The sequence below is a fragment of the Neomonachus schauinslandi genome, chromosome 5 (assembly GCF_002201575.2).
Source record: "Neomonachus schauinslandi chromosome 5, ASM220157v2, whole genome shotgun sequence".
Classification (NCBI taxonomy): domain Eukaryota; kingdom Metazoa; phylum Chordata; class Mammalia; order Carnivora; family Phocidae; genus Neomonachus; species Neomonachus schauinslandi.
Genome location: NC_058407.1, coordinates 170,602,645 through 170,673,648, shown reverse-complemented (window position 1 = coordinate 170,673,648; position 71,004 = coordinate 170,602,645). Strand labels below are relative to the sequence as shown.

The window sequence follows — 71,004 nt, the reverse complement described above, 5'->3', positions numbered from 1 at the left end:
CACAGATCCCGGCCCTTGTCAGCGAGGGGACCGCGGCTTCCACGGGCTCCATTTGCAACAGAGAAGGTTCGGCTTATCCTGACCTTCGGGCTCCGGCAAGTTGGAGTAACTCAGAGCCCCTTTGGCCCCTGGTGCTCGTCTGTGTGGAACGGGCGCTTTTTTTAAAGAAGAGCTTTTCAGTTTAATTGACCTTTTAATACCGAGTCTCAGTAAAATCTGACATATACAGCAATAAGGAGTATTTTAATTGCTTAAATGAAAAGGGCATGGTTTCCATTTTTGTCACTTCAGTGCCTTGCCTTAATTTCCTCTGATGAACTGATTTATAATTTAGTATTCGCCGGGGTTGGTTTCTTTCTCCTTTAGCCTCAAGTTAATTACTGTGTTGGCTTTTGGCACAGGGCCATGGTTCCCAGGTGTGAGGCTTGCTCTCAGGCGGGGCTGCCGGTGGGCAGAGGGCAGTGACCTTCAGGGCTGGCCCAGTGGGCTCCGGGGCCCCTCGGAGGGCTCTGCGGGACCTGTGGTGACTGGGGGTGAGGCTTCTTGCTGGCGGTTCACCCCTTCCCTCCTCCAGTCTCGGGGTTGGTAGACCAGTCACTCAGGTTTTAACTTACACTTTAAAGAGTGACAGGGACTGAGATGTTCTCTGCTCCAGGTTAGAAGATGTAAAATAAAACATGCCTGTTTCCTACCTGGGAGGCTTTTGAGCATGATCTTGTAGTGAATTCCAGATAGCCCAGATGATAAAACTGTTTTTAATTATATTTTATTTTTTATTTTGAAGATTTTGACTTCAGTGTTCCAGGATCCATGAAGCTTCACAATCTTATTTCTAAGTTGAAAAAGTGGATCAAAATCCTGGAGGCTAAAACCAAGCAGCTTCCAAAGTTCTTCCTCATAGAAGAGAAGTGCCGGTTTTTGAGCAATTTCTCAGCACAGACAGCGGAAGTAGAAATTCCAGGGGAGTTTCTGATGCCCAAGCCGACCCATTATTACATCAAGATTGCTCGGTGAGTGAGCCCAGTGTGGCAGTTAGTCGCCAACACACACCGCCCCGGGCGAGCCCGCCGCGGGACAGACCTCAGGGCAGACCTCGTGCAGCCGTCCAGGCTCATTCCCTCCCCCCCCCACCGCCATGCTCTCCTTGCCCCTGAAATGGGAGAATGGGAGATTGTGCTCGGATTTCAGGAATCAGGCACTTGAAGGGTCTGTCCTAACTGATGGGTGAAATGTCTTGTTTGAGTCAAGTTTGTGTTTCTTTTGCTTCTAAAAGATCCTTTTCTGAATCCCCACGGAACTGGACAAAGTCACCCAGTCCATAAAACTTCTAAAGCTCAGTATTCAAAACAGAATTGGACAGTTGTAAGATTTATTAGAGTAGATGTTATATCTTACTGTAAATGTCAGAAGTGCTATAACAAATGGTCATAATCAGACCCAGAAGTCTGCTTCCTCGTGCATCCAGAATCGGGTTTCCTGGTCCTCCAGATGTGACTCCCCTCTGGCCAACCGTCCCTGCTCCCTGGCCCACGGGAGGGAGGTGAGGGCGAGGGTGTGTAGTCCTCACGCTCACTCCCAGGGCACCTGTCCGCCCCCCTCCCCCGCCCCAGTTCTGCAGCTGGGGTGCTCAGAGCCAATCGGCAGCGCTCCTTGAGCTCCTGAAGAGGGACCCCATGGCTGATCGTTTTAAAACTGCAGCGTCCTCTTCTCTTCTGCATTTCTCCTCTGCCAAGGGGTCTTCCCCACATCATAGAAGAGTGTCGCGCCATTCATACCTTGTCAGAGTGGGGGCTGTACCTGCGGGAGTCTGGCCGTGACAACTCCGGATGCCCTTCTTGTAAAGTTCCCTTTTCTTCTCAAAGAAAAGGACTGGAAATTGAGGGCTCGGGGAGCTGGTGTTTCATTGTGTGCCTGCTTGGGTAGGTTTATGCCCAGGGTGGAGATCGTGCAGAAGCACAACACTGCAGCCCGGAGACTCTACATCCGCGGCCACAACGGCAAGATCTACCCATACCTCGTCATGAACGACGCCTGCCTGACCGAGTCCCGGCGAGAGGAGCGCGTACTGCAGCTGCTCCGTCTGCTGAACCCCTGTCTGGAGAAGAGGAAGGAAACCACAAAGAGGCACTTATTTTTCACAGGTAGGAGAGGTGCCCTTTGGGGTACACGGCCACTCCCATCAGCCTTTGCGGGTTTTCACGTGTGCCATCTCCTGGGAGCTGAGAGTGCCCCAACGCACACCAAGCAGGAAAGGCTCTGGAATGAGGGCCCTGCTCCCAGAAGAAGCCACTCCCCAGCCGTTAGGCTCCTTGCTGGTAAACAAGTGTCTCATGAGTATTGGTTTGGCAAAGGGGCTGCCGTGTCTGTGCCCATGGCTGTTTGTCCCTGCCCGGGAGTCCGTCTGTGCTCTGGTGAAACGTGGGCTCAGCACAGGCCATGGTGTGAGCGTGGTGTGAGCATGTTGACAGACTCCTGGAGCTTACACAGCACCGAGTGGCCATGGCCGGAACGTGCCTTCCCGGCGGGAAATGCAGCGCAAGGGAGAGTCGAGAAGCCCCGTGAAGGCCCTAGAAATCTTGGTCACGCAGCGACCAGCAGCCTCTGAGTAAGGGGTTTCCATACCAACTTGTGGGTGATTCTTGAGTGACCCATTTCTGTCTGTAATGTGGGCAGGGGTGAGCTGTCATCCCATTCAGAGAAGAGAACCACTTAAAACAGTTTAGCATCTAATCTCTGAGGTTAGGAGCCCATTGCAATGCACGTTACCTAGTCCCGTATGGAGCTTTCTTCTGACCACTAAGAATCCAACCCATTTTGACCTAAAATCTTACCCTTAAGTTCAACATCCCCAAAGTAAGAAGTAGATCTCAAAAACGAGTCCATAGAAAACCGTATGCGTGTTAACATGTATGTTAATGGGATTTATAGTGTGGATCACATCTGGGGGTAATAGGTGGTTCTTTGCTTTTTCCAAAGAAACAAACTCTTGGTCAGCATCAAATGACAGTTCAGATAAGTGCCCTCGAGTCACTGGAATTTCTTGGTGGGGTGACGCCTTGCCAGCAAGCTAGTAGTCGTGCTTTAACGGACATTAGGCCGAATCCACTCTAGGCTCATTAGAAGCCAGAATCACACGTGAACGCCCAGTGTGGGTGCAGGCAGTCAGAGCGGCCTAGGGACAGGCTGGTGCTGGCACAGGGACTCCACAGCTTCCGCTGGACCACTCAGCAGCACCCGGGCAGCTTGCTGCTGTGACCCCATGCTGGACAAGCTTGATTTCGCTACCTTCTTTGCTATCTTCAGGAAATTTCTCAGCTCTCTACAAAATATCTTCAACAAAATGTCTTCAGGGGCACCTGGCTGGCTCAGTCGGTAGAGCATATGACTCTTGATCTTGGAGTCATGAGTTCAAGCCCCACACTGGGCATAGAGCTTACTTAGAAAAAAAGTCTTAGTAATATTATCTTGATCTGATATCTTTAAAGTATTATTTAGTCTGCCAGCAAGCCTGTGGGGTACGTGTTATACTTTTATTTATAGATGAAGAAACTGAAGTTCATAGACGTCCAGTGACTGTTCCCGAGGTCACATCACTGGGAAAACAAACTTGGGATGTGAGTGCGGGCTGTCTGGCTCCAGGGGGGGCACGCCCGGCACTTTCTAGTTAAGTGCGGTCCCAATGGAGGTTATCAGCATGTGAGGTGAACCGCTTCATAAAAGGCATGTCCAGTGCGAGAGTGGTCATCGGGGTCCCAAATGTGCCTCACTCTCAGTACAGCTCCACGACGTAACTGGGTGGAACGATCAGATTCACTCTGGGAGCTTCCCGTCACTGAACCACAGAACACAGAAAAGTACTGGAGCATTTTCCTAATTTCCCCAAGATGGGGGCCAGCCATGCCGACACTGGAAGGCAGGTTAACGTAACCACACTCGACGGGCACCGTGGAGTGAGGGGGACGATTGAACTCTGCTGATAGAACCCCGGTGAAGGAGGGCCTCTAAAGAGTGAACCGTTGGCAGAGTCTCTAGGTTTTTTGAAGATTGCTTTCTAAAGAATTTCTGTTCCCCTGTGTCTTAATCACAAGGTGATGGCAGCTCAGGCTCCATCACCCAGGAGGTCGGGCTTCCTGCCATGTGCCGAGTTAGGACTCAGTGTGTGACTTCCGACTTGCCCCCCGTCCTCTGCTCACCAAGGGCTGAGTGAGCTGCTCCGGGGACAGCCCTGGAAGTGGGGTCGAGCGCTGCCCAGGCGTGTTCTCTCGGTCTGCTCCCATTGCCTTCTCCTTTCTCCCCAGTTCCGCGCGTGGTGGCGGTGTCCCCACAGATGCGCCTCGTGGAGGACAACCCCTCTTCTCTTTCCCTCGTGGAGATCTACAAGCAGCGCTGTGCCAAGAAGGGCATTGAGCACGACAACCCCATCTCCCGGTACTATGACAGGCTGGCCACGGTGCAGGCGCGCGGGACCCAGGCCAGCCACCAGGTACCGAATCGGGGCGGTTGGGAGCACTAGCTGCCACCTGCAGCCTCGTGGGCAGCCGAGAGGTACCTTTTTCCCTCCTTGGCCTCGTGAGGTGGTAGAAATTAGGTGGCCGCGGACCCTAATGAAGTGACATTTGCTGCAGAGCAACTTCAGGGGAAGCTCATTTGGCAGCCAAACTTGGTCGAAGGGACATGAGGCTATTTACCCACTGCGTAGTCCGTTCATCGGGTTTGCTGCTGGGGCGTTAGGTAACATGCGGTGTCTGTACCGTAAACACTTCCTAAAATACAGAAAGCGGTGAGCGCTGAGACATGTCGGCCCAGCTGTGTCGGGAGGTGAAACTCGCTTGGCAGGGAGCACAGTGCCTGCCACAGGAGGCCTGGATGGAGGGCCCTCCCCGCCTGCAGATTCCTGCCCTTGGCAGGAAGTAGGGGAGGTGTGGGGTCTGGATGAGGAGGTTTTGTACAGGATCGTGTGCATCACCAAGAGGCAGCTCTCCTGGACTGCTCCCCAGACGCCACTGTGGTCATTCCTGTGCCTTCCGAGAGGGCCTCGCGGTTTCTGGGCGAGATGCCATGGAGTTGGAAGCTGTGTCCTTGTCTCCATCCGTCCAGGTCTAGCTGGCCCAGCAGGACCCCACGCACATGGTCTCTAAGCTGAACCATCCATCACCTTTATCAGTCACACTGCTGTTTATAAAACACTAGGGGATCCTCATGTCAGCATTTCAGTTAGTCCGAGACCTGGGAGACTTCGTTTTTAGCAAGATGGAGCCCTCAAGGTGCTCGTCTTGCCCGCCTAGGCAGTGTTCAGGGCACAGGCAGGGCCTGAGGCAGTCCAGGCCTTGGGGTCTGGTGCAGCCTCCTGCCTGCATGCAGTCCCTCTGTGGACAGAGCTTGTGGCCTCCCTTGGGAACTGGCGTCACAGCTTCATCAGGTCCCAGGCCACTGCCTGGTCACTCTGTGGACCAAGGACAGTTCTGACGTGTTTGTGGGAGATGAATGGATCGTATTCTTCAGGCTGCATTTGCCTTTGACTGTGGAAACTGATGACCTCCATTTGCGAATATTTGCTGACATGAGGGTCTCCTAGTGTTTCACAGTCGGCCGTGTGACTGATGAAGGTGATGGTTGGTGCAGCTTAGAGACCATGTGGGGTCCTGTTGGGCCAGCCTGAGATGCTGGCAACAGTACAGAACAGGCCAGTGTCATGGCCCCTTACTCTTTGTACCCCAGCTTGTTTCCTTACTAACGCTGCGTCTTCATCCTTTGCTTTTTTTTTAATACCTTTATTGAGACATCATTTACTTGACAGAAAATTCACCCTTTAAAATGTACAGTTCAGGAGTCCCTGAGTGGCTCAGTTGGTTAAGCATCCAGCTCTTGATTTCTGCTCAGATCATGATCTCAGGGTTGAGAGATTGAGCCCCACATCAGGCTCTGTGCTGGGCGTGGAGCCTGCTTAAGATTCTGTCTCTCCTTCTCCACCCCCCCCAAATACAATAAAATAAAATGTGCAATTCAGCGTTTTCAGCATATTCACAGAGTTGTGCAGTTGACACCACCCCAGGGGCGCCTGGCTGTCTCAGTCAGTAGAGCATGTGACTCTTGAGCTCAGGGTCAGGAGTTCAAGCCCCACATTGGACGTGGAGCTTATTTAAGAAAATTAAAACATTTCATCACCCCAAAAAGAAGCCTCATACCCATTACCTGTACTCCCTATTCTTCTCTGCCCCCTGACATTGGAAACCACAAATCTTTCGGTCTCGTGAATGTGCTTATTCTTCATTATCATATGAAAGGAATTCTACAGTAGGTGCTCTTTTGTGGCTCGCTTTCACTTAGCATAACGTTTTCCTGGTTTACCCATTTTATAGCATGTATCGGTAGTCCGTTCCTTTTTATTGCTTAATAATATCCCCTTGTGTGACTATACCATGTTTAATTTATCTGTTTGTTGATGGGCTTTGGGATTATTTATACTTTTTGACTTATGACCAGTGCTAATGACTGTGAACATTCGTGTATATGTTTTTGTGTAGACATATGTTTTCGTTTCTCTTGGACATATACCTAGGAGTAGAATTGATGGGTCACATGGTAAGTTTTATGTTTAACATTCTATCAACTGCCAAACTGTTTTCCCAGGTGATTGCAGTGTATGAGGGTTCTCTTTTCTCTGCGTTCTTGCCGGCAGTTATTATTCTTTTCGGTTATAGTCATTCTCATTCATTTTGGTTGATAACAAGTGATACTGAGCAGCTTCTCATGTGCTAATTGGCTATTTGCATATTTTCTTTGGAGAATATCTATTCAAGTCCTTTGCTCATTTTTAAATTACATGATTTGTCTATTATTGATTCTGAGAATTCGTTGTATGTTTTGGGTGTAAGTGATTTCACTTTATTTACTGTGTATTGGCTATGTTTTTCTGTTACTTCGCTTTTCTCATGATTTTTTGTTGAGAAATTGATATTTTTAATAATAGGTGACAACTCTAGAAATCAGATAATTTTCCCCAAGGCTTGTTATTGTTGCTGTTTGTTTAGTGACTTTCCTGGACTAATTTGTAAAGTCTGTTTTTGTCATGTGCAGCCATTGAAATCTCTGCTCAGCTAGCTAATGATTTGACAGAGATTTTCTTAAATTCCTTGAAGCAGTACGTCTTCCCCCTTTTTGAGGGCCTCTGTTTGTGTGGTGGGGGTGTGCCTTCAACATGTCCAAGTAATTTACATCTCTGCCTTAGCTTTCACTTCCTGTTTATGTAGTCTCACGGTCAACCACATGTGAGAGCATAGGGCTTTCTGAGGTTTCTCATGAGCATACAAGTGATCTTCTAGATTCTTAGGAATATGTTGAAGCTCTTCAAAGCCTCTTGTGGTCGTCTCATTCCCTAGCTCTTCCTCTTGTTTGCCCTCATCTTTTGTGCTCCAGCTGGTATCACTGCCTTGGGCATCTGCAGCATCAGATGGTTGTCACTGATTGTTTTCAGCAAATGCTCTTCAGTTGAAATAGGATGCTCCTCACTGACTGAACTCTTGAGTTCAGTCCAACAGACAAGCCCAATGAATGGGGCTTTTTTTAGGAAGCGACCAGTTAAATAGTGATAATTCTCTGGAGATGAGGTTTTGGGGGGCTCACTAAACACATTTGCCCATGCCAGTGGCTGTTAGGCTGCTGGTTTCTACAGCTGCCATGGTTGCAAAGTTGTTGGTTTTCAAGGCCAATGTGAAGGTGCGTAAAAGGGGAGGGGAATAGTGTAATTAAACTGCTGCAAAGCTCACTGTCACTAAGATTCAGCCTTTCTTTCTTGACTAAAAGCTACTCAGATTGTTGTAAGCCTTTAATTTCCAGAATTTAAAAAATTTTCCAAAGTTAATATGAAAATGTTTTGTTTGTTTTTTTTTTGTTTATTTTTATGATTTGTGCTAGTGTTCTTGATGATCTGCGTGGTTCTTGGTTGCTTAGGGCCTGCATTCTAGTGGCTTCTCTGTGGGTAGAACTTAGCGCAGAATAGACCTTGTGCCTTTACCATTTGGTCTAACAAGAACGAAATTAACTCTAGTTAAAGTTTTTACTGAGACTGTTTCTGAATTTGTGGTGTTTGAAACACTGAAATTCAGTGTGAAGTGTTGTGTAACATCTGCTCTGCTTTAAGAAACTAGCTCCTTCAGTTTGTAAGACTTTTGTTTTTAGTAGTCTTAGGTGTGAAGTGTTGGTGTCCAACTATTTGTTCTTTTTGTAAAGTGATCTAGTATATTCTGTAGTTAACAAGTTACAGTATTCAGATTTTATCTAAATTCTTGGTAAAACAAATACCACACATCGTGCAGCTAAGGCTTTTATTCGATGGCTCTCTTGTTGCTTTAAGCATACGACCTGAGCCCTAGAGGAAAATTGACATCCCTTTGTTTAGTCAAACGACATCACATATGTATTTGTCAACAGAATTCACTCTTTTGGTGCCAAGTAAGTACAAAATTACAATTTGAGAGTTTTCCTTTTGAAAAAAAACAAGTTTGAGGGAAGCTATGGTGGAGTGATGTATCATTTCAGGTCCTTCGAGACATCCTCAAAGAAGTTCAGAGTAACATGGTGCCACGCAGCATGCTGAAAGAGTGGGCTCTGCACACGTTCCCCAATGCCACGGACTACTGGACGTTCCGGAAGATGTTCACCATCCAGCTTGCACTCATTGGCTTTGCAGAATTCGTCTTGCATTTGAATAGACTCAACCCCGAGATGTTACAGATCGCTCAGGTAATTGGGTGTCACCAGGCAGAGCCTCTCCTTCAGCGTCTGCATCGTGCTGTGTGAGTTCTGAGACTGTCTCCTTCTGGTGTTCAGGACACTGGCAAACTGAATGTGGCCTACTTTCGGTTTGATATAAACGACGCAACCGGAGACTTGGATGCCAACCGCCCCGTCCCTTTCCGCCTCACCCCCAACATTTCCGAATTCCTGACCACCATCGGTGTCTCCGGCCCGTTGACGGCCTCCATGATCGCCGTGGCCCGGTGCTTCGCCCAGCCCAACTTCAAGGTAGGCCACGATGGCTGGTGCACCGCACACAGGGTCGCTCAAGCACCGCGCGGCCTGCAGGCTGCTGGTCGGCTAGTAAGCGGGGAGAAAGCCCGTTGTTGCTGCGCAATTCAAGCTGCTGCTTTCTGGAAAAAGTGTTTCAAAATGTTTGTTGTCTGAAAGCATTTAGGATGTTGAGGAACCAGTTTTACACAAAGGACTTGGAGGCCTCTCTTGGATGATTTTCCCAGCGATGACTGTTGCTCGTCGGTTTTGTTTACTTGGTTTCATAGCTGCCTTCCGTTTTGCGTGTATATAAATCTTTCTGCTATAAAAGGGCGGAAGACGGGTGCCTGGCTGGCTCCGTGAGTAGAGCTCGCGACCCCTGATCTCCGGGTGGCGAGTTCGAGCCCCGCGCTGGGCGTGGAGATTACTTAAAAATAAAAGGGCAGAGGTGTTGTCCGCAGGATGGCGCCCATCTTACTCGCACTGTGGTTACGGGGCCTAAAGGGCTGTGACGTGCAAGGCACACCCTGGAGTCCCAGGACGCCTTCGGCCACGGGAAGCCATGGGGCGGCTTTGTCGCGGTGACAGGCCAGGGGCCCCGGTGCCTTCCCCCGGCCGCCCGTCCCTGGCTGCTGGGCGGCTTCCCGTCAGATGCTCCAGGAGGCCGTACAGATGGGGAGCGAGGGCAGGGAAGGCGCTCAGGCCACTGGGGAGGACAGGCCGGGATTCAAATCCAGTTCACGCTGACTCCCAGCCTGTCTTCACCACCGGAGTAATTCTCTCCTCACAACTGGGGACTGAACGCAGGTTACTTTTCTTTTAACTGGAGAGATCACTTGTGCCTCTTTTCTTTTTTCTTTTTTTCCACTGATGAGCAGTTTGTGTCTCAAGAGGACTTCAGATACCTGTCGCTTTCCAAAAGCGTGTACTCAGAGAAATTTTAAAATTATTAGCTAACTGCTTAACTGGGAACGCAGACTTTACATTATACACATCTTGTGCTTTTCAGTGCTCGGTTGCACGTGTCCATCAGTGGGGAGTGCTTTTTGGGGAAAGCATGAGTATGAACATGAGTAAAAATAGCCCTGGGATTTCTCCGTGAGGAGCAGTCTGTGCTCTGATGCAGCGAGTTCACGGTCACCTACCTGCGGCATAAGGCTTGAAATAGGAAGTCCTCACGTAGATTGAAATGTTACACTCCTGGAAGCAATCATAGGGCAGTCCTTAGAATGGCATCTATTTGGAAACTAAAAAGAATGAAGGCGGCTCCCCATATTTCAAAGGCCTGTTACAACTTGGATAATGCCATGCATTCCTCTTTGTGTAGACAGTGCGGCGTAGATGGGAAGGAATCAGACTGTCTCCAAACTCTGGACCCAAATTTCCTAACAGCCTAAATGTAGAGAATGCCTGTAGGTTGGCTAAAACGTAGACCATTTTGTATGGGAATCTCTTCTAAAAATACGTTTGGGAGGCTCTATTACTATGCCCTGTGTATAAATGGGGAAACTGAGGCACAGAGGGCGAAGTAACTCTCCCAAGGCCACCCAGGCCAGAAGTGGTGGAGCTGGGGCTAGAACCCAGAGTCTGCTGTGGCCACGCGGAGGCCCAGGGTGGCTCTCCTTGGCCCGAGAAACAGGTCGTGTGACAGCCACATGCCTTGCGTCCTTGACTCCTTCCTGTCTCACCCCAATGTGACCTCGTCACCAGCAACCCCGCCCTCCCCCAGAACCGCTCCGAGCCCGGCTCAGCTGTTTCTTCTCAGTGCCCATCACCACAGGGAATGTCGGGCATGTCTTTGTCAGGAGCAAAGCCCCCTAAGGGCAAGGGGCTGTTGGGGTTTCTGTTTTGTTCACTCTTGGCTGCAGTGCCGGAAACAGGCCCTCGACAGGTGCTCAGATGTGTGGAGTGAAGCAGACATTTGGCACCAGGAAGCAGTGTGTCAGCAGCAGGTGCCATGGGACACAGGTGCCCTGCTCAGACCAAAAGGCTGTGCCTTGTGGCCGGCCACTGCTGGAACCCAGGCGGCTTCCCTGGTGCATCGACGAGGCCCTGGGCACCGTGGCCCGCCGTGGCCCACCGTGGCCCGCCGTGGCCCACCGTGGCCAGGCCCAGCCTCGTCAGGAAGCCGCCCCTCCGGGTTGTGCTTGGATCAGCCAGCACCATTTTCTTCTCTCCTCTTGCAGGTGGACGGCATTCTGAAAACGGTGCTTCGGGACGAGATCATCGCTTGGCACAAAAAAACGCAGGAGGACACCTCCTCTCCACTCTCGGCCGCTGGGCAGCCTGAGAACATGGACAGCCAGCAGCTGGTGTCCCTGGTGCAGAAAGCAGTCACGGCCATCATGACCCGCCTGCACAACCTGGCCCAGTTCGAAGGCGGGGAGAGCAAAGTGAACACGCTGGTGGCCGCCGCCAACAGCCTGGACAACCTGTGCCGCATGGACCCCGCCTGGCACCCCTGGCTGTGAGGCCCGTCGGCCTGGGCTCCGCGCAGCAGCGGGAGACATGGCCCGAGGGGCGCGACCCGCCCGGGACGGGGGCCGGGCCGTCAGCAAGGGCAGAGCGCAGACGTCTGAGCTTCTGCGGTCCCCTTCCAGAAACCAGGATTCCCTGGCCTGGAATTGCTTCGTGGATTTTTTACCGTGTTTCTCCCTCTGTGTGAATGTACAGCTTCAACTGTAGAAGACGGTTCTCTGTCGTCCATTTTTAACTCAGAAGTAACACCTCACAGGAGCTTTGTGCTTTTGTACAGACTTTATAACAGGTGTATGGAAAACCCACTTTGTTAGAGAAACAGGAAATTATGAGCAAATCGTGCTGGCTTTTCTCTCAGCACAAACTTCTGTGTTGTATGGAACCGGCTCTGGGGGCTCAGCGAGCGGCTGACGCAGGTCAGCAAGGCCTCCTTCGCCCCTCCTTCACCTCCTTCGCCTGTCCTGTGTGTGTGGGGTCAGACTCCACTGGGAGAGCGTGAGCTCTGGGAGCGGCAGGGGAACGGTACGCTTTTCATCGGCTGGTTCTTGGGCGCCTTCGACACGTTTACTGTCACCGTACTTGGAAAAACACTTTTTTCCGGCCTAATTTAAAAAGAAAACAGCCACAAAAGTTTGTCGGTTCACTCCAGTCTGTTATGTTCACATTTTTATAAATAGGAGCATTGAGAATGTTCTATCTAAATTTGTACAGTGTGATTTTTTTAGAATAAATATTTTATAAAAGGACGTGTCATCCCTTAATGTGTGTGGAAATGCTTGTTTCTGTGAGGTGTTCCCTCAGCCCCTCGGGGACCGAGGCCCGGGGCCGGCAGGAGCCACACTCGGTGGTTCTCTGGTGACGAGCAGATGACACCTGGGAGGGGTCTTGGCTTGCAACTTCTGCGATGGTGACGAGGAAGGCTGGTCCCGACTCTGACGGTAGGAAACATGCCCTCGAATCTGGTCCCTTGGGCTTGGTTTCCCCACCTCGGGGCTGCTGCCAGGTCACCGGTCCTGGGAGGTAGGTGGTCCCTGAGCCCTGAAGGGGGGCTCTCCACAGAGAAGGGGTTCCCAGCTCAGAGCGGGGGAGTCAGCTGCGGAACCCGGGGGTGGCAGACTCGTGTGGTCAGTGTTTGGAGGGAGGCTGGCGTACTGAGGGCTCCGGGCTCTGGGCCAGGCTCGCTCACACCATGCCCTCGGCACCGCCCCGCTTTCTAGGAAAACCAGCCTCGGAACAGCGAGGGCAGAAGAGTGTTCCTCAGTGGAGCTCCTGCCCCTTCTGCGCTCCATCCGTAAGTGGGAAGGTCGGGCACCTGGAGTGGGGAGGCCAGAGACCGGGTCTGTTTATGGGGGCCCCCCATGGCGTGTGCCCCAGGTTCCCCAAGCATGTTGCAAGGTAAGTACTGTTATTAGACACTTAACTTTTATTATGGGAAAACATACATAAAATTCACCATTTTAACCATTTCTGAGCGTCCAGCATTCACATGCTCGTGTAACCCCCACCACCCTCCGTTCTCCAGAACTTTTTTTCATCTTCCCAAAAGGACACTCTGCCTCCATTAAACACAAGCCCCCCCCCTCCCCACCCCCCGCCGCCGGCGGTTTCTGCTTCTACTTTGTGTCCCGTGGATGTGTCTACTCTGGGAGCTTCCTGTAAGTAGTGCTGTATGATACTTGTCCGGTGGTGCTCGGCGTGCTTCCCCCAGCATCCGTCCTCAGGGTGCGTCTGTGTTACAGCACGTGAGAGCGTTTCCTTCCTTTCTGTGTTGCATCTATATGCGGCGTCTTGTTCATCTTCTCACCCATCGACGGAGCGCTTTTGGTTACTGTGGATGACGCTGCGTGAGCACAGGCCTGCCAGCATCTGTTGGACTCGAGCGCTCGGTTCTTTGGGAACAGGCACAGAAGTGGAGTTGCTGCATCATGTGGTCATTCTGTGTTGAATTTTTTGAAGGACTGCCATGCAGTTTCCCCCAGCAACTGCATGATTTTACACCCCGGCCAGTGGCATAAACGGGTTCCAATTTCTCCACATCCTCGTCAACGCTTGTTTCCTTTCTTTGTTGTAACAACCATCCGAATGGGGGCAGGGTGGCGTCTGTCTCATTGAGGTTTGGGTTTGCATTTTCCTTGTGATTAGTGATTTTGAGGATCTTTCCATGAGCTTACTGACCATTTGGAGAAACATCTATTCGGATCTTCTGTCCATTTCTTAACTGGGTTGTTGGATTTTTTTAAGTTACAAACTGGATTATGAACCCACCGTGAGCTGGTGCAGAAATTCTTGCCCATCAGTAGAAAGATGTTATATATTCTGGATACTAGCCTCTTACAGGATTTACACCTACTTCTGGGATTTACACACACTTTCTCCCATTTTGTGGGCAGCCCTTTCATACTCTTGATAGTGCCCCTTTCACGCATCATAAGTTTTACACTTTGATGTAGCCCAGTTTATCTAGTTTTCTTTCGTTGCCATATCCAAGGAATCATTGGGAAACCCAGTGTCACGAAGCTTTTCCCCTAGGTTTTCTCTAAGACTTTTATAGTTTTGTTCTGTTTAAATCTTTGGTCCATAAGGTAGGGAGGTTCAAACTCATTCTTTGGCATGTGGATACCAGTTTTTCAGGTGCCATTTGTTCCCAAGTGCCATCCTCCGCGGAATGGTCGATTTGACCATACATGAGGGGTTTATGGGTTCTCCATTCTTTTCCATTGGTCTACACGTCCATCTTACTTATTTTTTAAGCATTCATTCATTCATTCATTCTAGTAATCTCCACACCCAATGTGGGGCTCAAACTTAAGACCCTGAGATCAAGAGTCGTATGCTCTTCCAACTGAGCCGGCCAGGTGCCCCCTTACATATGTCTGTCTGTATGTCAGTACCAAGCTACGTTTATGACTATAGCTTTGGTGTGTGTTCTGAAATCAGGAAGTGTGAGGCCTCCAACATTGTTCTTTTTCAAGATTGTTCTGGCTGGTTGGGGGCCTGGTCCCTGAGATTCCCTATGAATTTTCAGGGGGATTTTTCTGGTTTTGCCAAAGTGTTGTTAGATTTTTGCAGGGGTTGCATTGAATCTGTAGATCCTTTTGGACAGTAAAGACATCTTAGCAATATTGTGTCCCAATCCGTGAACCCAGAATGTCTTTCCATTTCTTTTGTGTCTTCTTCAATTTTTTGTTTTGTAATTTTATAGTTTTGAGTGTACAAGTGTTTCATTTGGCTGGTGAAGTTTATTCCTGTTCTTCTTGATGCTGCTACAAATGGAACCATTTCTTAACTTCATCTTTGGGTTGCTCATTGTTCACCTACAGAAACACAACTGATTTCTGCGTGTTTGTATCGTATCCCGCAGCTTCACTGAATTCGTTTTTTAGTTCAGACGGTCTTTTTGTTTGTTTTTATCAGGAAGAAAAGACATTTAAGGTAGTGTTGGCATAAATTTTCTTAGGGGGAAAACCATTTTAGTTGTTGGACAAACATGGTAAAAAGCCTGACAAGCTAGGAGGCTTTAGTTTAGTTTCTTGAAAATAAGAACTGACTAAAGGTTCTCTGAAAGGCTTCACTTTAAAAAAGATCGTGGGAGGTAAAAGATGTGAGTTGGGTCTCAAGGAAATGGTGGAGCTCAAGAAGCCTGGAGGAAGATGGGGGAGGAAGTGTGGAGGAAGACAGCTTGCAAAGGTGGTGGGGTCCTTTGGGAGGGGAAACGAGTATTTTGATGGACACATGGGCCACCCCTGGTTAATGAACCAGCTAATGAGGGATGGGGAGAGTAGGGGGAAAACCAGGGATAACAAACACTGGATTATGAACCCACCGTGAGCTGGTGCAGAAATTCTTGCCCATCAGTAGAAAGATGAGAAAAATCGATGCACCAAAGTGAGGTTCATAAAAGACAATGAGTTTTTTATCATGAAAAGTTTTGCTATTAAAATGTCCTTGAAATCCTAGTGATTATTAATTTTTTTAATGTTATCTTTGACAAACTAAAAAATTAATTACTATATATCAGTCTCAGTTCTGGTCAGTATGTTTTCCTGGTCTGTAAGACAGAAGGGTTTGGGAAATACTAAACAAGCCATAATTATATGGGATTCTGTATAATCGTGTAAGATAGTTCTTACCTTTAGCTTATTTTTAATTCCAAAAGTTAATGATGAGTCCAAAAAAAAAAAAAAAAATGGACCTACATCGTGCATAGATAATAGATGAAAAATCTTAAAACTACCAAATATAATTCAGGACTATTTTGACTGCTACAACCTCATGAATGTAGTGATAAAATTTTGTGTGTGTTTCTGGATAACATGCATTGTTTTTAGTGAATTATCAAGAGTTACCATATTCCTCTCGGACGTATCAGAGTCTGTGTTCAAACACACATCACCTATGTCAGAGGCCTACAGCGGTAACTTCCATTTCTCCCCTCCCTTCCTCTGTGCTGTAGACATCATACTTTTTACTTCTGTATATGCTAACTTCACAGCACAGTATTACTTTTACACTAGACCATATTTTCTTTCTTATGTATGTATGAAAGCAAGTAACCTCCACACCCAACGTGGGGCTCGAACTCATGAGCCCGAGATCAAGAGTTGCACACTCCATCGACTGAGCCAGCCAGGCGCCCCTGGACCACACTCTCTTAACTGAAGTAGTATTGTTCCCTTGTTTGGGGGACTGATTTGATAAAAATGCCTAAAAGGCTCCTTAGGAAGGTGGCATGTATTTGTTTTTTAGTCCTAACAGTTTTTTGGTATGTATTTTCTTAGGTTTTTCTATATATGAGATTATGTCGGACGGTGTTCTGTATGTGTCCGTTAGGTGCGATTGGTTTACAGTGTCGTTCAAGTACCCTTTTCATTCCTGATCTTCAGGCTGCTGCTTCTGTGTATTACTGAGAGTGGAGTATTAGACTCTCCCATGATTACTGTCAGTGTTTGCTTAAGATGTTTCGGAGCTCTGTGGGCACCTGGGTGGCTCAGTTGGTTAAGTGACTGCCTTCGGCTCAGGTCATGATCCTGGAGTCCCAGGATCGAGTCCCGCATCGGGCTCCCTGCTCAGCAGGGGGTCTGCTTCTCCCTCTGCCTTCTTCCCTCTCGTGCTCTCTGTCTCATTCTCTCTCTCTCAAATAAATTAAAAAAAAAAATGTGTTAGGATGTTTCGGAGCTCTGATGTCTGATGCATATATGTTTGTAACTCTCCGATCTTCTTGGTGAACTGACCTTTTGGTTATATGATGCCGTTCTCTGTCTCTTGAGTAGTTTCTGTCCTGAAGTTTATTTTGTCTTACATCAGTCTAGCTACCCCTGCTCTCCTGTCATTACCTCTTGCACAGAATACCTTCCTCCATCCTTTTACCTTGAAGCCACATGCGTCCTTATATCTAAAGTGAGTCTCGTGTGGACGGCATCCGGATGGACCCTGCTTTTCTATCCATTCTGCCAATCTGTGTCTTTTGATTATGGAGTTTAAATTCATTTACATTTTCTTTTTAAGTTTATTAAGTAATCTCTACGCCCAACGTGGGGCTCAAACTCATGACCCCAAGGTGAAGAGTTGCATGCTCTTCCAACTGAGCCAGTCAGGCGCCCCTAATTCGTTTACATTTAAACTAAGTACTGATTGGAGAAGACTTACTTTTGCCATTTTATTTGTTTTCTGTGTCTTACAGCCTTCTCCCTTCTCCTTTCCTCCATTACTGCCTTCCTTTGTGTTCAGGTGATTTTTTTTTTCTGCAGGGACATTTTGGTTCCTTTCTCATTTGCTTTTGTGTATATCCTACAGGTATTTTATTTGTGGTTACCATGTTTTCTTGTTTCTGCTTGTGATCTTTTGTTGAATATTGGGCATTTGAAAAATGTCCCAGGTCTTGTAGACCATTTCTGTGCAGAGGAAGACTTTCGCTGGGTGGCCCCGTTTGGAGGCTTAAGGGGACCTGGCTGCCCTTCCCCCAAACCATGCCATGCCACACCAGGGAGGGAGTGGGGCGGGGGCAAGGGTGAGTGAAAACACTTTGAAATTTCCTATCATTGCGAATGTGGCTTTTTCTTGACTGGACATTTGCTTGCTTGCTGTAGATGTTTGTAGATGGTATTTCAGCCAGTCTGGAGTTGTCTACTGCGTCTGTGGGGGGTGGGGGCCCGGAGCTTCCTAGTCCTCCATCTTGGCTGATGTCACTGTCTAGGCCTTTCATTTAAATGTTATATTTTATTGAGTTATAGTTGACAAAAGTGTAAATTAAAAATTTTTTAAATGAGGGGTGCCTGGGTGGCTCGTCGTTGAGCGACTGCCTTCGGCTCAGGTCATGATCCAGGGGTCCTGGGATCGAGCCCCGCATTGGGCTCCCTGCTCCGCGGGAAGCCTACTTCTCCCTCGCCCACTCCCCCTGCTTGTGTTCCCTCTCTCGCTATCTCTCTCTGTCAAATAAATAAAATCTTAAAATTTTTTTAAATGAAAACTCATTTATACAAATACATCAGTCTTAAAAACTAGACGAAATCCAGCCCTCGATTCACAGAAATGAACTCTGAAATCCTCAAGTACTCTCAGCACAGGTCCCCTAGTGAGTGACCTGGCACCAGCCAAAATCTGTCCTCCACCCTCACATTCTCTAGACCCAGAAAAAAGGAAACAGATTCACTCTTTTTTTTTTTTTTTAAAAGATTTTATTTCTTTGACATAGAGAGCAGGAACACAAGCAGGGGGAGTGGGAGAGGGAGAAGCAGACTCCCTGCCGAGCGGGGAGCCCGATGCGGGGCTCGATCCCAGGACCCTGGGACCATGACCTGAACCGAAGGCAGACGCTGAACGACTGAGCCACCCAGGCGCCCCTCACTCTCTTTTTTAAAAGATTTTATTTATTCATTTGAGAGTGAAAGAGAGAGACGAGCAGGGGGAGGGGCAGAGGGAGAGGGAGAAGCAGGCCCCCTGCTGAGCAGGGAGTCCGACATGGGGCTTGATCCCAGGACCCTGGGATCATGACCTGAGCCGAAGGCAGGCTTAACTGACTGAGCTGCCCGGGTGCCCCAAGATTCACTTTTACGTCAAATATAACTGTAAAGGAAGCCCCAAAGGATTGTAAATAATAGCAATAAAACCAAGAGAAAAGTTGTCAAAATTGTCTTAGAAATTATTGCTTTATTAATGGATTATTTTAACAGCCTTAGTAACAACAAAAATTATGTATTAACACTACCCACAAATAGGATGAAGTGGAATCATTTAAGTTATAAGATTCACATTCAAATATTCTTCAGTTATTTAATCATTATTTTAAGAATAATTTCATCAAGATTCTAATTTGAACCACTGTATAATCTCTGAACTAAACGCAATAAAGCTGAAGGAGAAAAAAACTCAAAGTTACTTTAGTGCAGAGATAAAGCTATCTAGGTAAGGTTCGGGATCGTCCAACTGCCTGCCGCATCAGAAGGCAAGTCACTACCTCAGACTGTGGACGGAGGTGGAAGCCAGCATCTGGTGTAGACATTTCTGTTGTCAGTGGAGTATGTGTTGGGCCAACAAAGACCACTGGAGGAGAGAGTTCCTGGAGGGCAGCATCCTTGTTTTCCTGAATGTAGGGAAGGACAGGTGCTCTTAGGCTCGGTCCCTGGGACCTCTTGGGCCTGGGTAACATCGGAGTCCGAGGGGAAGACCAGCATCTCGGCCCATGGTTCCGGGTAGGTGAGTGTCCGAGCATCAGGGTCTGCCCGTCCATCAGGATGATGGACACGCTCGGTGGAGGGTCCCCTCTCCAGAGGGCCTGAGTCTCTGGGGGACGTGGTCGCACCCTGGGTCCCTGTATCATCACAGCTCCACGTTCCTTCTTCCTCAGGAGTCTGGTTCCAGAGGATTCCCTGCTGGGCCTCTTGGGCCTCTGCCAGATGCTTTACCTGAGGTATTAGGGACCTACGTTAAGCTTTTTTTTTTTTTTTTTTTTTAAAGATTTTATTTATTTATTTGAGAGAGAGAGAATGAGAGACAGAGAGCACGAGAGGGAAGAGGGCAGAGGGGGAAGCAGACCCCCCGCTGAGCAGGGAGCCCGATGTGGGACTCGATCCCAGGACTCCAGGATCATGACCTGAGCCGAAGGCAGTCGCTTAACCAACTGAGCCACCCAGGCGCCCCTACGTTAAGCTTTTAATTCCTTCTGAGTAACTTGTCTGAAGTCTGCATTTTCTTTTCCTAAATTACTGTGTTTCTCTCATGGGAAATGAGCTGGCCTCGGGAAAGGCCGCTGAGGATTTCTGCTGTTTCTGGAAGAATTTTGGTCTCTTGACCAGGTTACAGCTGTTCCCAGATGTGTCTGACCTTCTAAGTTGCTTCAGGAAGATTCCCCTTTCTCTTTACACAGGGAATTAATTCTTGACTGAATGTCAGTAGAGATTCATTTCTTCATCTTTATGCAGTTTCTGCTGGAACTCCTACCTTTCACTTTCTGTGACTTTTTTTTTTAAAGAGAATCATAAAAGAAAATGGGAAATGTTTAATATCCAGGTTCTGTGCCCAGCACAAGCTTTCTTCATGTGATCACGAGTTAATGTAAGTTGACTTTTTTCCCTCAGAGTAAAGGAGTTCTCGGACTCAGGGATCAGAACCTGATTCCTACAGAGCTGCGAGAATGAGACACACCAACCCCATCAGGTGAACACCAAGCCTGTTTTAAATACTTTTTTCCAAACGCCGGGGGTGGAGGAATGGGCAAAATGGGTGAAGGGCAGAGGGAGAGGGAGAGAGAGAATCTCAAGCAGGCTCCATGCTCCGCGCAGAGCCCGACATGGGATTCAGTCTCACGACCCCGAGATTGTGACCTGAGCGGAAATCAGGAGTCAGATGCTTAACCAACTGAGCCACCCAGGCGCCCCAAACTTAATTTTTTATGGAAGTTTATGAATTTTATTTTTTGTCCAGTTTTATTGAGCTACAATTGACATATGACATTGTATCAGTTCAAGGTGTACAACATAACGATCTGATGGACGCACCTATCGCTGTTTCACTCTGCAGTGAAGCCTCCTCTGGGGATTTTAAATGATCCGGAAAGCTCCCATTCTTCACTTGGGCTTCATGGCAAGAGTTTCACGAGTGAACAAACGAAGAGAAATCTCAACGTGTGGAACAACGGAGCCAAGAGCTGATGTACGAAAGCTCGGTCTGCAGGAGAGGCCTCTGAACACCCGCACCCAGGACCTGCCACCCAGTCAGCCCCACAAGCTGGCGGAGGAATGAAGGCTTCCTTTCCTTGCTGTTCTAGCACATGTTTTGTCTTTTCTCAAGACTTTTTCAAGTATCTGAGCCACATCAGTGAGTGTCTTCAAAACTCCCTGTGACATGCCTTCTGTGGGCTTTCCACTTCCTGACGGAGCCTTCCCACCCAAGTCCACGGCCCCCCTTCATGTCCACCGTCCTGGGGCTGAGCTGCGGGACCGGCGGGGGGCGGCCAGTGTCCCCTGCGGCAGGTCTGACTCCGACTCCCCCACGTGCCCTCCAGGCTTGTCTGTCGCTTTGCTCTGTTCCATGCGCTGACCCCCTTTTCTCCCCCAGCCTCCTCCTGCTTCTGAAAACAGCTCTGTGCTTCCCTGGAGAGGAGAATTCTGATGCAGGGCATCTGCTGGATCATTATTAATGGCCTCCAGATTTATTTTTCTTGATTTTTCTTCCAGTCTGGCTTCTATTCGTGTCGTTTCAAGGCCTCCAAACTGTGTGAAGCTAAGCTGCTCACAGGTGCTGCCTTTCCTCCAGGAGGGCTCCTTGTCTTGTCTGCACAAAGCAGGCTTTTCGTGATGAACAGTCAAGTCTGACCCTAACTGTCACCATCTCCCACAGCACTCTGTGTGGCTGGTCCCCAGCTCAGGTCCCCTGCAGCAATGTCACCACTTGGCCCCACGACCAGCACGACGTAAAGCACGACAGCCATCAGCAAGCAGGTTGGTGGGCGCTCCCCGGGCCCCCAGGGCACAAGGACAGTCAGAGGTGCTCTCGTCCATCCTGCTCCAGGGCGCCCCCTGGGCCGGGATCCCATCCCATGACCGACGGGGCCCCTGGGCCAGAGGTGGTTCCTGGAGCTTGAGCTGCCCCGGCCCTGCCTGATGGCCCATGGGCCGTGGGGACCGGTTCGCAGCAAGCGAGCCGTGGCCAACACTCTTCCTTCCCGGCATCCTTCTGTGGCCCGAGGCCGCCTCCGCCCTGCAGGGCTCAGAAAAGTCCCTCCTCGCAGGCCCCTCCTGGTTTGGGTCTGGCTGGCTTTGAATAACTGGGAGGGCTGTGGGAGGGCTTCTGGAAGGTCCCACCCAAGGTACCCGAATCACCTCCCTAGAAGCCCGTGGAACGTCCAGTGTTCACGGTTCAGGGATCTGAGGTCTGGCTGGGAGTAAGGATTTCGAGCCCATCCTGCAAGCGGTGAAATGCTTGAGGTGGAAGCCCCTCAGGACGCTGCTGTCACAACGGGGATCCCGGGGGAGCCAAGCGCACCTCCTGGGGGTCGGAGGGCGGCGGGGGGGGCGCCTGGGCCCACAGGAGGCTGACCCCTGGCCGGCTCCCAGGGCAGCTCCACGCGGGCCACAGGACTCCACAGGTCCCCGGAGGGTCAGCTGAGCCTCCCCGGGGCCGAGAGGCGAGACCGGCCATCGCGAGCGGCCCCCACGCGGGGTGGAGTCAGCCTCACATCCCCCCACTTCCTGTGGGGACGGAGCGGGTGCCCTGCGGTGGCATTTTCACCAGCCCCTCTGCGGATGCTGTGGTGAGTGAAAAGAAGGGGACACGGGGGTGGAGCCCAGTTAGAGGGGGCCGGTGCGGGGCTTGCACAGGCCTGTGTCTGGCCCACCCCTCCATCCAGGCACCCCCCTCCCGCCCCGCTCAGAGGACACCTGGTGCCGGAGAGCCGAGGGAGTGCGGGCGGCGGGGCAGGAGGACCCCGGCGGGGCAGCTGACAGGTGAGTGATGGCTAAGGAGCTTGCATGGCCCTGTACAGAAATTGAGTCTTCGTATCAAGAATGGGGGGAGGCGGGCGCCTGGGTGGCTCAGTTGATTGGGCGACTGCCTTCAGCTCGGGTCATGATCCTGGAATCCCGGGATCGAGTCCCACATCGGGCTCCCTGCTCAGCAGGGAGTCTGCTTCTCTCTCTGACCCTCCCCCCTCTCATGCTCTCTCTATCTCATTCTCTCTCTCAAATAAATAAACAAAATCTTTAAAAAAAAAAAAAAAAAAAGAATGGGGGGAGGCAGGGAGAGACTTCTAGATAATCTGCGGGCACAAAGGCTTCCACGGTCACCCAGCACTGCCCCTCTGTCCAGGGCAGGAGGCGGTTTGGATCCGGGTACCCAGGCCTTGTGCGGAGCCGGGGAGGAATAGGGCAGACATCCCTCGGGGTCTGCAGGTCAGGCTACCCCTCTATTTCATAAGCGAACAACTTGCTGATTTTTCTATCTGTTTTCGCTCACTCGCCACCGCCCTGACCAAGGGACCACGCATGTCCAGGGGCCCAGGCTCCTCCTTTGGGCCCCTTCTGGACATCACCGTCCTCAGAGGGAAGCACTGTTCCAGCACAGGATCACTCCGTCCGATTCTTCCTTCCACATTTCTGAGCATCTTCTGTGTCGCTGCATCCAAGGCTCAAGAGTTAAGTACGCCCCCCAAAGTCACAGTTATGAACTGGAGCCGGATTCAAACTCAAGACTCTGCCAAGCCCTCCTAATCCTGCCGTCTCCCAGGAGGTCACAACCAGGGCCCCAAAAGATGGTTGGAGACTCTGGTTCTCTGGTTCTGAAAAGTGCCCACCCACGCCTTCACCCGAGTGCCCGGCGCTTCTGGCTTCTGGCAGAGGCTGCCCCCGGCTTCTCAGGACAGCTCCTGGCTGGCTGGGGAGAAGCAGCAACAGCCCAGCACCCTGTGGCCAAGGACGCAGAAAGGTAAGACCCTCGTGTGGAAAGCATGGTTTCCGCGGACTTACGACAGCGCAGTATGAGCCAGCAGGATGGAGCACTTGCACATCCGCGTGGAACATACTTAAACGGTGCAGTGCCCCTGGGAGGAAGATGCTGTTTCCCCCACTTTACAAATGAGTAAACTGAGGCACAGGGGAGGTAACATGTTCAAGGGCAAGTTACAAAGCCAGGATTCAACTCCAGGTCCTGACTCTCGACGATGCCATCTTGCCCCTTGAGGGCCTTCTGTATAATATCGATCCGTCTCTGTGTTTCTGACCATCAGGTAAGTGAGCAGTCAGTGTGGCTGCCCGAGGGAAGGCCAGTGTTGTACTTGGTTGAGGGGAGGGTAAAGGAACAAACTAGAAAGTCTCAAAAGAGCAGACTTAGGAAGTTGTTGAGATAGTAGGCAGGGCTGGTGTGGGGACAGAGGTACACAGATTGTTTAAAGCCCCCATGACTTAGCAGTAACTGTGAACAGAGAAAGAGCCCAGTGAGCCAAACATTCCCAACTGGAGCATGGCCCCCTCACAGACTGTGTCTGCTGAGCCCACGGACACGCTGTGTCCCAGTGACTGATGGGTGGGAGTTAAGGGCAAAGATGACCAGTGATGTCAGGGAAGCTGGCAGAATCGGAAGCACCAGGAATCCATCTCCACGCAAAGACTCCAACAATTCTGGAACTTTAGCGTCCATCTGAATGCTTGCAACTCCCAGGGGAAAGCTTGGCGGGTAAATTCCAGTCTATTTCAGCATTTAGTGTGGTAATGGCTGCCCACCCCCTCATCCGAGCACATGGCAGCCTGGGTTCTTGGTGCAACTTGCCAGAGGCAGGGTAGGCAATAAGGACCTTGTCCTCCAACTGTGAGATTCTGTGTTCTGATCACTGATTGCTGCTTTTGACCGCAGGAGTACGGATACAGAGGTGGGCAGCCATTGCTGTATCCCCCGCTGGCTGATGTGGCTTTCAGGGGACTTAAAGGAATAGCCCCAGTTGTTTTGTTATTTCTTTCCCGTTTCCTATTTTGGGAACCAAATATTTAAAGAAAAGGACATTGAGAAGCAACTGCTTGGACAGTAACTATGGTCTCAGCCTGATGTGTAGCCAAAAACTAGTAAGAAGCCAGAATTCTCAGTGACAAAGCTACAAGACATGAATTTTGCCAGCAACCCAAAGGAGCTTGACTGAGGATTCGTCCCTGCTTGGGCCTCAAGAGGAGAATGCCATATGACTGACACATTGGAGCCTGTGGGACCCTGAGCAGAGGACCAACTTAAGTTGTGGTAGGAGTTCTGATCCATGAAAAATGGGAGTTGTTTCAAAAAGAAAGAAAAAGAAAAAAGCAACCATGTAAACAGGAAATTTAGAAAGCCATGCTCAAGTTCTTGGAAAGACACAGGTTCAAGAAAGACCAGAGAAAACCTCAAGCTTTCACCTCAGGCTGATCAGCGATACCTTCAAAAATTGAAAAGAAAAAAAAACACCCTGGGGAAAGAGGATAATCTCATTTCCAGATTTACATTATAAAATTCAAATGTCCAGTTTTCAACAAAAAGTCACAAGGCATGCAAAGGTATGACCCATTCAAAGAAAGAAAGAACAGAAATCATCACTGAGGAAGGAAGCAGACAGCAAACTTACTAGGCCAAAGGCTTTAACGGTCTGAAAGCTGCTCAAAGGGCTAGAGGAGGACATGGACAAAGACAGGAAAACAATATGTGACCAAAAATACTATCAAAAGAACCAAAAGAAAATTCTGGAGCTGAAAAGTGCAATACCGAAATGGAAAATTCCCTAGGAGAGTTAAAAAGCACATTTAAATAAGAAGGAAGAATCAATGAACTTAAAGATTGGACAACTGGAATGGAGAAAAAAGAAAAGTGCACATAACCAAAGAGTCCCATGGGAGACCATTAAGCAGACAAGCATTGTGGGAATCCCAGGAGAAGAGACAGAGAGGGGAGAGAGAGGAGTCAGAATATTTGAAGAAACAATGACCAAAAATTTCTCAATTTGATGAAAGATACAAATCTACACATAGAAGCCAGACAAACTCCAGATGGAATAAACTCAAGGACACACAAGGACAGAGAATCTTGGAAGCAGCAAGAGCAGTGACTTGGCATGGACCCTAAGGGATCCTCAATAAGATGACCAGATTTCTCATCAAATTTTGAAGGTCAGAAAGCAGAGGGTTGATTTATGCAAATTGATGAAACTCAGAATTCTATATCCAGAAAAATTCCTCTTCAAAAGTGAGGGAGTTTGCTACCACCAGAATTGCTTTACAAAAAATGCTAAAGGAAGTCCTTCCCTTAGAAATGAAAGGATGCTTGCTTAGACAGTAACTCAAAGCTGTAAGCAGAAATCAAAATCTCCAGCAAAAGTAAATACATGGACTGTTATAAAAGCTAGAATTATTATAAGTTTGGTTGTAAGTTTACTTTTTATTTTCTACAGGATTTAAAAGGCAAATGCATAAAAAACTACATTATTGGGCACACAATATATAAAGATGCAATTTGTGACAACAACAACGAGGGGGAGATGGAGCTGTACAGGAGCAGGGATCTGTATATGCTATTCAAAGTGGTAGAACTTAGGTTGTTGTAACCTTAGGATGTTAAGTATAATCCCTGTGGCAACCACAAAGAAAACATCTATAGAATATATACAAAAGGAAATGAGAAAAGATTCAAAACATGTCACTATAAAAAAAAATCAACTACGAAAGCCAGGAATGAAGTGAGGGGAAAAAAAGCTGTAAGGCACATAGAAAACTAATAAGAAAATGGAAGAAACAAATCCCTTCTTAGAAGTAACTATATGTGAGTGTATTAAACTCACTCTCTAATCAAAAGGCAGAGATTAAAGATGTCCAACTAGGAAGCTCCAGGCCTGTGCTACCCCCATGGAAACACTGAAAATACATACGTAAAAACAACTCCAGACTCTGGAAATCAGTCAAAAATCTACAGCAACCAGGTGAATGCCCAATCAAGAAAAGGCCACAGTCAAAATGGCAGAGAATTTTGTGGCAACTTTGCTTGCCTTTGCCTCGACCCTTCCTAGCACAACAATGTGTGGTTGGGAGGAACCAGCCCAGTTCCTGATTTCCTCCCTTGTGTTGAAAGAAGGGGAGCAGAAATCATCTGCAATGTTCTGAGCTGTCTGGACTCCTGAGGGACTGGTTTCTGCTTGCCTGGCCTGGAGCTCAGGCAGGGGAAGATGGCAGAGTTGAGACTGCAGGCTGGCCAGAGCCCCGGAAGGCAGCAGCAAGCAACACAATGTGTAAAAGCTGCAGGGGGAGTGCAGACCTGCAGATGCCTGGGGCAGAAAAATACAATAACACATCTAAGGTCCTGCGAAGAAGCTGGAGTGAGACTCTGGAAAATTGGGACTTTCTAAAAGCAGCCGTGTGTATGGGGAAAAAGAAGAGGGGCCTTGGGGGGAGGTACAGGCCCAGGGAGGACACCGTCCAAAACAAGACCTGAGACTTAAGCCATCAGCCTGGGTTGATCACAAGTCTTAGAACACACCCTGCTAATTAGTGAGGGTCTTCCTGCCATTCTGCAAAGAATGGGAAGACATGGCTGTTTTTTCAAATGATGAGTTTTCAACAAAAGATCTCAAGGCATACATAGAGATAGGAAAATGGGGCACAGCCAAAGGAACAAAATATATCTTCGGAAACCAAAGAAACCGTCCCTAAAGAAACTTACTAGAAAAAAACTTAAAATAACTATTAAACATGCTTAAAGAGCTAAAGGAAATCAAGAAACATGTATGAACAAAACGAGAATATCAGAAAGTCATGTATGTGTATGATTTAAAAAAACAAATTCTGGAGCTAAAAAATACAATAAAGGGATTTAACAGCAGACCTGAGCTGTCAAAAGAATCTGTGAACTTGAAGACAGGTCATTTGAAATCCTTGAAACAGAAGAACAAAAGGAAATACATTCATTGAAAAGTGAAGCGGGCCTAAAGGACTTACGCGATACCATCAAACAAATATATGCATTATTGGGGCCCCAGATGGAGAAAGAGAAAGGGGCAGAGAACTTGGAAGTGATGGACAAAAATCTAATTTGAGTAAAGAAACGGACATACAATTGTAAGACTCTCAACACATTCAACAAAAATAAATCCAGAGACACCCACAGCAAACACTGAAAAACTGAAGGGCAAAATGGACAGCTCTACGATAATAAGATTCTTCAGTACCTCACTCTCAGTAAGCTAGAGCAACCAGGTAGAAGATCAGTAGGGAAAGCGAGAACTTGAACAACACTACAGACCATTGGGACCTAAACAATATTCCTGCCAACAACAGCAGAATATACGTTTTCCTCAAGTGCACAGAGAACATTCTCCATAATAGACCACATTCTGTAAGGCCATGAATCAAGTCTCAAAAAATTTAAAAAGACTGAAAGCGTACAAAACATTTGCTCTTTCCCACAATGGAATGAAGCTAGAAATCAGTAACAGAAGGGAGAACTCATAAATATATGGAAGTTAAGCAATATATCACAAGGGAAATTAGAACCTTTCTTGAAAGAGACAAATGACCATGAAAACATGGCATGTCGAAACTGAAAGCAGTGCTGAGAAGGAAACTCATAGCTATAGATGCTTACATTAAAAAAGAAGAAAGGTCTGAAAACAAAAACCTACTTTATACCTTAAGGAATTAGGAAAAGAAGAAAAAACTAAGCTGAAAGCTAGCAGTAGGAAGGAAACAATATTACAGCAGAGAAAGAGAACAGAAAACAACAGAGAAAGCCAATGAAGTCAAGAGTTGGTTCTTCCAAAAAAAAAAAATTCAACAAAATGGCAAACCTTTAGCTAAATGCCTATGGCGGGGGAAAGAGGACGAGGACTGAACCACACAAGAGAGGCACCTTACTGCAAATATACAAAAATAAGGAGGATTATAAGTGTTCTATGAATAATTGTATGCCAACAAAATGAATAACCTAGATGAAACGGACAAATTTCTAGAAACACACAACCTACCGAGACTGAATCATGAGGAAATAGAAAGTCTGGATGGACCTATAGCTAGTAAGGAGATTGAATTAGTAATCAAATTCCTCCCAACAAAGAAAAGCCCAGGACCCAATGGCTTCATCAGTAAATTCTACCAAACATTTAAAGAATTAACATCTCCTCCTCAGACTCTTCCAGAAGAAAGAAGAGGGAATGTTTCCTAACTCATTCGTAGGAGGCCAGCACCACCCTGATACCAAAGCTAGACAAAGACACTACAAGAAAACTATCAGTCAATATCCCTCATGAATACTGATGCAAAAACCTCCAACAAACAGCAAATTGAATCCAACAACACGGTAAGAAAAAGGATTATACACATCACGACGAAGTTGGATTCCCGAAATGCAAGGATCACTCAGTACATAAAAATCAATCGATGTAATTCGCCATATTAACAGAATGAAAGGGAAAATAAATGATTATCTCAGTTGACACAGCAAAATCATTTTGACAAAATTCAATACTTTTTCATGATAAAAACACTCAACAAACCAGCAATAGTAGGAAAATACCTCAACACAGTGAAAGGCACACATGAAATACCCCACAACTAACATCATACTCAAAGGTAAAAGACTGTTTGTCCTCTAAGATCAGGAACAAGACCGCATGTCCACCTTCACTACGTGTATTGAACTGAAAGTCATAGCCGGAGCAATTATACAAGAAAAAGAAAGAAAAAGCATCCAAATTAGGAAGGAAAAAATAAGAGATTCAAAACTTTCTCAATCCCACAAGTTTTTGCTTGATACAGAGCACTTTCAACTGCCATGTTTTTATTAGTCCCTTCTACAGTTCTAAAGTTTGTCCTTTTTCCTTAGAAGGCCCCTTGCCAGTATTTCAAACCATTGCCTTTCTTTTTTGTGGGATTAAAAAAAAAAAAATCTCATTTCCACACCAAAATATCAGACGCCAAAAAAATGTAAAGTCGTGAGTTTATTGCATATGTAACAAAATGAACCTGACCTCCCGGGTCCAGCCTGCTGTACAATCACTGTTTGTTGTGTGTTTCCAGCTGGTTCCATAACCACATTAAATAGAACTAGTATTTCTTTAAATACTTTTGATTTTGACATAAAACAGAACATTAGTGTACAATTTTCACAAAATAAATCAGGAATAAAAACAGTGGGAAGAATAACAACGATAGCAGCAATACTTAAAAACAAGACATTACAAAATAAATTAAAAAATACATTATAAAGTGGTTGAGAAACAAAAATAAACAAATTTTAAAAATTCATACTATGTTTCGGGAAGGCTGCCGTGCGGCCCACACCTGGCTGCAGACGGGGCTGGGGGGCAGGGTGTTTTCTCTGCAGAAGGCCATTCCCGGCAGCTCAGGTTTGAGGACCACCTCACCTGAATTGGGACCATGCAGCCGAGCAAGCTTAGGGAACACAATCCACCTGGTGGGCAGACTCCCCTCCGAAGAGACCTGTCCCTCCTGTCCCCCAAGCAGCCCCTTTGTTTTTCCTACCTACAGCATTGGCAGAGTGGTGGTTTGCTACATCCCTGAGGGTCGGCTGATGACCGCTGGTGAGGGCAAGCCTGGAAGTTGGGCCCCTGAAGCTTCTGGGCAAAGAGGTGAGGGGAGGGGGACAGGTGGGCGGTCGGGGACCACCGCAGAGGGCGACGAACGAGAGCTCGTGGGAAACGGGGTCCACACGGACCCAAATTTTACCAATTGTCTGCCACACTCCTCTTTGGGCGGCCCAATCCACTGTTAACAGTGAAGGTTCTAGAAATGCAATGCCACTGACAGGCCCATTTGGTGAGAGTCAGCCAGGGCTCTGGAACGTTCCGCTCTTTCAGGCTCCACTGTGACACACAGCTGATGAGGGGGCCCACATGCAAGTGGGAGGAGAAAAGCAGAGACCCCAGCCTTACAAGACAGGAAAGACTTGCGGAGCTGACCCGGACACGCGCGAGCAGCCTGGGGCCGGCAGGTACGCTTTCTAAGGATTGCTCCCGTTTCTCCCAACAGCAGGAAGATTGTCTTAACGGAGCCAAACTCAACACTCCCGCTGGGCCCTCGTCTCCTCACTAACTCCTGCAGATTTTGGCCAACCCCACAGAAGAATTAGTGCTCCTTCCCACCTCAGCCTGGAGGTGTTCTCAGCTCTCCCGTGGAGGTCTCCTCCTCACACTGTTGAGGTTCGCCTTCGAGAGGAGGCCGATCTGGGGGCAGGTCTGTAGTTGACATTTCCTCACTCTTCCCAGAGGAAGATTACGAGGGAGGACTAGAGAGTCAGGGGGAGCCAGCTTCTAGAATGCCCTCACAAGGATCATGGTAAACGAGACACAAGATAAGCCCAACTGGGGCAAGGCAGAACTTCTGAAAGACCAAGCCCACGATGCAGCCTGGACTTCCTGATTGGATTTAATTTTCCTTCTGCAGCTAGTCACACCGGACATCCCCTCTATCCTGGGACCTCCATACGTAGCCCAGAAGTGCGCTCTCTCGCAACTCTTGGAACCCCCAGCCAGCAACCCATGCCCCCCAAACCAGGCAGGCCTCTTGTTCCAAAGGGGGGGTCTATCTCCCAAGAGCTCCCGGAGCTGCTCACGTAAGCCACAGACTGCTTCAGGGCCGACCGAAGAACCACAGCAAGATGAGAAGGGTACGAAGGGTACGCAGGCCTCCAAACCCACCACAGTCCAAAGGTGTTAGTAACAAAAAGAGAGTCGTCCAAAAAGCTCCTTCCAAACCCCTCTCAGACCCACAGCTGGATACCAACGCCTAACTCCAAAACCAACAGCCAAGTTTCAACAGTGAAGTGTCTTGCTAAGGAATTACCCCACACTTGCCCCCCAAAACAAAAACAACAAAAACCAAACAGGACAATTTGCCGCTGCCGCCCTTCACGGAAGTCAATCTCCACTCAAACCACCTTGTTAAAATACTGCTTGAACATCGTGTGCAAACTGGAAAGTGGTGTTAGAAACTGGGGGTCCAGGCCGGCTTTGGCCTCGCTCAGCATGTGAAGATGTTTGGGTGAGTGAAGCGAGCGGTGACTGTTAGTGTTGCCCTCTTACACTCGGAAGATGACCAGCGTGAGCCAGAGTGGAACTGTGTCCCTGCCCCCCCCCACACTGTCAGGTTTGCATTTAACAGTAAAAAGGGGGGGTTAAGTCAATGAGGTTATCCACTCCCCCTCTCCCTTTGAGGCGAGTCCGCACCAGGCCAGCAGCTAGAACAGGCTCTTCTTTTGTTAGTTCAGCTCTCAGCAAGTTCCACACGACACTTTGTTAGTATCCAGTGACCCAGCCGACACAGAGGTGGTGCGGGAGCCCCAACCCGGGACTGGCTGCGTGGATCTGAGGCTGGTTTGGTCTGTTCTTTTATAAGCTCTGATATGTGGTATTTTCACTGGAAAAATATCTCGAATTAGATAGATAACGTGGCAAAGGGACTCTTAAAAGGAAAGATCAGTTTTCTCTATGCAGAACAAATTTTTCAGCCAGCATACCCTGAAACATACCCCGGGCCCCGGTCGCTTTACTTTTCCAAAAGGGAAGCACGCTTTTGATGCGGGCTTCCCGCTGCGGCGGACTTCCCCTAGACAATATGGTTATTTTTCAGTTAGAAATTCATCTGCTACCTGGAACAGGCTGCTAGGATGAGACTGGAATTTGAGCTGCTGAACTTGAAAAGGGGCCTCGGGACCGTTCTGACACAGAATAGCTAGGAGAGCTACCAGTTACAAAGCCTCAGTAAGCCAAGCTCAGTTCCAGAACTTGTGGGCTGATCCCCCTATAAAGACCACAGGGCAGTGAGCCGATCACCATATGGGTTCCAGTCAGAACGGAATATCCTGTGTGACCGAAGCCAAATGCTAAACCTGGCTGCATTTTATTGGATGGGTGATGGAAGGGGGTGGGAGTACTGTCATAAAGGAGGAAAGTATGGGTGGGAGCCACCAACCAAAGTCCCCCTACCCCCCTCCCCAAAAGGAGGGGAGACAACTCTTTCCCTCCAGTGATCTGGGGTTCCCAGGCCTCAGCCAGCTGCGTAGGAGGCACACAGAAAGCTTGCTTTTGGTCTGGTGGTCATGAGCTAGAATCTGTTGCCTTTGGTTGCTCTTCACTCCACAGCAAAGCCACAAGTCTCCTCCACGGCCGTCAGCAGCTTCTCATAGAGCTTCTCATACGATTCATAAGGTGGAATGTCAATCCGATTAAAGCTGGAACAGGACAAAAGAGCGAGAGAGTCACTGCTGGGGGTGATCCGGATGTAGGACCTGCTTCAAGGACAAGGACAGGCGGGAGCAGTGTATTTGTGGCCCCGAGCCAGCAGAGAGAGAGAGCGCGCACACACACACACACGTAGATAGGCAGGACGGAGCCGAGACGGGAAAGCATCTCATCGCTTTGTTGGGATAAAGAGGTGGAGGTAAGTTTTCTACTCTCCCCCCACCCCTAGTCCTCGTCTGCTTTGAAAGCAGAGATTTTTTCATCGAACACACAACAACATAGACCCTAAGATCTTGAAAACCAAAATTAAACCAATTACTATTTCCTGGTTATATGAGGACAGAGCTCTCAGCTTGTTTTGTTTGTTGTCTTTGGGAGAAATTATTTCTCGGTACGAGGAATACCACCTTTGCAGAGAGCACTGTAATCCAGACCGGCCGGCAGTCAGATCACCACTAACAATTTATACGGCATGTCTAGCTGATCCACCGTGACTTGATCTGAGACCAAACAGGGCAGTCTGGAATATTTCTTGCAAAAACAAGCTGTATCTCAAAACTAATAAAATGTCAAATCCCTGACACTGAAACGAAATCAATAGATGAAATGAGTGATGAAATGAATCAACATTTCCCTGGGGAAATTCATTTCTACTGTTGTATTTAAAAAAAAAAAAATACCCTCGGGGCACCTGGGTGGCTCAGTTGGTTAAGCGACTGCCTTCGGCTCAGGTCATGATCCTGGAGTCCCAGGATCGAGTCCCGCATCGGGCTCCCTGCTCAGCGGGGAGTCTGCTTCTGCCTCTGAACCTCTCTCCTCTCGTGTTCTCTCTCTCATTCTCTCTCTCTCAGATAAATAAATAAAATCTTAAAAAAAAATAAAATAAAATAAAAAATAAATTAAAAAAAATACCCTCTAAGAAGGATATTCTCTACTAACAAAAAAATATAGAATTCTGACAGAGAGGCCATAGAGTGACTTACTAAATTACAAGGGGTTAAGCAATTAAGGATGGTTTTTCTCAAGAAAGAATTGGGCTGAATGGTGTGACAGTCTTGGCGGGGGGCTTTAGCATCAGAGGGCACCTCTCACATCTGTTTTACTCTAGACACCAAACTATGAAAGGACAGAGTCTTATGGGGAGGAAAGGAGCTGCCCAGCATCAACACGGCGTGGTTTCTGTGACGGCCACGCTGGGCGAGGCGCTGTAGCCTCCCCATTGCCTTGGGACCGTGCAAACATTTGAAGCCACACCCCTGGGCTCTCAATCAGGAGCCTTCTGTTACACCCCGATGTAGCTGGATGACCAGGACCTGGCTCTCCTGAACTATACATGCTGGTCTTTTCGATACATGGTTTCTGAGACAAAGTGTACGTAACTAACTTGATTTTTAAACCACAAATAATCTGCTATGGTTATTATTTAAGTTAAAATTTGGGGAAGAAATATTTTTCAGTACACAAGATGCATCATCACAGACTTAAGTTCCAAGGAGGAAAATGGAGTCTTAGGAAGTGAACTAGTAACTCCAGATTAAAACCTACAGTTTTGGGGCATCTGGGTGGCACAGTTGGTTAAGCGTCTGACTCTTGGTTTCGGCTCAGGTCGTGATCTCAGGGTCATGGGATCAAGCCCCGTGTCCGACTCTGAGCTCACTGCAGAGTCTGCTTGGGTTTCTCTCTCCCTCTTTCTCTCCCGCTGCTTTCGCGCATGCTCTCTCTAAATTAAGTCTTTAAAATAAAAGAAATAAATAAAAACCATAGTTTTTGGGGTGCCTGGGTGGCTTGGTTGGTTGAGCATCCAACTCTTGATTTCAGCTCAGGCCACGATCTCAGGGTCGTGAGACCGAGCCCCATGTCGCACTGACCATGGAGCCTGCTTAAGATTCTCCCTCTGCCCCTCCCCACCACTCGTGCATACACACACATGCGCTCTCTAAAAAATAAAATAAAATTTAAAAACTAGTTTTCCTACTGAGAGGGACGTGTGCTCACGCACGCACATGCAAGACCCAGTGAAGGTAAGACTGGAGCTGCTGGAGCGCCAGCCAACACGAATCCCATCTCACAACACAAGTGGTTTCACAACAGACGTCTGATAACCCTCCTGTGACCCACGGCCGAGTGCTTGTTCCATCGGCCACCGGGGCCATCGCCAGTGGTCCTGGGATGCTGATAAGGGAAGCAGAGTGCTCCACAGAAGAAAAGAGCTTAGACGAGCCCCGCGAAGGGCGGCACATCGTGGAGACAGGCTCCCAGGGGACGGGCCTTACCAGGTGTGGGCCTTCGGAAGGTTGTCTGTGTTGGCGTCGATCAGGTGGATGGTGAAGAGCCGGGGCCCTGCTGCGCCTGTAGAACCTTACGAGAAAACATTCTAGTTAATGCACGTCAGAGGCAGGGCCCAGGCCCCACTGCCAACCACACCCTCAGCCCTGTGCCCAGGCGGGCCGTCCTGCCGGAGGGTCACACACGGACTTCACGAGGTAGCATGAGCCTCCACCTGGCTTAGCGTATGCTGACAGTGGCCATCCAGGGACCTATACGAGACATTCTAGAGAAAGAACCACAGGGGCAGAGCGAAGACTGGTGAGCACTCTCCTCCTGTCTCCTCCCTCACTCAAGTGGGGGTATCTGAAGGGTAAAAATCCCTAAACCACCAGTGATGTGTTTTTTGTTGTTGTGTTTTTGTTATTTTTTTTTAACAAATTTTTAGCAAGCAGACCCACTCCTGGCAGAGGCAGCAGAGTTATAACAAAAGCAAGATACAGGGTCACGAAATCTCCCCAGGCAGAGGTACGATGGGAAGAGAAAAAGACAAACACCTGGGACAAAAGCCCAAGGGGATGGAAGGAACTTCTGTCACTCTAAGTCGTCCTTGGAATACGGAAAAGTCTACCGGGAATATTCTCTATGTGAAATATATCTGCTATCACTATTAATATGCAAAATTCCATTTACTAAGTCTTAATATACTATTATCATTCAACTTTTTCCTTCCGGCTCTCAGGGTTATCAAAAATCTGGGTATCAGATTTTTTTTTTATCACAGTTGGAAGGGACGAGAGACAGGATGCATACCCATCAGTGGAGCCCATCAGGCCGTGCATTTGCACAGAGGACGAAACTGAGGCCCAGGGAGGACCCCTGGCACTAATGACCAACACGGTAGCCAGAGACTCCATCTCCTGATGCCCAGGCCAGGCCACTCTCTCCCTCACCCAGGACTGCAGTGAGAGAGCTGCTATCAGAAGACTCAGAAACGAATCCACAGTGCATTTAAAAACTCTGACTTCTTTCCCAAAGCCTTGCCAGCGGGACGCGCCTAGGGGAGATGCGTGGGGCCAGGAGCCCCGCCTCCATGTCAGTCACCTTGCAAAGCCTTGAAGCCTTGGAGAGGGACCCGAGTGGACCCGGTCACGAACTGCAGGAGCCTGGCCCTCCTCTCCTCGTCGAAGGTCTCCACAGCCTGCCAGAACCACCGGACGATGTTGCTGTCGGCCACGCAGTGCTTCAGCCGAGTGTTGGACTTCCAGTCGCTCACGTCGATTTTATCCAGGCCACCAATGATCAGCTGGGAAGGTGTACGGCGGCAAGTTAGTTCTCAAACGTACGAACCAGGGTCATGACACGCCCCACCCAGTAGTTCCCAGGACATGAGAGGAGGGAATTTATCGTGCCTGAAGAAACAAGCCCCAGACGTGGATAAGCAGGGAGATCAGCAGTGTGCCCAATGCTGCCACCCCAGGCTGCTTTCCGACCCCCAGCCCGGGGGTTTTCTTACAAGCACATCTGTGTTCGCGGTGTTGCACCGCATCAGCGAGGAGTCGGTATGAAAGAAGCAACTGGCAAGACCGAAGGGGCGGACTATAAAATGGGGCCACATCCCAGGGACTTCGGGGGCTGGGACAGGCGGAGCTCGAAGGCTGAGCGGAGGGACCGTGGCGGGAGTCGTGTGCATGTGTCTGCCCGGGGCGGGAGGTGCCTCACCGGGGACAGAAAGACAGAAGGATTTCGCAGCCCTGAGCCATTTGGCATCGGCGGTGGGTAAGAGATGAATGAACCGCTATGTTCAAGCACATGCAGTGTGATTAGAGGACATAATAACACTTTGTTCCGAAGCTAATAATAGCCAGAACAAAAACAGAAAGCTGACGTGCTGGGAGAATCTGGTTATATGCGAGATAATGTCCTCGACCCGAGGTGACTACACAGGAGGGGGTTAGGAACCTCCACTGCTAGAGATTCTGAAAAATAGGATAAGCCACAGAACACCCTGCACAATGTCCAGAGAAGGATCCGGGCTGGCTGCCGCCAAGCAGAGAGACACCTGGCCTGATCCTCAACAGGCTCAGATGTCCTCGACGCCCCGCTCGCTCTAGCCCTGTTATCCTGGAGCCCCCAAAACCCCTGGCCTTGCTGGGGAACAGGTGAGCCTCACTCTGCTGCCGTGTATAAAACAAGAAAACACTCATCACATTCACGACCTTGAATGTGGACTTGGCTCGGCCCAGTGAGCACGTACCTCTAGTTCCTTCTGGTCAAAAGGCTTCAGCAAGTGTTGAGGAATGAGTTCATTAAACCCCTTCTGAAGAGCTAAGAACTGGGCTTCGATCCCTCTCATGAACCTCCAGTTTACATATAACCTGAAAGACAAATTTGCAAGTTGGAGGCAATACAAATGGTTCACGGGAACAACTTTTCCTCCGTAGTGGGTTCTGCCATCATCTGCTGAACCTAACGCCCTGCCGCCAGGCCTCCGGGGAGGAGGGGGATGGGGGGGTTGGCAAAACCCCCAACAGCTGGTAAGACCGGGTTAAAAATAAGTCAGCACAGGCTTGACACATTCTGATGCTTTACTAAAAATAGGACTAGGAATTAACCTGACGTATTACAGCAAGTGCCATCATTTAAAAAAGTAGATTTAGGGGCGCCTGGGTGGCTCAGTCGTTAAGTGTCTGCCTTCGGCTCGGGTCATGATCCCAGAGCCCTGGGATCGAGTCCCACATCGGGCTCCCCGCTCTGCAGGAAGCCTGCTTCTCCCTCTCCCCGTCCCCTGCTTGTGTTCCCTCTCTCGCTATGTCGCTGTCAGATAGATAAATAAAATCTTAAAAAAAAAAAAAGTAGGGGCGCCTGGGTGGCTCAGTTGGTTAAGCGACTGCCTTCGGCTCAGGTCATGATCCTGGAGTCCCGGGATCGAGTCCCACATTGGGCTCCCTGCTCAGCAGGGAGTCTGCTCCTCCCTCTCATGCTCTCTGTCTCTCATTCTCTCTCTCGCAAATAAATAAAATCTTTAAAAAAAAAAAATTAAAAAAAAAAAAAAAGTAGACTTAAAAATAAGATACGGGGATGCGGGGAGAGCCACACACCAGCCTGGCCGCCCAAGCACTCCAACGCGCCCATATGCTTCCAGATTTCCAGTGTAAGTGACATGTCATTTCTTTGCCGTCAGAGGTGGGACCACAATGGAGGAGACTTCCTTGAGCCTGAGCTCAAGGAAACTTCTAGGCTCCACTTCTCTCCTGCACTCACCACCTTCACACCCAGAATCAGGAGGCCACTTGGCAATCCCTTCCGCCACTTGGCTCGGGGGTCATTACTGTCCCTTCAACAGGTCAGGCCTGGTGGCATCGGGCCTCCTCCACGCAGAGCTCCCACTGCTGAACCCGACAGTTGTTATGTGATTCTGGTCACACATGCTGGTGGGGACAGGGAAGCCTCTAACAGTGAAGGAGTCTTGACCATCCAAATGTGGACCCAGCCATGCCCAGGACGGTCCCGGGCACCCGGAGGCCCCATCAGCGGCCACCAAGGTTCCCTGGAACATTACCGGACATATTCTTTCTTGTTCTCCTCTGTGACAGGAACGTTTCGGCCATTGGGTTTCAATTCATGCTGAAGAATCCTCCCGAAAGCATTGTGTTCCACACAAAAAGTGTGGTCCAGCACAGGGGTGATATCATTCTCTCTGTCGAAGTTAGGACAGAAGATGGATGTCAGATCTTTGCCGCAAGGCAGCAGGGAACAGAACAGGAGCGGGAACAATCCGGGGCACAGACAGACAGACAGATGGCATTTACTGACTAACACCCCGGAACTGCAGGAGGGGGAAGAGAGGAGCCTCAGGCAGACACAGAGCCTGTGCCCGGGCAGAGGGGCGGGCCCTGGGAGGAGCCGGGGGACCCCAGCTCCACATCCAGATGGGCCCTTGACTCTCGGCTTCCCCCTTCGCAGGATGGTGATGGAAGCTCTACCATTCTGTGATCTTACGAGACACAGTGACCTGATTGCTTTGTCAACTGAGTCTCTGAACAGAAGGGAGGGGTTCACGAAGAGTCAGCTGAGTCAAAGGAAAAGCAACCTGCAGGGAGACACACCTAGAGGATACGGTCCCCCTTGTAAGGCAGCCATTCACACAGAGTAGCACTCGAGAGTTCAAACGGACTCCTCCGCCTGCCGTGCTTCTTGAAACACAGAGTGAAAGATCTCCTATGGGCTGGAGGCCCTACCCCTCGCAGACTACCCGTTCCCAGCAGGGACCGCGGGCCAACAGAGCGCAGGACACAACTGAGTTCAGGTCCTCGGCACGTCCTCCCTCTGCCAGAGCCTGGGTCTCTCGCTCCCGTGGAATCAGCCCACTGACAAGGACCTGCGACACCCATGGTCACCGTGGAACGGGGCCAGCGGCTTTCAAGAGCATTTTAGGAGAATTCTAAAACAAAGGTGACTAGAATTTTTCCTGATCCTTTTCTCGTATCAAATGTTTTGACATAAGGTACTTCGATACTAATTTTGTTTTTGATACTTTCCCTCCAGAGATTAACTGGAGACCCCCTAGAGAGTCAAAAGCAAACCATCCACCCACCTATGAGGCTCGGGGGACTAACACTTGTGATCCTTCTTTAATAATTTGAGGGGACAACAAAAGAAATCAGTCTATGAAGTGAAACTGGCCAAACATGAAGAACATTAAGTCAACTGAGTATTTCTTATTCAATCTACTTTTACGTTTCTGGTTGTAAAACAGCATTTTCTTTATTTCTCTTCTCCAACTTCACACCCACCCCTCAAAAACATTCACATGCACGCACACACGCATACAGACAATTCTATCCGGTGTACGAGACGGTGGCTGTGCATTAACTGAACAGTGAGGCTGTACTTACAGAATCCACACTAAGCTCTTATGTAATTCTGGGTCCACCGACTCCAAATCCGAGAGCTGGATGGGCTTCCCCAGTAGCTGCTTATAGAAGGGAACCGTGAAGCCCCCATTTATGTAGTGGCCGTGGAACACAGCGAGACCCATGATCCGGCCCACAAAATGGAAATAAGACAGATGGTCCTGTAGGGGGCACCAGAGAACACGAATTCAGTAGGAAAAGGCCCAGCCGAAGTGGATACCTTTGTGCTTTCTCCAAGCTTCTTGGGAGAACGAACTGTCCCATCTAACTCGGTTGGTTACTCAAGGTTGTGCTCACGGATGGAGGAAAGAAGGCTGGTCAGGCAGTCAAAACCCAGAGCACGTCTTTATAGATCATCTGAGTATGTGATAGGCCCCTAGTGCAAACACCTCCTCGGGATTGCTACATCATCTGTGGCACTCAGTGTAAAAGGAAAATGCAGAACCCCTTACTCAAAAATTAAGAATTCAAAGGGCAGCTGCAGACTCAAACCAAGCACAGGCCCTTCTAAGTGCAGGGCGCCCAAGTCCACTGCATTACCGAAAAAGAGAGCGGAGGGCAATTCCCCTCCTTCTACCATCCCTCCCGAGTCCCTGGAGAAAGCGGAAGAGAAAAAACCCAAAGAAGGAAGAAAAAACAAAAAAGGAACATAGAGAAAAATTCTCTGCACATGAAGCAGAAAAACCAGAGCTGTTCTGGTTTTTAACGGGGAAACACACATCTCTGCTTTCAGTCGGAATTAGAATCAGAGTTCATCAAAACCTCATTGCCATCTTGGTAAAAGACTGTTCTGTCACATCTGAATGCTCGTAGAGGAGAGCTGGTCCCAGACTTTGCCTCAGGGGCCATGGGCCCGGCAGCGGTGACCACGGGACACAGCCCCACGGGGAGAGTCCTCCACGAGCACTCGTGGCCAAAAAGGCCAATCATGGAAAATTCCAATTTTGACTGGGAGGAGGATGGACTTCATAGCCCACGTCTCAGAATGACACGGTCAACAAATACAGTCCCCATACCTCGGTTCCCCCAACTGGCAATAAAGGGCTTTGAGTATTCTAAGCAGCTCAGTTTCACTCTTGCTGTCTTTGAAAATAACATAACCAGTGATTCCCAGGCACAAAACACACAAGAGAGAAATCATCCACCTTAATCCAGTTCCTTTCAGGGTCTTTTTACCAGAGACTTTTCTTGGTTCTGGAGTGTCTGGAAATCCAGACACTTTTCAGTGTCTATTTACCAGAGACTCTGAGTAAGTCTATAACGAGTAAACCAAGGATAGAGACCAAACCTGAAAATCCATTTAAAAAAATGTTCCAATTTGCTCCCTCTTTATTCGTGAATACTTACGGGGTTGATTGAAGAGTCTGGGTTGATCTGCAACATGTAAATGTTGTCCGTAGAATATTGGAAGAGTCCATAGTACGGATTCAACATTTCATGGCACAATAAATAAAGCCACTCCCTAGGAACAAAAACAATGAAAGTCATTTTATACGTGCGGAAGTGTCCGGTCTTCTGTCTTACCAAAAGGACTGATTCCCTGAGCCCTGGAAGGCCCCACTGGCAGGATACCCTGCTCTGAGAGAAGGTGACTTGCACAGACTGGGAAGTAACAACTTGCTTCTGGTCGAATGAGAGATGGCTTTCCTGGCCCAGATCCCCCACAGCTCTGAAGCTGAGGAAGACCCATGGTGGACTAGAGTCAGGACCGCCTCCCAAGGGCAGTGTTCTCAACAGTTACCTTGTCACCTCAGCTAAGATTTTCTCTGCTACTGTGCAAAGGTCCACATCTCAGGTGATGATGTTCATGATGAGGTAATAACGGACAAAAGTACAAGAGATCCTACTTTTATTTTTAAAAGAGTGTGCATGCGTGCACATATACACAAAACAGGAAAGATATCTACGCAAAGAGAAAGAGGAGGAGGATTTACACTGATACACTGACAGTAATTAACGAGAATTAGCATTCTGGGGCATTTGCAGTTTTCTTTTGCTTCTTTCTAGAAAGTTTTTAAATTTCCAGTTGTAACATGTTATCAACACTTAAGTGAGGAGAAGATATTTCACAGTCTGGGAAGATGGATTAAGAACGATTTTTGCCCTTCATAATCTTCTATCTTGTCGAATTCTTATCTTTTGCCATAAACATTTATTGCTTTTTTTTTTCTTTTGAGAGAGAGAGAGCACAGAAGCATGGAAGGGGCAGAGGGAGAGGCAGAGAGAGAATCCTAAGCAGGCTCCACGCCCAGCAGAGAGCCCAACGTGGGGCTCGATCTCACCACCCTGGGATTGTGACCTGGGCCAAAATTAGGAGTCGGACGCTCAACCGACTGAGCTCCCTAGGCGCCCTGACATTCATTGCTTTTATAATTTAAAAAACAAGCTTAATACTTACTAAGATTAATTCTAATGGTTCTAAAATATGGATGGGAAATCTAAGAATAAATTATTTTCAGAATTCCTGTATATTCCAATCATTTCATTATATAAAAAAAAAAAAAAAAAAGCCCCAAATCAGAAACCATCAAACAAAACAAGCATTCTCAATAGAATCTGTAGGAATCTGGGGAAAATATGGGGAAAACCGTACACAAGCACCTGTGGCACTTCTTACAAAGACTCTTTTCTTCTTTCTATTCAAAATTCCTTTCAAATGGATAAATTTCATTAAGATAAACAGCCCCAAGTTCTATTCTGGAATTTCTTACTCTGTCAAATAGAAAAGGCAGAGAACTGAGAAACATTATGAAAGGATAAGCACACGTGCAAATAATCCAAGAACACTGTGAGAATACACAAAAAAAGATCAGACCACAACAAAATTATGTGTCAAACTCAAAAGAACAGAAAGGAAGTGCTGGAAGCAAAGAGACTCCAAATGTTACAAAATTCTTTACTAGAGAGGCAGAATTCCCCAACTGTAAGACCTGGATTCATCCCCAAGTTTTAGAGTTTGGGTTTGAGAAGAGTCATTTTCAAAAGCCAAGGACCTGCAACTGTCTAGACAGGAAATGATTAAAACACAAGCAAACATTCTGACCGCGTCACGCACGAGGTAGGGAGGCATATTGGGTATGTTAAAGGAAGTGGTAAGGGGAGAGCTAACTATACAGGCAAAACGGTTTTTTAACAATACAGGAAATGGTTCAGAACCAAACACTGCGGAAGTGAGTGTAGACTGATTTTCATCGACCAGATAATGAATGCAGGCACACACACATGGGATTTAAATCTCTCCATAGCTCTCCGAGATAGGTCTGATCCCCTGTAGACGTGAGGAAGGATCCGAGGGGTGAAACAGTGCAAGACCCAACTGGAGGCAGAAAAGCCAGGACTCACAGCTCTTTCCACTAGAGCACCATGTCAACCAAGGGAGCTCCCCAAAGACCTCTCCACGTGGAAGACTTGATAAAAACGGGATATGCGGAAGGAACAGAACTCCTACCACGCGAAACCAAGCTATTCACATGCATGCCTAGGAATATGTAATACCAGCCATGCAAAGGAACGATGGTAGGTTGGAACAGTTCAGGATACTGAATTTCTCAGACTATAAAGGAAATAGCATAGAAGAGAAAATGCAAGTAGTCTGATTTGAACTGTTGGGGCAAATATGAATATATAACTAGGAAGATTCTCAGCTACAAAGAGGGACAGAAAACCTAATCCTCTTGCCCAGAGACAGAATTTGTGTTATCAAGGGCAAACAGAAGTTACGTTTGCCAAAAGAAAGATGGTTTCTAGCATCAAGATTGAGAATTTCAAGGAAGAACCCTGGATAGTCTTGAAAGGAAAAATGTTTCCCATGGAGAGCTGGTGCTGATGTGAGCTCACTGCTAGGCAAACGCATGCCTTTCTGCACCTTTTATCCCCGGTGGACTTGGCAGGAGGGTGGGAGGAGGGCAGAGACAGGCAGCGGGAAAAAGGTGGAAGAATGATTCTATCCAGGGCCAAAGGGCAGATCGTGACTTCTTGCTTTTTAATTCTTTTGGCTGCTGAAAAAAAATCCCAGCTCTACCCAGAAACCAAATGAGGCCACTTATAATGCTTGTCAGAACATAATTTTTCTTGGGGTAGCTGCTGTAGGGCTGAGAATTTGCCCTAAATGGAGAGCATGTGACATTGTCCTGTCCCCCGACTTCCCAAGACACAGGGGCCTCTCCTTGGTAGCCTCTACCAGAGCTGGGGTTTTAGAATTACTTGTGTAATTCTTTCATTAATGTCTGTACCTCATGAGATTGAGAACACATTTGGATGGGGACTTTGGAGGGGTGAAGGGGGCAGAGAACACGTTACTTTGTTCACTATTGTATCCCTAGTGCCTAGTACATGGTGGAGTCTTGACATTTAATGGTTAATGAATAAACACAATTCTTACAAGAGCATACAAATTATAGGGGTGTTCTTGAAGAAGATTCAGTCATGTGAAGACTCTGTCATAGAGGACAGATAATTTAATTTTCTCATTTTATATTTTGTTACCATGGAATCAATAAATGAGTATGTTACGATAACATAAAAAGATAAAAAAAGTGCCAGAGCAATGCGGCCACTGTGAACAACAGTATGGAGGTTCCTCCAAAAATTAAAAACAGAAATACCGTGTAATCCAGTAATTCCACTACTGGGTATTTACCCAAAGAAAATGAAGACACTAATTCAAAAAGTCTTAAGCGCTCCTATGCTTACTGGCAGCATTATTTACAACAGCCAAGATATGGAAGCAACCTCAGTGTCCATAGACAGACGAATGGGTAAAGATGGGATGTACACACACCAGGGAATGTGAATCATAAAAGATGATGAGATCTTGCAATTCGTGACCACATGGATGGACCCAGAGGGTATGATGCTGAGTGAGCTAAGTCAGATAGAGAGACACAAATACCATATGATTTCACTTACACGTGGAATCTAAAAAATACAACAAACCAAACGAACAAAGCAGAAACAGACTCGTAAAGACAGAGAATGGATGGTTGCCGGAGGTAAGGGGCCTGGGGAAGGGGCCGCGAAATGGGTGAAGGGGGGTGGGAGGTGCAGGAACGAGGCAGAGTCATGGGGAGGAAAGGCATAGCAGAGGGTCACGGTCGGCGGCTGGGTGGCAGCGCTCGCTGCACGGTGACAGGTGGCGGCCACACCTGTGAGCAGAGCATAAGCGTTTACGAAACCCTGTGTTGCACACCTGAAACTGAGTCACACTGTGTGTCAAGTATACTGCAATAAAACAACTCGGGGATGAGCAAGTGAAAATAAATAACTAGACTGCTCAGAACCACCACTTCTGTTCACATTAAGAAAACATGCTGAAGCACTGGAAGTCGGAATCTCCCAGAAGCAGGGGGAAAACAAGCCAAGACGGGAAATAAAAGAAAAAGAGGAGAGACCGGAACCGTCCAACCAGGGAGTCCAGCTCGGAGTAACAGGCACTTCAGCAAGAGCAAAGCAGGGAAACGGAGGGGAGGAGATCCCGTGAGCAGGAAAAAGCCGCTACTTCAGTGGACCCTTGTCCAGAGGGGCTCTTCTGGGAACTGGGGACTTGGCGAGGACAGGACCGCTCCCAAGTGCACAGGCCATGCAGGCCGGGGCCACAGGGGACGCAGGGAACTCGGGGGCAGGGAAGGACCCTGGGGGGAACGTGTGAGCAGACCCCAGAGAACAGAGGGAATAAGCTATGTGACAATCTCAGGACACTCTAGGCAGAGGGGACATGAAGGCAAAGGCCCGAGGCAGGCCACGGCGAGTGCAGCGGCCGGAGGGCAGAGGCCATGGGCCAGGCCTGGGTGCACCTGTGGGGTGTTAGCTAGGAGCTTGGGGTCAGGGGAGGACCGTCAGAGTCCCCAGAAAGCTGGCGGTGGCCTATGCAGGACAGTGAGAAGCAGGGGGGCAAGTGGGGGGGGCAGCAGAGGGGCCACAGGTGGTCTGGGCAGGGCTCTCTGCTGAGGACCACGGATGGATCTCTGGGAGGTGACAAGGGAGGAGGCGAGGGCGGGCTGGGCACCGAGGAAGGAGAAACAAGAAGCTAGTATGAGGGGGCCATCAGAGATTCGGGACCATTAGGTTTAGGAGGCTTTACAAGTCCCTAAGAAGAGCCCAGGACAAACAGGTGTGGTGTTGAGGGGAGCGAGGGGCGGGGTCCAGGCGCAGAGACGGAACCCAGGGCGCACTCAGGCAACCCCGGGACTGAGCCAGGGGCTGCTGATGCTCCGGGGTGAGGAGCACCCGCAAAGGGGACTGGCAGGAGGCAAACAGAGAGAGGGTGGTGTCCCAGAACCAAGTGGAAAAAGTGCTTCGAGAATAGGGAGTGACCAACGATGTCAGGTGCTGCTGACAGAGCAGGACAGATGAAGGCCGCAGAGTCATCGTGGGGTCGGGGGAGATGTAGGCCGGGGGGGAACCTTGACCAAGGAGCTTCAGAGGGCAGAAAGGTTTGCTGGGGAGAGTGGGGGAGGGGGTGTGGAGAGGAAGCGAAGGATGCGGAAGCAGGGCTGGGGATGCGCACAACTCTCGCGAGGGGTTCTGCTCCAAGGAGAACAGAGAAACAGGTCAGTGACTGAGGGAGTAGTTTTTAAAAAATTTGTGTTTTTCCTGGAATTTCTCATTGCTTTTCTTTTTACTTTGCTCTATTTGCCTTTAGTGCCTCCTTAAAGCGTAGACAGGGAGGGGATACAGTGTCCAGCGAAGGTCTGGGGGGCATGTTTGTTTAAGAAGGGAGTAGCTGTAGCGCATGCGTATGGAGATGAGACTGATCCGAGAGAAAGGAACATTCTGAGGAAATGAGATAGATGCAAACAACAGTAGGAGCACGAGGACCTGGCTGCGTTGTGCGAGGGGCAGGGCCGCTCTTCTATGGGAACACACCTGGGCCATTCAGGGCCACGCAGGGCATATGGGGCCCCACGGGTCTAGATGCTGGCAGACTGGATATTTGGTGGCAGTGAGGAAATACTCTCTACTTTGCTTCTGGGTCCTCAGTTAAAGTGAAGCAAAGTCAGCAGCTGAGAGGGAAGCTGGGCGGGAGCGAGGGAGAGGTCTGAGGACGTGTACAGGGGGGAGGCGAGAGAAGCATCGAGAGAAGCACAGCATGGCTGCAGAGGCCGCTGAGACCTCCCGGAGGCTGGCGTCCCTAAGGCGGAGAGAGGCCAGCAGTGTGGCGCCCATCTTCCTCCAGCTACCCGCCGCCGCTCAGCCGAGGCTCGGCAGCCCCAGGATGGGACTATTGGAGGTTTTGCTGGACAAGTGCAACAAATGGAAAGAGGAGCAAGGGAGTGATGATGGTGGTGGATTACATGTCAGCAGGAAGTAAGGAAGGGAAGGGGGGAGAAAAATAGAAAAGAGGCAGTAGACTCTGGATGATGGGTGGTCCTGGATGGGGCTAAATTACTTCTGGTGAAGGAAGGACTAAAATCAGGTTGTCATCAGACCACCCGCTCAGTGACACTAGGTGCTGGAAGACAGGACAGCAATGTTTTCGAAGGTCTGAATGAAAATTACTTTCTTGGGGCGCCTGGGTGGCTCAGTCGTTAAGCGTCTGCCTTCGGCCCAGGTCATGATCCTGGGGTCCTGGGATAGAGCCCCCACATCGGGCTCCCTGCTCGGCGGGAAGCCTGCTTCTCCCTCTCCCTCGTGTTCCCTCTCTCACTGTGTCACTCTCTGTCAAATAAATAAATAAAATCTTAAAAAAAAAAGAAAGAAAGGACAATTACTTTCTTCCTAGAAGTCTATAAAAAAAGCAAACTATTAAAGTGCAAATTAACAGACCTTGGAAGATTCACCTCCCACAGGCCCTTTCTAAGAAAGCTACTTCAGGATATACTCCGGTAACATGAGGGAGTAAACCAAGGAAGAGGAAGCTATGGGATCCACAAATCAACGCTCTGACCTAGGAAAGCAGCAAAGGCCCATGACGATGATGGTGCAGAAGGCCCAGAGAACCACCGGTCAGGACTGGACAGTCCTGAGAGACACACAGAAGAAGCGGGCAAGTGGGGGGTGGCAAAAGATGAAGCTTAATGGGGCAATAAAGACAAAGCCTGGTTTTTTTGTTTTTTAAAAAAAAAGACAAATAGGAAGAAATTCTTGGAAAAATTAAAATTTGTTCAAAAGGCTAAAATAAACTCTAGAATACCACTTAACACCTCAGTGAACAGTATTTACATGGTCATGATAATATAAACAATGTACTGATTTTCAACTCTTAAAAATAATAGGTAGACAAGCACAGGCTACAGAACAGACTGTGAACCTTCAACCTTGATGATGCAAAAGCATGCCAGATGCCAGGATGTAGGAGGTAAAGGGGGAAGGATTCCTGAAGGGGAAGTCAGGAGGACTTATGTCCTTTTTGCTTTTGAAAAAAGAGGTCAAGAGATCATGTCTCTACTTGACAAACCAAAAATAATGATGAAAACACAGTATGTAGAGTTACAAAGACAATAAGATCTACAAATGGCGACAGCACCAAACTCGGAAGTGAGAGTATTAAATTAGATCCTCACCACAAGCATTACCCAGTCTGTGTCTATGACCATACATCCTGAAGTCAACGCATAATGTCTGAACTTGGCCAATTTAGTGACATAACGTTACCTATTAGAAGAGAGAGTTAAAAAAGCAAAAAAGGCAGTTGTCTCAAAGGTGTAAAGAGATAAGATGGGAAATAACAGTTTTTCATTCTTCTATTTTTAAGATGATTTGCATGAATGATTTTGACCGAGTCACTTTGCAAAATTCCTTTGACACCAGTGCCCCGAAAGTCCTCTCCTAGGAAAAGCAAGGCTGCTTCACTCCCAGACTGATTTCAGGAGCAGGTCCCTCGTGTTTCAGGTTCAGAGCTGCCAGATGAAGTGGGGGATGGGGAGGGTGGTTGAAAAGTTGAAACCTATCTTTCCAAGAAGTAAATTCCGGATGAAGGAGATGTGCCTTCTGGTGGCTGTGACACAGCCTCGTTCCCAGGAGCACGGAAGGCCATGCGGGGGTCCTGACTGCCCCAGGACAAGCGCCCTCGAAAACCTCCCGTCCCGGCGGCCCAGAGCCCCGCGCAGTAGCAGTGGGGCCACCCCAGCTCCTCACCTCGCCACTCCGCCATAATCCAAACCTTCTTCTCCCCGGAACTTCACCATCAGCCGCTTCTTCAGATCCTTCGGCCGCATCTTCATGATCTGGCGGTAAGACTCCTGCTCAGCAAAATGACAGTGTCAGAAGAACAGGTGGCATTCTTAAGAGTTACAGAAAGATGAAAGGTGTCGGTGATGGAGCCCGAATCAGGATGCACATTCATTTAAATCCGAGTCTGATCTGGTTCCCATTCAGAGTGTTGATTCGGTGTCCCCGTATGCAGCAGTTCGTCACCTGATCTCCCCAGGTCTCCCTCAGAAACGACAAGGCAGCCCGTGCCGGGCAAAACCGCACCGAGAGGACACACACACCCCCATTTTCAGCACAATCACTAAAGGCTTAAGAGCAAACATCCTCACTACAGCCCATGTTCTCCACACAATTTAATTTTAATGTGCAATACTAAGAATAGCTTATATATTTTAGTTTTTTTTTTTTTTAAGATTTTATTTATTTATTTGCCAGAGAGAAAGAGAGAACCCACAAGGGAGGGGGGGCAGCAGGCAGAGGGAGAGAGTGAGGGAGGCTCCCTGCTATGCAGGGAGCCCGATGCGGGGCTCAATCCCTGGACCCTGAGATCATGACCTGAGCCGAAGGCAGACGCTCAACCAACTGAGCCACCCAGGCATCCCAACTTACATATTTTAACCAAAATGAAGACATCCCTAGAGGATCTGAAGAGTAAAAGAATTCTGAGCCTGTTTTTATATCTGAGGTGAAGAGTCACATGATTTGCACGGAGTCAAAAAAACAAAAAAAAAGGGTTTAAGTAAGACATACAGTAGCTTACCCAAAACACAGAACAGGTGGCCAGCCCAGCCTTCCCTCAGATTCAGTCTTTTGAGTGGAACTCGCTAAATGTTTGTAGATATTTTCAATGATAAGGCACTTAATCTTTTCATGCTTTAAATGTAATTCAAGCTTTAGCACCCAAGAGGGAAAGAGGACACTGAGTGGAAATGATCTGGCAGCAACATGTCAATAATTCAGCACTTTCCTCTCCCCAGCAACCATTTAAGACTGCTCAATGGCCATTTTGGCCGATCTGTCCATATCACCCAACACTGGCTGAGCTCGGGTGTCGAGCCTGGCCCTGGGCACTTACTCAGTGCCCATCACCGGGAAGATCTCACTGGGCTCCCTACAGCCCCCCGCCTCGCCCTCCGTGCCCCTCCCCCAGCCACTGCAGCCCAGTGGGGATCTGAGTTCAGTTCTTATCCAGTCACCTTTGATCACTTCTGCCAGTGGTTCCACAAAGGCAGACAGGATATGGCCCAAACATCACTGAGATTTTACCTTCTGATCAGAGGGGTCGCCTGTTTAGTGGTCTTGATCCCACCGGGGAGCTGTATGAAGGACAGAACCCTGATTTTCAGGAACCACCTGATCTTCCTATTTCCAGAAAACACATTAAAAATATGGTGGCCAGCTGGTCACTAAGCTTCTCTGAGGAGGCAAAGCCACTGGGTGAAACTCTGTGTAAGACAATATAAGGAATGATTGGTTCTAAAGAAACCATGCAGATTGCGGGAATATATAATCTGCACAGAGCAGATAAGAGGATTGACAGTATTATTTAGTACTAGTTTCCATATAAATCTCTTTATTTTCACTTCAGAAGTTCTTGAGCTTTTAAACTCCTACCTAAGGAGAAAATAGTCTCTCTGTGGCCATTCATCCTGAAAGAGACCTACAATTTGCTGAGTAATAAAATCAAAACCTGAAGGGGCACCTGGGTGGCTCAGTCGGTGAAGCGTCTGCCTTCAGCTCAGGTCATGATCCCAGGATCCTGGGATCAAGCCCCACATCGGGCTCCCTGCTCAGCGGGGAGCCTGCTTCTCCCTGTCCTCCCCGCTCCTGCGCTCTCTCGCTGTCTTTGTCTCTCTCTCAAATAAATAAAATCTTTAAAAAAAAAATCAAGACCTAAAACACCAAACAGAAAGAACTCACTGTCTGTTAACAGGGTTGAACCATCTATGCCTCACTGCTGGTTGCACTGAATCCCATACCTCAAATATTTCTTCTCTGGATACTTCGATGCGGCAATGACCGGCTTGGGGTTGCTGAAGTGAAAGTTCGTGTCTGAGGACCTTCAGCTTCTGGACTAAATCTCTTTCATATCTCTGGGCAGGAAGCTCCTCGTCTTCCACAGAGCCCTCGCTGGGCAATGGCAGCGGCTGGCTGGGCTCCTTTAGTTGGCACTGGTGACTTGAGGAGAAGACAAGCATCAAGGTCACTCCAAAAGCAGCAGCCAAGGGAGCTGCAAGCAAGGGCCCCCCCCCATACCAAGCAACTGAGAGTTCGTTACACAGAACTTCAAGAAGAAATGTTCTCTCTGCTGACATAACCACGTACAAAGATACGTAAACACTGACAGTGTCCACCACTGGCCTAAATAGAGAAGTCTAGATATGTCCTAAGTCAAGAAGATACCCCAATTCCAAGCCACTGCTTATCCCACACATCCTCACTGCTGTAAATAAAAGCAGAAATTGCGATCATTTATCATGCATCTAGTATGTCTCTGAGAGACTGACCGATGCACTAGGAGATGCGCCTCAGTGGCTAGAATTGCATGGAGCTGACACGAAAAATTTCACAAGCTGATTATCATAAAGGGGGCAAACAACGCGAGAGCAGTCTACTGGGAACCATTCCTCAGTTTCACAACCAAGACATTTCTAAGCCCACTCACAAAATTCCAGTAAAATCAAGGACTAGGAGGAGCAGAGGGATGAAGTGGCACTTCTGCCCCCAAGGTCAGCTGTCAATGAAAAGGGCTACGTGGGCTCTTACATTCTAGAGAACACGACAAGCCCGGGACACTGAACGTGGGATCCAAGGTAACTCCCAGTTCCAAGTTGTCCGGGAATGACGGGCACAGGAAAAGGCTCCGGTGAGGAGCATTGCCGACTACGGCAGCCCTCCTGGGTGGTGACGAGCAGGCACTAAGAAAAAGCCTCATTTCACTGCCCCTCGCTCTAAGGGCCACGCACTCCTCAGAGAGCCACGTGTGGAAGCTTCGAGAATGGAGCTAAGACTGCCCTTTGGGTGAATTTCATTGAGGCTGCAAGCAAGAAAAGGGGGCAACAATACAGCTCAGAACAGCTCACAGCTTACTTGAGAGCTTGAGATATGCACCTGTCCACCAATTGTTTATCATATTTTACTTAACTTATTCTCCACTAACACACAAGGCAGTAGATAAATTAAGAGAAATATTAGTAGAAAATATTACATTATAAATGTAAGAGGTCAACAAAGATTTTATGAAAGTCTTACTTCATGATGTGATGTAATCTTGGGTCTGTAAACTGAGTGGTTCGGTTATTATGATCTACAAAATATATTCTCCCCGAAACTGTACTTCTGACTTCCCAGCCTGGTGGCAGTGGTCCAAGTTCATCACAATTCACACTGTTAAGGTCTCTACCAAAACGGAAGATAACAGAGAGGTTTGTCCATCTGCGTGTGGAGGCATAAGACCAAAACTTCAGCGAGAGGAGCCACAGGAGTCCCTGATCAATGCGGCCATGGCCCAGTTTCACCAAGAGGGACAGTCATGATGCTACTTACGCCAAACTCCCACCGAGTCCAGCCCTCTGTGCCGCAAGTGGCAGCAACACCCGAGAGAGAAAAACAGAGCCCTCGGAGCCTATAACCGCGATGCGGAACCTGGTCCACCCGGGGAAGAGCATTTCTTACACGAAAGAGGGCCAAGTAGCAGGAAGCGGCTGACTGCTGTCGGAAAACTCTCTGAATTTACGAGCTAAATTAAATGCTCCAAGGTCACAGAGGTGTCTTCACTGAAAAGCTCCCAGAAGCCCGACTGTAAAGCTCAAGGGGACATAGTAACATGCCTTCGAAATCTCTCAGTTCTGAGCAGGTGCGCCGGGAAGCGGCATCCTCATGCTTTAGGGGGCTCTGATCCTAACCTCGCACTTAGTGATTTCAATACAGTCCAGTCACGTGGGAACACAACATCACTGACCAGGTCGCTTGTCTAATTAGCACAAAACCTGACATTTCTTACAGTGGGGACTAAAGAGACACCTCATTCATTTGCAGGTAACATTTCCATTCTAATTATAGATAATGAATCTGAAATTCAACAGAGACTCGGAAAGTCAGCGACAGGAAGCTTGTTCTCAGATGAAACAAATTATGAATAGAAAGGAAATGAGCATTACTAAAAATGTTATTAGGTAGTAATGCTATTCTAAAACAAAACAAAACAAATTTTGAAAAGGAAAGCAAAACAAAGAAAAAAGAAAAGAAACAACTCCATTATAGGATGGGGGAGGGGTGGGGGTCTCTCTGACCTGGGCTCAGATGTATGGCCTTGTAGAAGGAATTCGTATAGAAAAGCTTCATCTCCCCCAGGAATGGTCCCCAAGGGACTGAGGCAATAGGGACAGTAAAGTAGAAGAGAGAAAGGGTAATAGAGTCTTTATATTTCCTTTGTAACGTTTTCTGATGGAAAATTTTCAGCACATACAAAAGTAGAGAGAGACCATTAATAACCCACTTCGACCATTACCAACTCACTGTCCACCTACTTCAAACACGCCCCTACTCGCTCCCACCCCCAGCCCCGATTATTTGAAGCAAACCCCAGCCATCCTATCATTTCATCCATTGCTTATTTTTAGATGAAAATGACAGCAACACACCCTGAAGGGCTCATTGGTTTTTCAAGCAAGAGCACATCTGATTTCATCTAGGGGCAAGGGTCTTTCCAGTTACGTGAACTGATTTCAAGATCAGGCCTGCTCTCTCAAGGACCCACTTGTGTGCCAACAGCCGGTGCCCAGGTACCAAAAGGAGTCTCGAGGGGGCAGCAGAGCTGGGACTCCAACCCAGAGAGCCTGAGTCCAAGGCCCTGTGACTCATCCTCTCTGCGCTGCCAAGCTTCTTCCAGCCCAAGGGGTGCTATCAATCAGCAGAGGGGCGGCAGCGGGGGTGGGGGGAGGAAGTCCCCCCGAAAATGCTGGAGAAAGGGCTCTGACTGTGCCCAGTCTAGAAAACTCACCTTGGTATCCTGGGGTCGTGCCATGTGCTAACTCCAGTCTGTGTGTGCAAGAAGTAAACTTGGCCCTGCACCGTTGTTCTTTGTTCTGCGTGAGAAACCAGAGGCGGTGGTTAGTTAGGGTCAATTCCAAGAAGAGTTGTCCAAGAATCTTCTCAGCACAGAGCCTAAGCTTCCTCTGGGTTTTCTTTTGAATCACGGAGACGAGAGGACAGTGGTGAGCTTCTGCCGGACCAGCCCACTTCACAAGCCCTGTGCGCGTATTTGGGCGGCTCGCCCTGCTCCCCCCTGCAGAGCAGTGCTCCCCTTCCTCGGCCACACCCCGTGAGGCGCTGGATGTGTATCCACCTGGGTACTGACCTCGCCCTGACCCCAGGCACCTCTGGCCGCTCTCATGTCTGCTATCATCTGCACCTCTCCATTACATTCCTCCTTCCCTGGGGCGGTCAGATGCTCCCGTTTCCCTCGTACCCAGCGCGGTCCTTCCCACATTCACATCACAGAGCGCCACAAGTACCCTCATCCGGCCCACACATCATCTTGCATTTTTTTTGGTCTTCATTTGCCTAAAATTCTCACACGATTGCTAAACTGGGAGAGGGGAGCAATTGCTGACAAATTCATGAGCTATCACCACCTTCTTTACTTGTCCTTATTCTGACACAGCCGTCCTATGGCACGGCTTTGCCAACGTCAGCAGTTAGGGCACGGACGAGTCCTTAAAAACGGCTTCAACGGGGAGCCACGGCAGTTGCCACATGGGACAGCGGGGCAGATTCTCTCACCATAGCCTTCGGGCAGTTCTGGTGACTGGTGGCCGTGGGGTCGGTTCTGAGGCGTCTGGAGTGACCCCCGGACCTCGGGATTTCGGAGTCGCTGCGCCTGGAGTCTTTGGTCTTGACTTGGGGACTCCACGAACCTGCAGTCCCCTCCCCCTGCAGCAGCACCAGTACTGTCTGTGTAAGGGGCCGGCTCCTCCATGAAGCAGCTGAGTGGCCTTCCAGGCCCTGAGTCTTCATACACGGTTCTGGAGGGGAGAGGGGCACAGTGCACATGGGGACCCCGGTCCGAGACAAGCGCCTAAAAACCGACCGCGGTGCCCCCACACCCGCTTACTGTGCTTTCCCTCAATCGAGATGCCCCCAGTGCCTACTTGTACAAATTTTGTTCTGTCTTATTCAAACAGAAAGACAGACCTCTTCATGAGGCACAAGCAGCCAAAGGAAGCCATATGTCAAGTGCCCCCAAGGCCACGTGCAGGAAGCCATCCTCGGGGAGAGCTGAATGACTGAAAAACCCAACCTTGCACTCTAAGAAGCTCGTGAAATGAGATTTCATTTTTCTTGTTTAAAATCAAATCCAAATACTCCATTTTCCTTGTTACCTTACTCTGTAATAGAACTCCTGGTTATATAAAGTACTGCAATGACTTTAAGTACTCTCTAACATACGTCTCTACCTCCTGAACAATTCTGAAGACAATTTACCTTAATAGGCTATTCCCTTCACAAGTATTTTTTAAAAACATCTTACACTGAAAACTTTCAAACATCTACAAATTGAGAGACTATCTCCATAACCACCCCCCCCAACAATGACCGGCTCCCAGCTACTCCTCCACTCTCCCCCCTCCACTGGATTATTTTGAAACCAATCCCAGAGTGACTGATTTCATCCTTAAATATTTCAGCATATATCTCAAGAAGATAAGGACTTCTTCCATAATCACAACTAAAAAAAAGGGGACATTGATTTTTTTAATATCATCAAATAATACCAGTGTCCAAATTTCTCCAGTCAGTAGTCTCATTTATCAGGATCTAAACAAGGTCCCCACACTGCATTTAGTAGGTGTGTCTCTTAAGTCTCTGTTATTATTAATTTGTAGATTGCCCTCCTTTTTATTTCTCTTGCGATGTAGTTGTCGAAGATGGAGTTGTCTTCCGTACTCTGCAGAGCGCCCCCTTTTGAATGCTGCTTAGGGCCTTCCCGGCGGGCTGGGCAGCACATTCCTCCATCCTCTGGATTTCCAAGAGGTCTGTTAATGTCAGATTACCTCTCTTTTGTGGTCTTTAAGCAACTATTAATGATTACTGCCCAGCTCCATTAAGGCATGGGGATCGCAAAACTGTGACCGTGACCAGTGAGTTCTTAAGGTTTTGTTGTTTTTTTTTTTTAAGTGTTTTAGGGCTTTTTTTTGCTCAGTGTTATGATAAACTCAAGAATTTTTGACATATTTGATGTGTTTTCATCCATTGTAGTTATAACTCTTAATGACGCTCAAATTCTTTGGCCAGTGAAAATCTCTTTCAATTGGATCCCGGGTCTTGTGGGCGCGACCCCACTTATCTGTACAGCCTCCTTTATAAACAGGGAAACCGGACCCCGCCTGTATCCCAAAGTCTTTCCCTGCATGTCAAGCCATCAGCACAAAGGTGTGAGGGCTACTTTCAGGAAGCACGAGAGCCCAAGGCAGCAGAGACGTGAGCGGGCACCACCAGGGGGATACGTACCCTTCGTTCTCTAAAAGTCCTCTGCAGTCTACCACAGAGCCTCCAGTGCCTATCCTGTCTCGTGTCTGTAAACTGACTAAAACAGAAAAGAACGTCTTGCGTTAAAATCCAGTGGCATTTCATACAATTGTCATACAGCGAGCCATTGCGAGTAACTTATGTAGAATATTATTATACAAAGCAAGGCACATATATATACAGAAACATATCTACTCCTAGGCTCTCAAGTATGAAGCATCTACTCCATGAGCTGCATGCCCCCGCATACTGCTTGGAACATTCCTGGTAAATATGGAGAAGGGGGTGCTGTGTTTTCACCCACCCCATAAAAGTAACAGATTCACAATAGTCGCTTCCTCTAAGTTACCTCATTTTTAAAGAAGATCTTTAATAAGGACACAGAGAGCACTTCCAGTATCTGCGAAGTCTAGATGAATTTAAATATTTATCCTCTATCCCTACTGTGAACAACAAAGACATTTATAAAGTTGCTTCTAGTCATTCGTTTTCCCCCTGGCACACCACTCCCCAGAGAAAAAGAAATCACAAACAGAAAAGCATTAAGTGAGAACTTTCTCATTATGACGGTTTTCATGATGCGTACCCACTGTTCATTTGAGTCAAGTCTCTTCAAGACAATGCCCGAAAGATTTGGTGTCCTAACTCACTCTGGTATGCTGCTGAAATACTTGGTTTTCTCCGCCTCCTTGCAATGCATATAGTCAACATTGGAATTACCCTAAAATGCTAATAAGATGGGATGGATAACAGAACAAGCCACTTGACAGAGCGCTTCCAATGGGATACCTCCAGTCAAGGCTTGTAACTTTAGCACATTTGATTTTTTTTTTTCCTCCTCCATACTTCAATCCTAACTCTATAAAATCCCTATTACACGGAAGTCTTCCGAAGTTATCCTTGCTTTGTACATACATACACGATAGGTCTGCCCAGAGAAACTAGTTCTTAGCCTCGCATGTGTGGCCACCACTCTTATCATAAACGCTTGGAGGAGACAATGACAAATTAATCGTCCATGAATGAGGTGCTTAAAATTATATTTGAAATTATAACCCGAAATGTTTTCGGAGCCTAGTCGTTGTAACTCAACTTGGGATGGCAGGATGAAGGGAATTCGATAAAATAATAAGACCACACAAGATGAGCATTTTTAGTGCTGAAAAGATGGCCCTGGATGTGGCTTGTCCTTTGAAATCTGTCACCACTGTCAGTGTCTGTGTGTGCTTTCTCGCTGATGAAGCGCTGAATGTTAAAGTCTGTAAAAGCATCTCTTTATACAGATGAGAAAGTTCTTACCCACTATTTGGCCACGAACTGCATCAGTATCTGAGGGATTTAGTTTGCATAGATCCAAACGCTGGTCTGCAAACAAACAATTCAAAACTTAACCCAGGGAAATGGTAACTAGGGAGGAAGGCAGGAATTGTCTATTTCAGTATTCAAAAGGGGGAAAAAAAAAAAAAAAAGATGCCTCATAAGCCTTCTTCAGTTGTATTGAGAGGCAGGAAAGCATTTGGTTCTTACATCCGGTATCTTTTAATCTGCTGATGGCGTTGGACAGCAGCCTCACGCAGCCCAGAAAGCCAGCCCCCTGCTTCTTGTGGATCTTCTTGTGGTTCCACACGCTGATGGTTATAGAATCCGTTTTCCCAACATACCTGAAAACAGGCAAACTCCTTTTTAATTGTCTTTCTGAATTAGGATAGCCCGCTGAGATTTAATCTGATTGACTTGTTAGTACAAGAGAGTCCTTTTCACGTAATGGAGGCTCTAGTCCGCATCTAACAGGCACTCAATAAATACACACTGACTCACTTCAGTGGTCTGGGACGACTACAGCCAGTTATGGAAGACGCAAATGGACCTAACTATATCATGCTGGTAATATGAGAACAGAGATTTGCTATATTTGCACAGTTCCAAAGAACAAGGAGAGGATTCCTAAATTCCCACGAATCAGGCTTCAATGAAGAATACCAGTTTGCACCAAGGGCTACTTAGAAACCCTCAGATCCACCCAAAGCACCCTACAGAGCACTAACTCAGACATCACACCCCCATCTACTCTCCATGCAAATCAACCAGAGGGCAGCTTTCCGGATGAGGAGTGCCCACCACCTTCCAAGTCACTTGGGATTCTTGAGGGTAACTGCAATGAGTCTTGGAATCCAGTTACTAAAAATCCCACCCAAACTCCGTGCAATCTGTATCATACAAAACCAAGAATCACTCCAGTTTCCTTCAATGAAAATTTCTCAGCAGGGACACGAAAATGTAGGTGGATATAAAACAGTGGTTTTCAAGCTGCAATCCATTTTAGGAATGAAGGTAAGAAATTGTCTGATGGTTGCATAGGCTGAAAGAGATTCAACCATACCAAACTATATTTACTCTTGCAGAAGATCTACTTGTACTAAAAAGTGGCATTTTAAAAGATGGAAATATATAGAACACATATTTGCATAATAAATTTTATTTATTATTTATTATTTATTTATTTATTTGCATAATAAAAGATTTTATTCGCAAGTAATCTCTACACCGAACATGGGGCTCGAACTCACAACCCCGAGGTCAAGAGTCTCATGCTCCACCGACTGAGCCAGTCAGATGCCCCCAAAATAATGCATTAATTAATTAATTAATGTCTGCCTTCAGCTCAGGTCATGATCCTGGGGTCCTGGGATCAAGTCCCACATTAGGCTCCCTGCTCAGAGGGAGCCTGCTTCTTCCTTTACTCTTCTCCCCCACTCATGATCTCTCTCATTCTCCCTCTCTCAAATAAATAAAATCTTAAAAAAAAAATAAAGCCCTACAACCAGGTTTAGAGTTTCACTGGAAAAGACAAAAAACAAAAAAGAGTAGCATATAGAGGACCTGAACCATGGCTCCTTTTTTCCTGTTAGCATGGCCAGGAGATAGAAAAGTTTGAAAACCACAATAATGGAAGCAAACCATAAGAATCCATGAAAATGTCAAACATAAGAACTTCCAAGTATACGGATTCTAAAATTAGGCAGTATGTATCCATTTGGTCATCCACTTTTGTTATCAATAAGAAATTAGTAAATCATTTTTATCTTTATTATTAAATGCTTCTCTTAAAAGCTAGATACCCTACTTTCCTGGGGCTCCCCAAATGGCTTATAGAATATTCGACTCACAGATCGTAGTGCTGGTTCCATTTGGGGTCCAACGTGTTTTTCACAGTGTCCGTTGAGTGGCACTGCCCAGATCCGTCCACCACAATCTTTGCAAAGGGATCAGGGAGTCCTAGAGGAGAGGGGACAGCCGCACCTGGATGAGACTACAGATCCATCCATGGGACACAGAACATGGTCTTACAGGCTACAGAGAGCTTCAAGATCATCTAATTTAGTGAAGATTACCCTGGTGCATTTTACTCTCTAATTTAGGGTTAGTTTGATCAGCAAAATAAGTTATTGCTAGTTAGCTTCCTAAGAGAGGCAACCCAGTATGACAGCACTCTCAGATTTTTAGAGGCTAGAAAACGATAAAAAATAGGTTTAAGTTCAAAATTTCCTTTCTGATGATCACTAAGTGTGCTAACTAAATGGAAGAAAAGGGGTCTATAATTAATTGTATTTAAACTTTCTAAAAAATAATACCTAGAAATCTTGTTTACTGATCTTTGTCTAGTTTATCTACGGACACGAGTGTTCACCAAGTCTTAATCAGGTAGGTTCCTAAAGGCTGGCGTTATGAATCACACGGATTTATACAATCCGAGAGGTGGCAACGTTAGGGCTCTAAAGATACACCTGGATGGGGGCCACTACTCCCGAGCTTCCTAGCTACTTGAATAAAGCCTGTAAGCCTAAGTTTAAAGTGTGAATAATACCACTTAAGAACTGAGCAGCACTCTTGTGAGGATCAGAAAAAGTGAAAAATTCATGCTACAGGCACCTACTTTATAGTAAGTGAATTTTTTTGAGTTAAGGGGTGATTTCTTCCTGCAGAGAAGGATCCTCTCATTCCATCTTTTCCACTTTTATTTTTTTTTTACACTTCCTTTCATTAGGAGGCTTTCAAAATGTGATTTAATTTCTAAAATTTGACTAACAATTTGAATCAAACCCAGCTATTTTATAGAAGAAATGTCTTGTGTGTATTTGAGCTGAGAGCACTTCATCCAGCAGAAAGCAATGTATTCGTGGGCGGAAAGACAGAAAACAGGGTGCGGCCGGAACAGGGAATGAGAGAGACCGTGTTCTTGTATGAGTTACAAACTCCGTGCCTAGCAGCTAAGGAGCCTCTGCATTGTAGTCAACTTGGAAATGAAGCTGGTCAAAGCATGGATCTATTCGGCAAAGGGCAGAACTCTTCCAGGGAATATACCCAGGGGTTTTTTAAAAGTTTACATTGCAAAAGACATGTGAGGAATATTAATATTGTAAGAGAGCAAAAGCGAGTGTGTACTTACTGAAGAAGTCTTTCTTTGCAAGGTTCTTGGCACATAATACTGAAAACAAACAGAAATCTAGGGTTAGCATTTATGGAGAAGATGTTCAGCACAACTAGTTGCTATGGACTGGGCTGTGTCGCCCCCTCCCCTAACTGGCCCCCAATTAATGTCAAAGCCCTAACCCCAATGTGATGGCATTTGGAGGTGGGACCTTTAGGAAGTGCTCAGGTTTAGATGAGGTCATCAGGGTGGGGCCCTCATGGTGGGATTAGTGCCCTGACAAGAAGAGACCCTAAAGCTTGCTCTCGTTCTGCTCTCCATGAGAGGACACAGCAAGATGGTGGCCATCTCTATGCCACAAGAGGGCCCTCACCAAGACCCACATCTGCCAGCGCCTTGATCTTAGGCTTTTCCAGCCTCCAGAACTGTGAGAAATAGATGTTATATAAGCCATGTAGCCTATGGTATTTTGTTACAGCAGCACAAATGACTGAGACACAAGTCTATATTTGCAATGGGGAAAAAAAAAAATCTAGAAATTATCTCTGCCAATGATTATCTTTCAAGTTTAGTACTACATTAAACAAAAAACCTGACAACTAGAAAGTATTTTCTCCTCCAATTGGGAATCAACTGTAACAAATATGTTTTAATTTAAACTTTAAATGTTAAACATACAGAGATAAATTTATCAATATGCTCTTACGACTGCACAGGATCACACGAATGCCAATTCAAATTAAGACCTACGATATTTGGGGCACCTGGGTGGCTCAGTCATTAAGCGTCTGCCTTCGGCTCAGGTCATAATCCTAGAGTCCTGGGATCGAGCCCCGCATCGGGCTCCCTGCTCAGCAGGAAGCCTGCTTCTCCCTCTCCCACTTCCCCTGCTTGTGTTCCCTCTCTCGCTGTGTCTCTGTCAAATAAATAAATAAATAAAATCTTTAAAAAAAAAAAAAAAAAGACCTACAATATTTACCTTATAGCTACTGCTAACAGCAATGAAAGGAACTGCACTTTGGACATTCAGATAAATAACACAATTTTGCAAATGCTAGATAACAGAAAGCAAGGGAGAAGATAGAAAATATGGGGCCACCATCAAGTGTTGTGAAACATAAATGAAAAAATGCATATTAAGAATTTAGCACAGGGGCACCTGGGTGGCTCAGTCAGTTAAGCATCCTTGGCTTCAGCTCAGGTTATGATCTCAAGGTCATGAGACGGAGCCCATCGCTGGGCTCCATGCTAAGAGTAGAGATTCTCTCTCCCTCTCCCTCTGCCCCTCCCGATCATGCTCTCTTGCTCGCTCTCTAAAATAAGTAAATCAATCCTAAAAAAAAATAATAATAATTTAGCACAATGTTGGCATATAGAAAGAATAAATGTTATTATTACTTTAATAACGAGGTGGCACCAGGTACTGTGAAGAAATTTTGTCACCAGCTCTGTTACATGATTAAAGCTACCATCACAAGGGAAAATACACCAATATCACTTTTTCAGCACTTCACAAATTTTGCCAATTTTTAAGAATATAGTGTTTTATGACAAACATTATTTTATGTATATTCATGTATATTGTTCTGCAAACTTTTCACTCAGTATATTTTTATACAACAGCCTTATCAGATATAATTCATATACAATTCATCTACTTAAAGCATACAATTCAATGGTTTTTAGTATATTCACAGGGTTGCACAACCACTGCAATCAATTTTAAAACATTTTCCTCATCCCCCAGAAGAGATTCCATACCCATTAGCTGTTACTCAACTACCCCTCACCCTACTGCATTGTCCCACCAGCAGCGTCTGAGGGCTCCGATTTCTCCACACCCTAGTACTTGTTAATGTCTGTCTCTGTGGTTTTTCATCTCTGTGGTTTTAATTTGCATTTCTCTGATGACTAATGACTTGGAGCATCTTTTCATGTGCTTATTAGCTATTGGTAAATCGTCTTTGGAGAAATTTCTATTTAAAATTTTTTGCCTGGGGCGCCTGGGTGGCTCAGTCGTTAAGCGTCTGCCTTCGGCTCAGGTCATGATCCCAGGGTCCTGGGATTGAGTCCCGCATCGGGCTCCCTGCTCGGCAGGAAGCCTGCTTCTCCCTCTCCCACTCCCCCTGCTTGTGTTCCCTCTCGCTGTGTCTTTTTCTATCAAATAAATAAAATCTTTAAAAAAAAAAATAAAATTTTTTTGCCCTTTTTTAAATTGGGTGATTTGCCCCTTTCTGTGAGAATTCTTTATTCTAAATATATAGATATCTATAGATAAGATATTCTCATCAGATATAGGATTTGCAAATATTCTCCCACTCTGTGGGTCTTCACTTTCTTGATGGTGTTCTTTGAAGCAACAAAGTTTTTAATTTTGAGAAAAGTCCAATGCATCTATTTTCTTTGGTTGCTTGTGCTTCTGGTGTCATGTTTAAGAAGGCTTTGCCTAACCAATGGTGTTAGAGATTTACTCCTATATTTTCTTCTAAGGCTTTAATACTTTTAGCTTTTTTACACTTTTAACTAGACATTTAGCCTATGATCTATTTTGAGTGTGATGTGAAGAAGGGGTCCAGGTTCATTCCTTGGCAGGTGGATATCCAGTTGTACCAGCAAAATTTGTTGACAAGACTATTCTTTCCCGGGGGCCTGGGTGGCTCAGTCAGTTAAGCGTCTGCCTTTGGCTCAGGTCATGATTCTGGAGTCCCAGGATCAAGTCCCGCATCAGGCTCCCTGCTCAGCGGGGAGTCTGCTTCTCCCTCTGACCCTCCCCCCTCCCATGTGCTCTCTCTCTCTCTCTCTCTCATTCTCTCTCTCAAATAAATAAAATCTTAAAAAAAAAAAAAAAGACTATTCTTTCCCCATTGACTTGTCTAGACCCTTGCTAAAAATTAATTCCCTGTAAATGTGAGAGCTCATTTGTGGTCCTTCAATCTATTCCACTGATCTGTATGTCTCTCCTCATGCCATGATCACACTGTCTTGATTACTGTCTTAGTCTGTTCAGGCTACTGTAACAAAATACAGTAATCAGGTAGCTTATAAACAGCAAACATTTACTTCTCACAGTTTTGAGTTTGAGATCAGGATGCCAGCACAGTTTGGTGGGTAGGCAGACTTCCTATAAATCCTCAGCAGAAGGGGCTAGGGATCTCTCTGGAATCTCTATTATAAGATCCTAATCCCATTCATTAAGGTTCCACCTCATGACTTAAGTTCCCCCAAAGGCCCCACCTACTAATACTGCCTCCTTTTGGGGGGAGGGGCACAAAATTCAGACCATAGTAATTACCATAGCTTTGTAGTAAATTTAGAAATTAGGAAGCATGAGTCCTCCAACTTTGTTCTTTTTCAAGATTGTTTTAGCTATTCTGGATCTGTCAAATTGTCATGAGTTTTACGATCAGCTTGTTAATTTGGGGGAGAAGGGGAGAGCCAGCCTGGAGTTTAATAAGGATTTCACTGAATCTGCAGGAAACGTGGAGAGTAGTGTCATCCTAACAATCTTAAATATTCTACTCCATGAAGATGGGATGCCACCCCCCCCCCATTCATTTAAGTCAAAGTTCTTTAACTTTGTTTTGTAATTTTCAGAATATAAGTTCTGTATTTCTTTTATTAAACATATTTCTAAGTATTTTAATCATTTAAAATTTTTTTTAATTTATTTGTTTGAGAGAGAGAGAGAGAGAGCAGGAGGGGAAGAGGCAGAGAGAGAGGGAGAAGCAGACTCCCCACTGAGCAGGGAGCCTGATGTGGGGCTTGATCCCAGGACCCTGAGATCATGACCTGAGTGGAAGGCAGATGCTTAACCGACTGAGCCACCAGGTGCCCCCCCTAAGTACTTTAATCTTTTGGATGCTATTGCAAATGGAACTGTTTCCTTAATTATATTTTCAGATTATTCATTTCTAGTGTACAGAAATACAATTGATTTTTGTATATTCAACTTGTATCTTGAAACTTTGTTGAACTCATTTATTAGCTCTAAAACTTTTATTATTTTGAATTTTCTGTATAAAGATCATACCACCTGAAGATAAAGTTTTACTTCTTCCTTTCCAATCTGGATGTTTTTGGGTTTGTTTGGTTTCTTTTAATTTCTCATGCCTAACTAATTTCTCACGCCCACTACCTCCAATACAATCCTGAATAGCAGGGGTGGGCATTTAATCTTGGTCCTGATCTCAGACTTTCAACCATTGAGTATGATGTTAGCTGGGGGGAGGGGGGGGTGGTTTCGTAGATGCCCTATACTTGGCTTGGGAAGTTTCCTTCTGTTCCTAGTTTCTTGAGTGTTTTTATCATGAAGCACTGTTAGATTCTGCCAAATACTTTTTCTGCATCTACTAAGATGATCACTTAGTGTTTGTCCTGTATCCATTGGTATGATAGAGTACATTGATTTTCAGATGGTAAACCAACCCTGCATTCTGAGATAAATTGTACTTGGTTATGGTGCATAATCTTTTTATGTCCTGCTGTATTCAGTTTGCTAGTAATATGTCAAAAAATTTTTGTCTATATTCATAATGGATATTGGTCTATAGATTTTTTTTTTTTAATCGGGGTGATATTGACTTCATAAAATGGGTTGAGAAGTGTTTACTCTTGTTCTTTTTTTTTTTTTTAAGTCAAGAAATGGTATTTATTTTTCTTTAACATTTAGTAGAAGTTGCCAGTAAGCCACCTAGGCCTGAGCTTTACCTTGTGGAAAGTGTTTTCAATTACTAATCCAATCTCTTTACTTTTTATAGGTCTACTCAGATTTTTTCATTTCTTCTTGAATCACCTTTGGTAGTTTGTGTCTTTCTAGAAACTTGTCAATTTCACTTCGGTTATCAATTTGTTGGCATACAGGTGTTTACAGTATCCCCTGATAATCCTTTTTATTTCTATACAGTCAGTAGTAATATCTTCCCTTCATTATAATATTTATGTCTTTCTTTCCCAAGGGATGGACACACACACACTTTCTCTCTCTTTAGTCTCTTTCATGGATAGATCATAATTTATTACAGCTCCTGCTACTGTTTTGTTTCTGTAATTACAAAAGTAATACTTACAAAAAATGAAAACTTGGAAATGTGTAAGTAGAAAATTTATGACCCTGAAATCTCGTCATTAATTCTTTGCTTAGGATTCTCCTGGCTACTTTCACATGCTTAGTATTCCCACTGAACTTTAGAATCATTTTGAGAAGTTTAAAAAAATTACTTAATAAATAAATTGGAGGGAATTTATCCCACCACTCTTTACAATACTGAGTATTCACATTCTTGAATGTAGTACCTTGATCAATTCTTCTTTAATGCTCTTAAGTGAGGTTTTAAAGTATTTCATAAAAGTTTCCCACAATTTTGATTGGGTTTATGCTTAAGTGATTTTTGGTAATATTGTGAATGGGAATGTTCCTTTCACTGCATTTTCTGTTACTTGGATATAGGCAAGCTATTAATTTTCTTACATTAATTTAAAATCAGCCATCTTTTTCAACTCTCTTCAAATGGACCTGCGATGTTGTTTCCTTCAACTTCTCTTTTCTTTCCCCCAGTGTGAATGTCTCAAAGGCTCTCACATCAAACTCAAATGTCCAAAACTAAAGCTGAAATCTTCCCACTCTGACTAAAAACCTGGTCCTCTCCCAGGATCCATTACTTCAGAGATCATCAGCTACACCCATCAGTTGCACAAGCCAGAAATCTATGTGTCATGCTTTTACTTCTCAATCTCTCTCAAATGTCTTGACTCCTCACCATCTCCACCCTTGTTCAAGTCCCCAACATCAGCCGTCACCTAGTAACCTTTTCAAAATTTAAATCTCCTGCCTCCTTCCACACTGGCTTCCCACTGCAAAACTCCAGCCCTGTCATGCTCTAACCCCGACCTACATCACCTCTTCAGCCTCAAACATTATCCACTAGCTCCCGGCCCTCGTTTTTCTAAGGTGCTGGTGCTGGGCTGCTTTTGACTGGAAGAATTCTGCTCACATCCCAAAAAGATGAATCTATGTTCATATTTACAAGACACAATGCTTTAAGGCTCATTCCAGTGGAATCTGATTACATCATAAAGTGGACAATGTGGACATCAATAGTGTCAGCAAAGATAACCTTGCCTCCATTTTGTGCTAAGATCATTTAGGGCCATACTGAATCTGGTTTGGTTAAGGGAATTATGATTTCTCCTACTAGAGTAATTCTGTAATCTTGTCCACTCTAGGAGATGAAATGATAAAGTGTAATTTATCACAGGGTAAAATCCCACTCTACCCAGAGACACCAATTCTGAGTGAGCTTCTGAGGATACAACAATTAACAGAAAATGAAGCCTATTTCTCTCAGCGTAGACCACTGCCGGGTTGCTTCAACTCCAACTTTCAGGTGCCCCTCCACTTTGGACACATCATGTCTCTTACATCCCATGATTTCATAATCACATGCCAGAATTTCCTAATGTTGGGGATAAGTAAGAGCAAATTACATAATGCTCACTTTGCATCTGAAAATACATGGGAGGGAAGCGCTAACTTGAGGTAGATTCAGTTAGTAAGACAACCTCTTTACCAGGTCCTCGACAAAAGCAGTTTCCCGAAAACACTACTTGTGGTTTCCCCCACCCCCCGGGACAAGCCACAGTGGCACAAATTTAGTACTTTATTATAATAATCAACTGAAGAAAAGTTCTAATTTGTGTCATTACATCCACTATTTTTCTGTTCTCCAAGGCTAGAGCCTCTGTCACTTTGATCCCTCCCTCTTTCCTATACTTACATGTGTCACTGAGTCCTATCTTTTCCTTCTTCTAAATTTCTCTTGAATTTGCCCTTTCCCCTCCTTTTGGACCCATTCTCCCATTCTTAGCTTCAATGACTCACAGCTTAATCGAAGAGCAATGGCACCCTCCCTCCTCAAGCCTCCCCAGGCCACACGATGTCCAGACACCACATCAATCTTCTGAAACGCTATTTTCATGTTCTGAGGCCCAAAAAGCTCCACCAACGGCTCTGTGTCATGTTTTACTGCAAATGTGAATTTCTCCCTGGGTTCTAAAGTGTGCCATCCCCTAGTATCACCCGTATTTCCCACCATTCTTCAGAGCACAGCTTGGTTTGTCACCCTCTTCTCCCACCCCAGGCAATTATTCTTGCTCCTCAACCCACTCGACAGTCCTCTCTCTTCACTGTGCTCCATCTTCACAGTCCAGGCCAAGGCTCTTTTCTCAGTGAGGCCCCATTCAGGCCAGTGTTTCTGGAAAGTCACTCCATGATAACATTTCCACTCATGCCAAGATGGGAAAAGTGAGGCCAAAATGGTGGGGATTTTGTAAAAATGGAACGAAATTATCACAAATGCCTGTCCTTTGTCCTGGTGTTAGGCCTTTTCTATATTTTTTCACGTTACAATATCCTGTCTACAATGAAATGAGGTAAAACAGTGACAGTTTCACCAATGACTTGGCAAAACAAAAAGCTGGAAATTTTGTGTTGAAGGCCATGTTTACAGAAACGTTTTGACTGATCTGAGCATCGCTGCTCTCGCCACCAGCAATCTGTCCCCTCCTGTTTTCCTATTTACTTTAAGAACCAAATGGCTGAGCAGTTGTTACTTTTCACACAGGTGGGCTTTGCCCCTCCAGGTAAGTGAAGTTCCCTTTAGACAGGGGTTTCGTGTGGAGCAGGCCCCTCGACAGCCACGCGACACAGACCCTGATGAACAAGAAACAAAAGGCCCGAGAGTAACAGGGATACAAACGTAGAACATTAAGGCATTTCAATAATTTAAAACATCTAGGTAAAATGTTCATCTATTAGAAACTATCATTTGCCACGTGGGATAGCTGCTAGCACACGATATGCACGTAATGTATACTATCAGCAGTCTACCTCATCTAACTCCAAAATGCACAGTTTTTTATCAACTTAGGGGAAAATCCTTTAAGCTTGTACAAAAAAGAGAGAAAAACAGAATCCCTGCTCAAGGTAAAGCAGAAGGTTTCCTGGACAGTGTGTCACCAGCAGGTCACTTTGGAGGCCCTGAACCAGAGTCACTCACCTGTCAACTCTCATACCAGTTTAAGAAATCTTCAAGTTTGTATGGGGGGGCGGGGGGGGGGGGGGAGAACCACATTTCAGTTACATCAACAGACTCAAAATGCCCAAACCTTTAAATCCATATAGAACTGAACTCTGTGGGGCGCCTGGGTGGCTCAGTTGGTTAAGCGACTGCCTTCGGCTCAGGTCATGATCCTGGAGTCCCAGGATCGAGTCCCGCATCGGGCTCCCTGCTCAGCAAGGGGTCTGCTTCTCTCTCTCTCCCCCTCCGCTCCCCTGATCTTTCTCTCTCTCTCTCTCTCAAAAAAATAAATAAAATTTTATTTAAGAAAAACCATAATGAGGGGCACCTGGGTGGCTCAGTTGGTTAAGCGACTGCCTTCGGCTCAGGTCATGATCCTGGAGTCCCAGGATCGAGTCCCGCATCGGGCTCCCTGCTCGGCAGGGAGTCTGCTTCTCCCTCTGCCCCTCCCCCCTCTCTTTTGCTCTCTTTCTCCCTCATTCTCTCTTTCTCAAATATATAAAAAAAAACTTTAAAAAAAAAAAAAAAAAAAAAAAAGAACTGAACTCTGTGCCATTATTTGCTTCATGGAATAAACAACTTTTTCCGATCCTTCTCAGTAAGCTTACAGACACACACACACACACACACACACACACACACACGTTTCCACTATTCACACACCATCAGATGATAAAATGATTTCTTCTTTGCAGGGAAAATTGTCCAAGTGACCCAAATACATTTTAGCAGCCACCAGCCGTCCCTACTGGCTTTGGAGGTGGGGTGACTCTGATAAACTACAATCCTTAGACGGGTTTTCCAAGCACCTCCTTGCTTAAAATCCGAGCATTGCAGCTTCGTCTTCTATAAATGTGTTAAATTAAGAGCTAAACGACAAAATTGTGTGACCTATTTGAACTCGGAAGTGTAGCAGAGTTGGGCTTGTACCCCCCCATATCCTGAAGGGTGAGGCAGGGCTGCCACGACAGAAACTCTGTGTGACACGCCCCCCCCCCGCCCCCAACCCACCCAGCCCCACCCCCCCAAACGCGCACACACAACAGCCCCAGCAGAGCTTGGCTCCAGGGACTAGGGGATTTGCCTCCTCCTCTGCCTGCCACCCTGGGTCCCCACCAGCAGCAACACTAACACCATTCTTGTGACTTTAGAGGCTCAGAAGCTCTGTTATTCTCTACCTCTTCCTTACAGGATACAGCAAGCAGATATACAGGGCAGGTGTCATTTTTTTTCCCACTTTCTTGGTGAAATTATTAAGATTCAGAAAGATTCAGTAGCCACCTCCACTTTCAGCCCATCCCACATTACGCTATTACAGCGGCATCCATAGCCGTTACCACTTTAAAATTAAATCCTCTACTTGTATTCTGCTTCGTCTCTGTTTCTCCCTTACAAAAGTGTCCACTGGAACAAGGAACTGTGTCTTTTATATTCACCACTGTCTCCAGAGCTTGGTACAGTGCCTGGCACACGGAGGTTACTTTTAAAACGTTTGCTGAATAAATGAATTGGGTAATAACCTTTTTCTTTCTTTTCTTTTTTTTTTTTTTTGAGAGAGAATGTAAGGGGGAGGGACAGAGGGATGGAGGGAGAAAATCTTAAGTGGGCTCCACACTGAGCCCAACGTGGGACTCAATCTCAAAACCCTGAAATCACGACATGAGCTGAAATCGAGTCAGACGCTTAACTGACTGCACCACCCCGGCGCCCCTTGTAATAACCTTTTTTTTTTTTTTTAACTAATCACTAGCACATAAACACCAAGAAGGCACAGATGATCCTCCTGAACCATGACATACATTCCTGCCGTGGAGCCCAGGGCCTGGCATAAGTGAAACGCTCAGGAAATGTTTGCTGAGATAAAGGAGTCCGTGCTTGAAGGAACGGATGAATGAAGGAGATCATTTTGCCGGAGCCCCGGCTGCGCTGTGTCTGCCTGCTATCCCGGGAGCCCCACGCCCGGCA

The 71,004-nt window shown here is 47.0% G+C and overlaps 2 protein-coding genes across 4 annotated transcripts in view; one reads left to right on the top strand and one right to left on the bottom strand.

The window, feature by feature from the left end:
* The window catches only part of LOC110571986 (transformation/transcription domain associated protein), a 112,563-nt gene extending 100,345 nt beyond the window's left edge, over positions 1-12,218 (top strand). For all 3 annotated transcript variants that reach the window (XM_044915728.1, XM_021680227.2, XM_044915729.1), the window contains 6 exons: positions 785-1,010; positions 1,924-2,141; positions 4,299-4,483; positions 8,539-8,742; positions 8,830-9,024; positions 11,196-12,218. In XM_044915728.1, coding sequence (XP_044771663.1) covers positions 785-1,010; positions 1,924-2,141; positions 4,299-4,483; positions 8,539-8,742; positions 8,830-9,024; positions 11,196-11,480 — 1,313 coding nt within the window. In that variant the 3' untranslated portion in view covers positions 11,481-12,218. The remainder of the gene's footprint in view (positions 1-784; positions 1,011-1,923; positions 2,142-4,298; positions 4,484-8,538; positions 8,743-8,829; positions 9,025-11,195) is intronic.
* A 17,176-nt stretch (positions 12,219-29,394) lies between these two features.
* On the bottom strand, positions 29,395-61,085 carry SMURF1 (SMAD specific E3 ubiquitin protein ligase 1). The gene is made up of 17 exons (XM_044915171.1): positions 60,983-61,085; positions 59,703-59,811; positions 58,063-58,196; positions 57,835-57,900; positions 56,518-56,593; positions 54,790-55,031; positions 54,008-54,092; positions 52,258-52,404; positions 50,985-51,183; positions 48,931-49,034; positions 41,203-41,317; positions 39,838-40,016; positions 38,502-38,639; positions 37,197-37,317; positions 36,044-36,245; positions 34,948-35,032; positions 29,395-32,664 (listed from the first exon to the last, which is right to left on the bottom strand). The coding sequence occupies exons 1-17, from the start codon at positions 61,050-61,052 to the stop codon at positions 32,565-32,567; spliced, it is 2,172 nt and encodes a 723-aa protein (XP_044771106.1). The 5' UTR covers positions 61,053-61,085; the 3' UTR covers positions 29,395-32,564.
* Between the last annotated feature and the right edge of the window lie 9,919 nt (positions 61,086-71,004).

Excerpts from the sequence above, each read along its gene's own strand:
- SMURF1 (XM_044915171.1), bottom strand. The coding sequence starts at position 61,052 with ATGCTAACCCTAGATTTCTGTTTGTTTTCAGTATTATGTGCCAAGAAC. Across the intron at positions 59,812-60,982 it reads TGCAAAGAAAGACTTCTTCA|GACTCCCTGATCCCTTTGCA; the intron begins GTAAGTACACAC and ends CCTCTCCTCTAG. Across the intron at positions 32,665-34,947 it reads CTTCCGAAGGCCCACACCTG|CTTTAATCGGATTGACATTC; the intron begins GTAAGGCCCGTC and ends GTCCTGTTCCAG.